Source organism: Centroberyx affinis, unplaced genomic scaffold (assembly GCF_046629955.1).
Source record: "Centroberyx affinis isolate AG114_WGS23_722 - 3 ecotype Tasmania unplaced genomic scaffold, CSIRO-AGI_Caff_v1 ptg000402l_1, whole genome shotgun sequence".
Taxonomy (NCBI): domain Eukaryota; kingdom Metazoa; phylum Chordata; class Actinopteri; order Beryciformes; family Berycidae; genus Centroberyx; species Centroberyx affinis.
This window is the reverse complement of record NW_027279070.1, coordinates 144,323-215,433: the sequence shown is the minus strand read 5'-3', so window position 1 is coordinate 215,433 and position 71,111 is coordinate 144,323. Positions and strand designations below refer to the sequence as shown.

Here is a 71,111-nt window from a genome sequence, read left to right as displayed (position 1 = left end):
AGATCAACAAAAACTGTTTGCTCCAAGATAAGCCAAGCTAATTAATGTTAGCTAGCTTAGCACACAGTTGTTAGATGTTAGTTGTTGTTAAACTTGTGCAGGATTTAGTTGGGCTTTCCTGTTGTGCCTTTATGAGATCCAATGTATGGAGCAAACCCACGATGTGGGAGCAATATCCTGGCGCGCTTTAAACAAATTGAAAAGCGGGATAATTTAGTTTTGCTAGCAGTGGGCTAAAACATAAACATCGAACAAAAAGTTCGGAAATTTGTGTTTGGTAGATTATTTCTCTGTTGTAACAATGGGCCTCATTCAGCAATATCTTCCTAAGTTTTTTCTTAAATTTGTTCTTGAGAAAGGTCCTAAGAAAAGTCTACGTCAGATTCATGACATGTTCTTAAACCGCAGAATTGTTCGCACCTGTGTTCTTATAATGATGAATCCCATTGTCCTCATAAATTGAAAGCGCGTGCCAGGTGATCCTAATTAGCATAGGTAAACGCCCCGCCAATCCCCATAAAGGGGCATGAGACCGCAGGGCCGTGTGCACACAGAAATCACACACAGAAATTGAAAAGAAAAGTTGAGAGAAGTCAGGAATGCCCAAACAAAAGTCTAAAGAGGGTGGAGCACCGGACTCCAAATGTAAAAAAAAAGTTCAATAGTTCTGAAGTGGAGGTGCTGCTGCAGGAAGTGAAGACCAGACGAGCTGTCATATTTAGCAGCGTCAGTAGTGGATATAAAATAACAGAAAAAAAAGATGCATGGGATCCCAATTAACATAATTGATATTAATTGAAGTGTTAGTGTAGTGTTTATTTATTTTAAAAGACCATAATACTTTGTAAAATAATGAAAATAATTATTAAAAAGTATTATAAATGATACAAATATTATTGTAATTTAAATCCTATAATATTATACAACTGTAAAATTGAAGGAAACGCAATAACCACTTATTTTGCACAAACATGTCAGCACTCAAATGTGCGTCAGTGTGCTCTTGAGTGTGTGTAGATTCTGTTCTTACCTAAGAACAAATCCCAAATAAGAAAACATTGGTGAATGTCAGAATCTTTGTGAAAACTGCGTAAGTGGGTTTTAAGAAGAAATTTCTTCTTAAGAACGGTTGGTGAATGAGGCCCATTGCTTCTTGGCAATACATTTTATACCGTTGGAAAGCCTGTTTATTTCCCTTTTAAATGGTGCCCCATTTGTAAGGAACATGCATTTGTGGGATGAGCAGCACAGCTGAGTATGTGGGTTGCGCTCATGTAAAATTTGCCAAATCTTCTCTGCCAATGCCAAACAGCTTATTCTGATGTTGCTATTGACTCTTGTTTTGAGCTTCCGGTACCCCCAGGTGCTGACAATCAGGTACCTGATTGGCACCTGATTGGCAGCACCTGTGAGCATGGGCCCTGCTACAGTGGTCAATTGGTGTCTGCTCCAAGAATCGGCATGCCACGTTTGTCTGATCTCGATAAGGCCTGTGCGATAGGGCGACTTCAAGCTGGTGTTCCACAAAAGCAAGTTGCGGCATTATTTGGAGTGAGCCATAGTACCATCTCCAAACTGAAGGCCAAGTTCCATGAAACGGGGGATATCAGAGACAGACCGCGAAGTGGGCGTCCCAAGAAGACGACACCCCAAGAGGACGACACCCCAAGAAGACCGGTTCCTCACCCTTTCAGCACTTAGGAACCGTAGGCTGTCTTCTACAGATTTGCAGTCAAGGTTTGCAGGACGATATGGCACACGGCTCTCGGCCCAGACGATCCGGAACAGACCGCACGCAGCCAATCTCTGGGCTCATGGGGCTGCCAGGAGGCCTGCCATGACCGCCCTTCACCGTCAGGCCCGTTTGCGCTGGTGTCGGCAACACCTGCACTGGAACCTGAACATGTGGAGGAACGTTATGTTCAGCGATGAGTCCAGATTCTGCCTACGGAAGTTGGATCGTAGGGTCAAAGTGCGGAGAAGACGGGGAGAACGCTATGCTGATCGCTGCACCGATAGAGTAACACCTTTTGGTGGAGGCGGTGTGATGGTGTGGGGCGGCATCTCCATCACTGGAAAAACGAGGCTTGTCATCATCGGAGGCGATCTCAATGCAGAGAGATATCGAGATGAGATTCTGCAACCGGTGGCGATCCCATATCTCCACAGTCTGGGACCGAACTCCATCCTCCAAGATGACAACGCTCGCCCCCACAGAGCGGGGTTTATCAGAAACTACCTCCAGAATTTGGGAGTAGAGAGAATGGAATGGCCTGCCAACAGTCCTGACCTCAACCCAACTGAACACTTATGGGATCAGCTTGGGCGTGCTGTTCGTGCTAGAGTGACCGACACAACCACGTTGGCTGACTTGTGACAAATCCTGGTTGAGGAGTGGAATGCCATCCCACAGCAGTGTGTGACCAGGCTGGTGACCAGCATGAGGAGGAGGTGCCAGGCTGTTGTGGCTGTGTATGGTTCTTCCACACGCTACCGAGGCTCCTGACTGTTTGTTAAATAAATAAATTGTAAAATTGCCAAGATGTCTTGTTTCTTCCTTGTTACTGATAGACTTCAATCATCCAATCCACCAAACAACACCAAACAAGAGTCAATAGCAACAGCAGAATAAGCTGTTTGGCATTGGCAGAGAAGATTTGGCAAATTTTTCATGAGCGCAACCCACATACTCAGCTGTGCTGCTCATCCCACAAATGCATGTTCCTTACAAATGAGGCACCATTTAAAAGGGAAATAAACAGGCTTTCCAACGGTATAAAATGTATTGCCAAGAAGCATTGTTACAACAGAGAAATAATCTACCAAACACAAATTTCCGAACTTTTTGTTAGATGTTTATATTAGATAAGGGAGTCATAACTAAACATTAGCTTAAAATAAAATAATTCATTGACTTACCCTGCTGTGCAACAACATTGTTGTTCCTGTATATGTTTGTCCTGCACATGAATTGTGAAGACATGGGGTGCCTGACGCTTGCATTGGGAGCTTTTCCCTCGATTTTAATGTCCTCTTCATTCACAATACTCCGCTGACAAATTATATTATGAATGTAGCTCTCAAAAGCATATTTACGGAAGAGGATTAGGGCCACATGTGAAAAATTTATTTGAGTTCTGACTTTAAACTCAGAATTCTGAGATTAAAGTCAGAATTCTTTTTGACCTGACTTTTTTTTTTTCTTTTTTTTTTCACCTTACAAAACTTTTTTTATTTTATTTTTTTTTCACCTGACAAAACTTTTTTTTTTTTTTTCACCTGACAAAACTTTTTTTTTTTTTTTTTTCACCCGACAACTTTTTTTTTTGGGTGGCCCTAATCCTCTTCCGTACATATTGTAGTCCTTTCTGTCTACTTCTCTCTGAGATTTCATAACTATTATTCCAGAAATTTGCTATTATTTCCTTTGGAATATCCCTCACTGATATCGTTGAAAACATCATATTTACATGCTGGGTGCGAAAGCTTGACAGGCGTAGCAACAGTAACCAAGTGGGGCGGGGCTTAGCCAAGGGTCAATTGACACCAGCAGCATGACTCAAATAAAATCCCTAACTGCACTGAGACTGTTTCAACACTGCTGTCCTCACAGGACCAACACAACTGATGTACTACAGGATGACTGAGGGGAATAAAGATGAATGGGTCATTCCTGGCTATTGGTGACTTTTCAGTGTGCTAACTTTTGGGAAAAAAAGAATACATTTTTTGTGTTTTTAACATTATATCAGGTAAATGACACGTTCAACCTTCAGGAACTTGAATTGGTAGAGCTCAAGCACTTAAATAATAATAATTATGGGTGGATTGTTCAGACATGGACTGTGAGAGAGTTCCACCCTGTTAGGGACATATAGGTATAGGTATTGCAAAGTGTTAATAATGTAAATATTCAACAATACTTAATTGTTCTTACACCTTATGTGTCCCTTATTCCATCATATAAGTTTTTTTCTTTGAATAATAATGAAACAAGAATTGAGTAGAACATGTGTTCATTATTTAGAACCGTCACATTTCTGCACCCAATTTACCCAAAATGGTAAATAATAAGAGAAATTTGCACAAAAAAACATATGTATGCTGTTAATCCTTTTCAACTCTGCAAATTAATATAAAAACATCCAAAGCATTTAACATACTTGTTACGTTTAATGCCTCTCCCTACAAACAAAAGTGCTCCTGCCCCAACCGTTCCAACTGAGAGACACACACACATTCTTTACGGGCCAGTATGTACTGCACCGTAAAGAATTTGATTTAATTTCATTTTATTTTTAACTTAATTTAAGTTAATTTCATTTCATTTCATTGTGTTTGTCCAGGAAGTGTTTTTGTGAGCCTTGGTGAATCTCAAGGGGAAAGATTGGTACTGAAGCAGTTGAAACATGGCATGCTGGGACCATGTTGAGACACTCAAAGTGGCTCAAAAGTGTGTGCGTGTGTGTGTATGTATGCGTGTATGCGTGTATGTGTGTGTGTGTGTGTGTGTGTGTGTGTGTGTGTGTGTGTATGTGTGTGTGTGTGTGTGTGTGTGTGTGTGTGTGTGTGTGTGTCAGTAGCGTGTGTGTGTGTGTGTGTGTGTGTCTCCAATGTTCTGTAGGCCTACTGTCTTAACATCACTCTAAGATTGTTGTGTCACCTTTGGGAAGACTCCTCTGTTCCGCAGCCAACTTTGAACGTGTTTACATAGCAGAACACGTTAGCAGAATTCTCAATTTATACTTACAAGTATATATTTTCTGTGACATATGAGGTAACCTGCCTACACCCAGATCTGTTCTTCAACGTATCTCCATGTTGCCATGTCCAATTGCACCGACCTTTTGTTTAGTGCTTGAGGCTCTTCGATCAGGCACAGTACCTGACTGGCATCATACCAGCTGACATCTTTGCGAGGGCCAGGCCAGAAGAATTTGTTGACACCATTTCGATGCATGCAGTTCACCTGGATGTTGTTTTCTTCAACGGCCATTATGATGCCAGGGTAGGGGTCATCATCGTACCTCACCACACACCACCTCCCAACATGGTCGCTGGTAATAACCTCTGGACGCCACAGGGGTTCAGTGGTAGGGACATCTGGAGCCACAACATCTTGCAGAGTTGCTTCTTTGAGCTCGAAGCATGGGCAATCCATAACCCCCTTCTCCTTTTGACAGAGCCGATCGCTTCGGGGTTCCAAGAGATATCAAACCCCCTTTTGAACGGCTTGGTGCATAGCAGGAAGAAATTCCCCTTTTGTCTGTACTGTGTCGCTGGCCCATCGCTGAAGAAGTGCAGCCGTTGCACTTGGGGGAACTTCTCCTTTACCATATCCGAGAAGGGGAGATGGAACAAAGCTCAGAGGGGACTGCGATGACGTTTACAGCACACCGGTGTGGAGTGGCTTGCTGATGGGATCCCCCAAAGTGGACAGACTGGACCTCATTTGTGTACTTGCACACATAATTCTCACTGAAGTCAATGTGAATGAGGCATTCGTTGTCCGTGAGTTTCTCCCTCAGCTCCCTGTATTGCCACCGGATGTTGAAAATATGTTGACGAAATTTTGCCATCCGATTTTGGAACTGTTCTACTGCTTCGTCCTCTGTCAGCATTATCTCTTTTTTGACTGTCACAGTGGACTTTTTTCATCTTTGTTGACTTCAGTAGACCACTGGGTGAGAGCAATGGAATTTGGTGTCGTGGGAACTAACCAATGCAACAGCAGTTATGTGGCACTCTCCACAAACACCATAGGCACAATCCTTCAAATTGGGATTGCAGACGATGGTATCTGCCATCTTCTCTACATCTTTAGTGGACAGAAGTCCACTACTGAAAAGGCTAGTAGACATGAACTGCAGGTTCTCATGCGTCTTGCACTGACAGGTTTCCCTGTCAGCTTCAGTTGGTGCTACAACCCAAAATGGCCTTTGACTGCAGAAAAAGGAGTACGACACCTGGTGTGTACTTTCAGAGAGAAATTTCATGCATATGTTTTGAATGGTGTCTGTCAGCAACCTCTTCTGCATTTTTTTTTTCTGAAGTGTGATGGTTTGCTTTTTGCCGGTTGTCATTCGGCTAACGTCTCGCAAGTAGTACGCTACTACTGCCTGTCTTTTGGTTTGTCTCTGCCGTTTTGTCCTCTGGTAGCTGCAGAGGTTTCCTTGCAGCCGTGCTCTTTTCTTTGAGAAGCCCAGGGTTTGCTGAGCTAACCTCTGAAGCCTGTATTTCTTAATTACATTCCCCATGGTGGCTCTAGCAAGCACCTGCTTGTCTTTTTGTTTTCTTGTATTGTGGTACTTCTTTCTTAGTTCTTCAACCACAGAGGCATGTAGCAGCAGTTTTCTGCGCGGGCTGGGAAGGACAGGATGCTTCTTGTATTTCTCTTTCTTACTTTTTTCTTTAACCAAGGCAGTTTTGAGTCGTTCGATTTCTCTTTCCAGCTTCTTCTTCTGTTTATTTTGAAGGCGTTGACCTTGTTGCCTTTGCCTAAAACACAATAAACGCACACATTTTATCTGTGTTTTACTATCATTGTAGCAACGTATCACTGACTTTCATTCAAAATCCAATCATCCCTAATCCTAACCCATAACCTTCATTCTAATCCTAATCTTAACCTTAACCCTAACACCTGACTGTAGATTTAACCAATTTCCTTGTGGGGAACAAAGAAATGTTGCAATACTTTTATAACAACATAATTAGCATTGTTACAAAGTAGTTACATAGTAGTTACATAATAATACCCATATGGAAAAATCAAGTGTGAAAATTCATATGTAGATCACATCCAAAGTGGGATTTCTGAACAATAAACAACCACTTATTGCCACAAGTGAATGCCATGTTTTTGTGGAGGTATTTCTTTTTATGTGATCAAGTGAATTTCACATGTTTAAACGTGATTCACATGTAATTCATGTGTGACTTTTTTGTAAGGTATGTTTTAGAACCTATTTGGCTATTACTTTCCATGTCAATATCACCTTTACTGTGCAGTTATAAGAGAATTCTGCTCAGCCAATGAGAGGTGAATATTCATCCAAGCAGAGTTATAATACCTGATAACAATGTAATAACTGCATTTTTACACTTCTAACCTTGAGGGCCCTGCCACTGTTTGCAATCCAAGAGGTGTTGTAGGTGAAGATGGTATAGCTGCCCTAGCCTTTTCCCTGAGTTTTGCTTCCTGCTTTCTCTGTCTCCATTTCTTCCTCTGGGCTCGCTGCTCACGCTCACTGAGGTCAACAGTTCTTTTCTTTCTCCCTGTCTCTCGGCCTCTTTGCCATTTCTCCCTCTCTTTCTGAAGATACTCTGCTCGTCTCTTTGGATCTGCGTCTCGCTTTGCTCTGTAGCGACGCTGCATTTCTGCTGCACTTAGTGGTGGAGCCATTTCCTAACAAATATGTACAATTTAGCTTTATATTATCATGCAAATTGTATAGACAACACTTTATAATAATGATCAATAACTGTGTAAATGCATATTAACTGATTATACACAAGAGGGTGGGATCAATTGATACTTGATCACGGCTGTATCACGGCTGGCAGGACAGGGGTAAAGCCAAATAAATGCCTTATAACTGATTATAATTATAAAGTGTTACCTTTTATACATACTGGTAAATTACATGAACAGTTTACATGACAATTGAATATGTATATATCAGCATTTATATGCATTTCCTTACATTTTGTAATAGATTTTCCACCCTGTTAGGTTTATATACCTAACAGGGTGGAACCTAACAGGGTAGAAATTTTTAAACCAAATTAGCCATTGCTCTGTGAGGCAGCAAACTTTAGTTAGCTAGCTCTCCACACATAAACAGTACTTTAGTATATATATCAAACATGTTTGTGATTTTTTTTAAAATGTGGTTTACTTTCTTCATAATTTAGCCTGACAGGGTGGAAATTTACGAGTAGGACATACAGGTTAACATCATAAAACTTGCAAAAAAAAAGGCAGACAGAAAGTTAGTGCTCACCTCACTGCTCCTTTTGAATTCCCTCCATAAGAGTGATGTCACATCCTGAATGTGGATTCATGGGAATTGTAGTTTTTTTGTTCAGAAGGCGAAAAACCACAAACTAACAGGTTGGAACGCGATTTCGGGGACACACAGTAAATTATAATAATAATAAATAATAACTACCGTTTCCATCGATATATATGTAGGCTATAATAAGAGAGATTTTAACTTGATATATACAATAATAAAGGCATATTGCTATTTATTTATAATTATATTGCAAATGTATCTCATTGAAACTTAAAATTTGCTTTGGGGACATCATAAAAAGGAGTGTATGTGCCGAAAAAAAGGTAATAAAAAAAAATATATATATATATATTTTACATGCATTATTTTGTGTTAATGTTATAAAGAAGACCTCAAACTATAATAAAAGCCTTTCGTGATAAACATTTCATTTATATTAAGTAAAATATTAAGAGTTAAGAGTTATTTTATGGGGAGGGAAAAGTCACCAATAGCCAGGAATGACACGAATATGGATTTACAGTTTCATCACCAACCTGCTGCCAACCAGCTGAGTCTCCATCATGGAGGAGCAGTTAGTTAATAAAGTAAGATTAGGATTTGTTTCCAAATGTAGGTTACTGTGACACAGTAAACTGTCTTGTCTTTAGCCCTAGTCTCTACTCCAAAACATGAAGAGTTGGAGCTTGAGAAGAGTCAGCTCAGTTAACCTGAACAAACTGTTAGCTAGCTAACTAGCCAGCAAACACACTGATGTTAAAGGATACGGCTGGTGTTTTAAATACATTTCTTATCATCAACAAATCCTATGAAAATAACAGAATCAACAATGCGTTTGCTCTCCTCTCGTTACTTTCTGACTTCCCACGTTCCGTTTTTAGCCGTCAACCCAGAAGTCATTGGCTCCAATTGTAAGATAAAAACCTTTAAATTCAGCTCACAAAGACATAGTTTCAATTTTAAAAATCGCTAACTGTTACCATGAAAAGTCAGGCTGTTGTAGTTATTACCAAATCAAATTCAAATGGGAACAAATTCTTCATTACGCCGGGGACTATTTTCTGTGCTAAGGAACTACTTTCCTGAGATGGAAAACGTGTTTCCAGCCGGCTTATTAAGTTGTTTGAGGAAAAAGTGGTCCGGCCCGGTGCATGGTGATGATGAAATATGCTGCAGAGCAGCAGCATGGCTCTGTGACGGGTTTTTAATCGTTTTTTAATACAATGGAGTTCTTTTTTTTTTAAAGATTTTTTTTTGGCATTTTATGCATTATTTGAGAGATATAGTGAGAGAGAGACAGGAAGGTATGGGAGAGAGAGCGAGCGACCTTAACCAAGCCACAACTTGGTTAAGGTCAGTGAAAGGCTTTGGTCAGTTAAATAAAAACTTTAGCTACGATTAAAAACTTTAGCTACGATTTAAAACTTGACCCACAGTAGAAATCCTTTTTGTAGAAGCTGGGACTTTAACTCAGTTGTTGGAGTTTAAGGTAAAAGCTTCCACCCATCCACCATCCTGACCACTACACCTTTACTGTCCACTGCACTATTTCAGTGTCAGACTGCTTCTGGTTTGTAGTTTGGAGCCTTCTTCACGAAGGCCTTTCATGGTGGGAACACACACTCCTCTCACTTCTCATGCACTGAGCAACATTTGGTGAATATTTCACAAACTTTCAGGAGACCAGCCGAAGCCCTGAGTCAGCAGAATCTAGACATGATGACAACGCTGCTGAAATCACAGTCAGGAAATCTGAACACATTTCCCTCTTAACTTCATTCTTTATTGGTTTTACATGCAAAGTTATCCAGCAGTAAATTAAAATAATCACAGCAGGTCAAATATTACAGTGCTAACAACATAATCAGTAATTTACATTTTGATTATTCAGCTGATTTTCTTATGCAGAGTGACTCACAATGAGTGCAACAGTAGAGAAAACTTCAATTCCTAAATCACCAACATTACATGAAGTCTGAATCCAAAATGAAATCCCCACCTTTTAAATAAAGTGACAAACTGATATATCATGCAGAATTAAAATGATGGTACTTTTTAAAGGACTCTAGATAACTGAAGTCCTCGGTTGACAAAATGAAAACTCTTTTACAGACAGGATGGTCTGGATGTTGGAGATGTTGAACGACAAACTATGAGGTTCTGATTTATTTTCCCAAATGGATATAAAGAGTTTTGTAAATGAAGAGTTCAGCTGAGCCTGGATCTGTTGCTGTAAATATTAGAGTCAGTCCAGGATCTGCTGCAGTTTAAATGATTTAACTACAAAGAGAAGACTAGTTACAGTGGAGAGAAACTCTAAGAACCTGGAATAAAGTTAGATCAAATAAATTTAACACTTCAGATGAAGAACCAAAGAAGACAGGATGAACTTTTACCTGCAGTCTAAATATAGAGAAAATTCACTTTAACAAAGTAGAGCTTGTCTACTTTGAGGTAATGCAAAACAATTTTTATTTATTTGAATGTTATTATAGATTATTTCAATATGTATTAATTTGTATTTTTTCCATTTAGCTTGCTCTTAATTATTATATATATATTATATCTTAATAATATTTCCGTTAATTATCTTTTGAGCACTTTGAATTTACCTTTTATATTTTTCATATTTATATTCTCATTCATATGCTGAACTATTTTTTATGTTATTTAAATGTAATGTAATAGTTTATTGTTTACTGTTTTTAATCAATTTATTGTTTTAATCAATCTATTTTATGTAAAGCACTTTGAGTTGAATTCTATGTATGGTGCTATGTAAATAAACTTATTATTATATTGTTGGTGTTTTTATATTTTTGTTGTTTCCTGTCATCCACATCACCATGACAGCAACATCATCATCAGGACAACATGGGCACATGTTGATGACATCACAGATTAGAGAGTTGATTATATTCACTGACTGTCCTAGAAATAAGAATAATGGATATAAAATGTTTATATAATGAATCCTTAAAATGACAAGTATTCCCCTTACAGACATGGATGGCTTGTGTTCATGACATCATCATCTTCATCATTATAAGCATCATCATCATCATCATCTTCATCATCATCTCTAACTGTGCTGTTCCACTGTTACAGAGACCTTCACTGGTAAAATCTTCAGAGAGAAATCTTTCACAGTGTTAATGAGTGGAAACAGCCTGTCAGTGAAAGTGTGTGTGAAGGTGTGTATGTGTGTGTTAGTATCAGGATCAGAGAATGACAGCTTTCCTCTGTTCCAGTCCAGATGCAGTCTGATCCTCTGGAGCTTCTTCTTCACTGGGAGAACAGTGTCTGGATCTGATGGGGAGGCTGCTCCGTATTTACCATCATAGAACCACATTTTCCATAATTCAGACCATATGCGTCCCTTCCTCTGGACAGACTCTGCTGCCACACCCAAAAACCAGAATGTACTGTCTCCAACCTCAACATCCCAGCTGTGAGTTCCTGAGTTAAAGCCCTCAGATCCCAGGACAGAGCAGAGCAAGTCAAACCTCTCTGGGTTTTCAGGAAGCTTCTGTCTCTCTCCACGTCTCACACTGGTCAGATCTTCAGACAGGATGAGTGCTGGATGGGCAGTGTTTGGATCCAGAATCACAGGAGTGTAGGAGACCATCTCCTTCATCTTGTCCCAGACTGTGAAGCTCAGGTTGCCCAGGTGTTTGGCCTCGTCTATCAGAGCTCCTGAGACCAGCTGTGGATCCTCCAGCAGGGGGCGCTGGACTCTTTCCACTGTAGCCTTGTAGTTCTGCAGGAACGAGACGTCTTCAGCTCTCAGCTCCTTCTCTATGGCTCTGACTGTGTCTGAAAGAGCTGCTATCTCTCTGCTCAGACCCTCAATCTTCTCCTTCATCGTCTGACTCTTCTGCTCCTCTTCCTCCCTCAGTGCAGTGATCCTGGCCTCCTCTTCCTCTAATAGAAACTGGTGAAGCTTGTCAAACTCCTCCTTAATCTGCCTCTCTGTGTATCGGACCTGGACCTTAATGTATTCTGCTGTTTGATCAAAGTTTCCTTTAACTTGATTAAAGAGCTTCAGTTTCTCCTTTAAGGGCTTCAGTGATTCCTGAAGTTCCTCCTTGTGATCCAGTGCAGCTTCATCGATGGGTCTGAATCTGTGGTTGGTGTGTGTTTTTGAATCTCGACAGACAAGACACACTGGCTGCTGATGGTCCAGACAGAAGAGCTTGAGTTTCTCAGAGTGCAGACTGCAGAGAAGCTCAGATCCTGCTGAAGCTCTCTGATCTCTCTCCAGTAAGAAAGCCTCACACAGGTTCTTTAACACCAAGTTACAAGGTGGTTCACTGTGTAAAGATATTTCCTTACAAAGTGGACACTCATGTATTTGTTTCTCTGTCCACCATCTCTGCAGACAGGCTTTACAGAAGCTGTGGCTACATGACAGGACGACAGGATCTTTAAAGATGTCACAGCAGACAGAACAGGAGAGATCCTCCTCTGATCTGGAAGACATTTTCTCTCTCAGTGAAGCTAAAAACTCACCAGACAGACCGCTCAAACAGGAAGTCAGTCAGTCTTTTGTTCCCTGAAAGTTACTTTCACTTTGAGTCGTGTTTCTTCTAAAACTCCCAAGTCAGCAGCAGGTTGAAGTGGCAGCATTCCCAGTCTTCCAGTATTCCCTCCTGTAGCTGTCCTCCCTCAGTGGAAGTCGTGGGTTTGGTCTTAAAGTGAATCTTATCATCTGTCTCTCGGTGTGTGTCTGTTCTCAGTGAGGAGTGGAACAATAATAACATCTGTTTCCTGGTTTGTCGGAGTTGAGTCAGAGAAAGGGGCGGAGCTTTGTCAGGCCATTTCTCCTAAATGCTCAGCTGTTTACTGTAATAGAGTTGAGATGTGAAGACGTGGGCGTGACTATTTCTTGGTTTCTGGAAGCAAAAAAACCCATTCATTTTTCACATACACATGGTCACGTGACACGCCATTCGGAGTGTTGCAACAGTCGAATGACCTGAACCGCGACACAATGAGGCAGCAGCTCAAATGAATAGCAGCTGAGGGTGTGCATCCTTTACAGTGACTGTATTCAAACTTCTGTAGTCTACACAGAAACGCCATGTGCCATCCTGACCATCACCACAGGTGCTGCCCAGGGGCCGTGACTAACTTCCACTATTCCTTTTTCCAACATCTCATCCACATGTGACTGAATCGGTGTCTGCATTTTTGGGGAAGTGCGATATGCACGCTTCCTAACTGGGGGTGCAGGGTTTGTGTAGATTTTGTGTTTGACAATGTCTGTATTACCAAAGTCTGTGCTGGTTTTACTGAACACATCATGGTAAGACGAGAGCAAGTTGTGTAGTTCAGACCTCTCTGCACTTGTCCGATCTCCACACTTGACATCGAAAAGGAGTTTGGTTGGCCGTGTGACATTAGCTGGCAGACTGGATGGCGGTACTAGGCCGGTGGACACCTTACATACAGGGGCTGAATCCTGGATTATCTCAGTATCAGATACTGGGGTGAACTGTCCTAACTGCATGCCTGAATGAAGCACCATAGGGCAATGTGTAAGGTTGATGATGCGTGCAACAGTACAGCCATTTTCAGCCATAGACAGTGTCGGCCAACTGCAATGCCATCCAGTTCTAGTTGCCGGGGTTCAAGACAGGCGCTGTAGCTGCCTGGTATGCCTGCATTGAGTACAGGGGGAATCAAGACAACTTTGCAAGTCATTTCACAGCGTGGAGGGACAGTGGTGTTCTCCATTATTTGTGCTGTACAACTAGCAGGTGCCAGTTCACTTTTTCTAAGTAGGGGCAGGACATCATCACCCAGATAGCACAGCCCTCTCCCCATGTCCAGAATAACACTGTGAGGAATGAGAAAGTCAAAACCTAATATAAAGCCTTGATTGACATTTCTGATGACGTGCACTTCATGTTGCAGAGTTTGAGACCCTAGCTTAAAGGTGATGTCTACCATACCCAATGTATCCAAACTTTGGCTAGTCACAGCTTGTGACATGATGAACTTCTTTTTAATGGGTCTTTTTGCTAGGGAAGGAATTTACATTTTGGGGTCAGTGGTGCACTGATGTTGTCTGTTATTGTCGCGGATGGAGGCGACGTGATTTATGACTATGGGTTGTCTCCTGGGTTTTGGGAACAGACTATTCAGCCAGAGCTAGAATGTGATGTATATTGTGTCCATTGGGCGCGCTGTTTCTTTTAAAAACTTGACTCTTAGGTGACCTCCCCCTCTGACCCGGAAGAGGGTTGGCGACAGGACTATAAAAGGGGATGCAACCAGATTATGGCAGCTCGGGGGGTGACCGGACAGCCGTGAGATCGAACGGGGCGACAACTCTCAACGCTCGCCATACTGCGTAACAGGGACGGTCGATTCCTACTCAGATGGTGTGAGTGTGGTGGCGTGTGTTATGTGGACTGCGTGTCCTTACTGCTGCTGCTCTGTGTCTTTCCAGCCTACCACCGCTCCTGCTACCAGCCCGCTCCTGTTGCCGCTCCTGCTGCCGCTCCTGCTACTATTCCTGCTACTGCCGCCGCTTCTGCCGTTGCTACGGCTACCGCTCCTGCTACCAGCCTGCTACTGCTGCCGCTCCGGCTACCGCTGCGACTACCGCTCCTGTTACTATTCCTGCTACTGCTGCTGCTCCTGCTGCCGCTCCTGTTACTGCCACGGCTACCGTTCCTGCTATCATCGTGAGTCTTCTGATCCGCCATACGCTGCTGACCACAGTTTGCTCCTGCTGCTGGAATCCATTGTCCTCTCCGCGCCTGCTCACTCGCCGAGCGAGGAAGGAAACCAGGAGAACGCGGATCGCGCCCGATAAGTACAATTTTATTTCCCAACTCACCAGGAAAGGACAGAGGGCGTTCCGGTTGTGAGTTGGGCCGGACATTTTAAAAGTCTTATTTTGTTTCTGTTTTTTTGTATTAGGTGTCATGTCTTGTTTGTATAAATGTGATAGGTTTACTATACTTATGTTACAATTGTTATAAGTTTCCGGGTTAGGCTAGCTAGTGGGGTTGCTCTTCTACAAAGCCTTAAGCTGCAACTCTTCGTTTGTATTTTTGCAGTGTCTGCCATATAACACAGTTTGTAGTGGAGTGGAATTATGAGTGCAGTGAAATGGTAAATTCCAGTGAGGATCTGAAACTTTAATTGGAGTGAGTCGGTGTGAAGTTCACTTTGCAGACGAAGGGTTGTCAGTGTGGGCGAACTAATTGTGGGATAATGGCTGAACTCATGCTGCTGTGTTAATCCTCTGTTACTTATAACTTTTGCTTATTTGGTTCATTTACTAGTTGATTTGTGTGTGTAGGAATATTTTAATAATAAATATTGTAATTTTGTACTTCTAACTGCTGGTGGTCATTGGGGGATCCAGAGAGCCATTTGTGGTGACATCTTTTCTGGCGTTGTCGGCAGGACCAGGACCCCCAATCGCCACAACAGTATGAGTATGGAAGAGCAATCCCAGGGCGGGCATAACCAACATAGTGGGGCAGATGTAGGTAGTAGTCAAGTAAATGGTAGTGGAGGTCAAACAATGAATGCTGTTATGATGCCTTGGTTTATGAGTGCGTCATGGGTGCCTACATTTACAGGAGAAGGGGTAGGAGTTGATTTCAGCTCATGGAGGGCCAAAGTAGATTCATATTTAAGGGCACAAGGCCTAAGCTCCCAACAGTCGGTGGATTTTGTTTTGGATGCATTAGAAGGTCGAGCCCATAGACAAATGATGTTGTTGTCCCCGACTAGAAGACAATCGGAAGTGACTATCCTGGAGGAACTGACGAGACTATATGGGGACCGTAGAACCCCAGCAGGCTTATGGTCAGAGTTTTTTGACTGCAAACAAGAGACTGGGGAGGGGGTGGAAGCTTTTGTTCTCCGTTTGTGTGAGTTCTTTTCCAGGTGGCAAAGGAGTGACCCAGGCAATGCAGGGCCCAAGGATGAGGTCTTGAAGGCACAGTTCACCAAGGGCCTACGTGATGGATTATTGAAGCTAGAGTTGGAACGCTACCTGCGCCGGTCTTCAGATGCCTCCTTTGACACGGTGTGTGTGGAGGCTAAGGCCCTGGAGAGTGAGGCAAACCGCAAGGAAGCATGGGCCTGTCGCTCATATACGGTGCCTCCGGCTATCCAGGCCTCCCAGGATGTGACGGCGCCCCCAGATTGGCATCAGTTCAAGAAGGCTCTAAGGGCCGAGCTAAAGCAAGAGGTGAAGGATCAGGTGACAATGTTGGGAAAAACCATTGTACAGGAGATCTGTGCCCAATTGCCGGCCATACAACCAACCCCAGTCTCTGCTCCTCAGGCCGGTCAGCTGCCCTATAGGCATAGGCAACCAGCCACTCGGGATGCACGGTCTTTCCAATGGGATGAGCAGGGCCGCCCTATTTGTCGGGACTGTGGTGAAGCGGGACATATCCAGCGCTACTGCCCCCGACGACGAACCAACGCTGCGGGTTTTCCAGTTCGCCGGCCACTGCAGGGCGAGTGACCGGTGATGAGGAGACCCCAGGTGTCCCCGATAAGCCCTCTTTTGTCGGCCAGTGTCCGGAAGTGGAAATGATGGTGAGTGGGGTCAAAATTCCCTTTGTTTTAGACACTGGCTCCCAAGTAACATTGTTAAGTTATTCCCTCTTCCAGCGCTGCTTCGGAGAGAACCGGATGAGGGACCCCACTGAGATCCCCTGGCTCACCCTCAAAGCGGCAAATGGACTCCGAATTCCCTACATAGGATATGCAGTCTTGGATTTTATGACCGGAGGCATTGAGGTAACTAGCAAGGGAGTATTGATTGTTGAGGACAATTGCATGAGCACCAGGCATGGCTTACTTGGAATGAACGTGGTCTCAGAAATTTGGAAGTCTGTTTCCCACAGTGGCCACCCAGGTGTAGCGGCGTTCACCTCAACATGGTCAAAAGTGGCCCGGAAAGCATGGCTAAAGGCATTCGCAGTCTGCAGGGGGGCTCAAGCGGAGGTTCCCCAGGACCGGGTCCACGGCAAGGCAAAGCTGCCCCGCCGAGTTTCCATCACGGTACCTGCTGCCACGGAGATGATTGTCTGGGCCAACGTCTCCCCCGCCTTGGGTTCTGCGGCCGGTCCTGTACTGGTGGAGAACCTCTTGGGTGATTCCTGTGGGGAGGGGCGTGACTGGCGGGTAGCTCGGGCGCTGAGCCTGGTACAAGGGGGTAAGGTTCCCCTGCGTATTTGCAACCCTAACGCCTTCCCTGTTCAACATCCCTCCAGGCAGGCACTTGCTACCATAACCCAAATTGATCCCGAAGACATCAGCGAAAAAACAGAGTCTCTGGACCACACTGCCCCTGGTGTGGTGGAGGTGGACGTGCGGCCAGTGCAGGTAGAGGTAGAGACCCCCGCCGACCTGCAACCTTGGGAGCTCCGTTTTGAAGAACTTACGGTAGAGCAGTCTGCTAGGTTCTCAGCTGTACTCTCTAAGTGGCGAGGTGCCTTTGCCGCTGACGAAGAAGATTTCGGCTGCACAGGGCTCGTCCAACACCGGATCCACACTGGAACTGCAGCGCCCACCCGAGAGAGGTACCGGCCGGTGCCCCCCACCTTATACCCAGAGCTTCGTAGCCTTCTACAAGGTATGTTGGATAGCGGGGTGGTACAGGAGAGTTCGAGCCCCTGGGCGGCTCCAGTGGTTCTGGTGAGAAAAAAAGATGGGTCGTGGAGATTTTGTGTGGATTACCGTAAACTGAATGCCGTAACTCATAAGGACTCTTTCCCTTTACCTAGGATAGAGGAGTCCTTGACAGGGCTGCAACAGGCAGAGTGGTACTCTACCTTGGACCTGGCCAGTGGCTACTGGCAGGTCGAAGTGGCCCCTGCTGATCGGGAGAAAACAGCATTTACTACACCTGTGGGCCTGTATGAGTTTACCAGGATGCCCTTTGGACTGTGCAATGCCCCAGCCACCTTCCAGAGGTTGATGCAGCGCTGCTTGGGTGATAAGGTACACGATCATTTACTCATCTACTTGGATGACCTGATTATTTACTCCCCAGACTTCGAGACGCACCTTCACCACTTGGAACAAGTGTTCCAGTGACTTCATAGTCATGGTCTCAAACTGCAGCCCAAGAAGTGCCAGTTCTTCCAGCAGCAGGTGAAATACCTTGGACACGTGGTGAGTAGGGAAGGCATCTCTACTGACCCCAGTAAGACCTCTGCCGTCTGCAATTGGCCCATCCCCCGCACAGTAAGGGAGGTAAAGTCCTTTCTGGGCTTTGTTGGGTACTATCGGAGGTTTATTCCAGCATTTTCAAAGATTGCCACTCCATTAAATCGCCTCCTACAGGGTACCACTGGTCGTTGTTCCACCCCAGTCACCTGGCTTCCCGAATGCGAAGCTGCTTTTGAGCAGTTGAAACAGGCACTCATCAACGCACCGATCCTGGCCTATGCCGACTTTACCCAGCCCTTCCGAGTGTATGTGGATGCCAGCCTGGAGGGTCTGGGTGCCGTGTTGTCCCAAGAACAGGATGGCCAGGAGCGTGTTATCGCTTACGCAAGCCGCAGTCTCATTCCGACAGAGCGGAATGATCAGAACTACAGCTCGTTTAAGCTAGAATTGCTGGGGCTCAAATGGGCGGTGACAGAGAAGTTTAAAGACTATCTCTGGGGGACTACCTTCACTGTGTACACTGACAATAATCCCCTAGTTCATTTGGACACTGCTAAATTGGGGGCTGTTGAGCAACGGTGGGCAGCACAGCTTGCCAACTACACTTTCGACATCAAATATCGCCCCGGTACCAGTAATCGCAATGCTGATTTGTTGTCCAGGAACCTGGAAGTAGTTTCTGCTGAGGTTCAACAGACCACTGCAGAGCTGAACAATGGCTCCAGTAATCCAGAGGGGGACTCATCTGGCCAACTGGACCTTGAGGGCAGAGCATGGCAACGCCAGGACCCAGATCTCAGTCTGCTAAGCTCTTGGGTCCAAACAGGTGAGCGGCCAAATCAGGACATCAAACATTCTCTCTCCCCTCAGTTGCGGCAGCTGCTACATGAGTGGGATCACCTGCGACTAGTGGACGGGGTCTTGTTCCGACAGCTGAGGGAGCCAGATACCGGAATAGTGGGCGAGCAACCCACAGTCTCACTCGCAGGTGGTATGGAGAGCTTATCACCAAGCCCTGGGTCATGTTGGAGCGGAGAAGGTTTTGTCGGTTCTCCGGCGAAGATTCTTCTGGCCAGGTATGATTAAAGATGTAAATATATGGACATCAGTGTGCCCCACCTGCTTGGTGAGTAAAGCTGGGCCCAAGTTCCGAGCCCCACTACATTCAATTAAGTGTAGTTACCCATTTGAAGTAGTGGGGTTGGATTATCTCTCCTTGGGACGGCCTGCAGATCCATTTCCTTACATCTTGGTAATAACTGATTTGTTTTCTCGCTACGCTTTGGCAGTGCCGACCCGAGACCAGACCGCCTTGACTACTGTGAAAGCACTGACGACAGCCCTGATCCAGCCATTTGGGTGTCCTGAAAGGATCCTGACAGATCAAGGGGCCGCCTTCGAGTCTTCACTCATGCGACAACTATGTGAGACGTATGGCTGCACGAAAAGCCGAACTACCCCCTACCATCCCCAAGGTAATGGGTCATGTGAACGCTTTAATCAGACCCTTCTGGGATTGCTGGGGTCTCTGGAGGTGGGCAGTCAGAATCAATGGCATGTCAAGCTCCCTGCCTTGGTGCAGGCTTATAATAACTCTGTCCATTCGAGTACAGGAATGACACCTCAGTTCGTGGTTTTTGGACGACATACTCGTTTACCAGTGGACCTGCTCCATGATGTCGGCCCACCGCAGCAAAGGGAGGCCTTGGAAGGATGGGCTCACCAGCATCACCGTACCCTGTTGGATGCCTACATTCGAGTACAGCGCAACGCAGCGCGTCGACAGGCTTGGGACCAGCAGAGGTACAACCGGTCAGCTAGGGACCTGCCCCTCCTGCCAGGAGAGAGAGTCTTGCTGAGGAACTTCCGGAGACGGGCCCAAGGGAAACTTGCCCCGAGATGGATGCCCTCTCCCTTTGTGGTAGTGTCTCAACCAAGGCCTGAACAACCAGTGTATGTTATCCACCCAGAGGGTAAGGAGGGGCCTACTCGCACACTACACCGAAATAATCTTCGGCCCTGCGGCTTGATTGAGCCTGTGGTTCCAGAGGAGCGTCCTGAGCGTCCTGAGCACCCTGAGCCGGTCGCTCCTGCCCTGCCTTTTCCTATACCGGGATTCCAAGTTGTTAAGTTTCCCCCACAGGGGGTTACGCCGGAAGCCGTTGGTCTCGACCTGCCACCCAATCCTCCTGTCACTGTTCCTACCCTCCCTACCTTTAACACCCCTGCCCCTTTTGACTTTACTGCCCGTGGACCAGCTGTTGTTGAGGCACCTATTGACACTATTCCCCCAGCCCTTGCACAAACTAGTTCCCCTTCTCCTACAGCCCTCTCTGGTAGTGCCCCCATTAGTACGACCCTTTTGGAGCCCCCCTCCGAAATGCACGCTGAGTTGGGTTGCCCAGGTAGATTGACCAATGCTGAGTTGCCAATTCCAGGGTGGGATCAGAGGGAAAGGTTGGATAGTATACCACAAGAGCCCCATTCTCGTCGATCCAAGCGCAGTAACTTTGGGGTACCTCCGAGGCGTTACCAATAGGCCGGTGGTCGGGACGACCACCCTAAAGCCAGCGGGGAAATGTCGCGGATGGAGGCGACGTGATTTATGACTATGGGTTGTCTCCTGGGTTTTGGGAACAGACTATTCAGCCAGAGCTAGAATGTGATGTATATTGTGTCCATTGGGCGCGCTGTTTCTTTTAAAAACTTGACTCTTAGGTGACCTCCCCCTCTGACCCGGAAGAGGGTTGGCGACAGGACTATAAAAGGGGATGCAACCAGATTATGGCAGCTCGGGGGGTGACCGGACAGCCGTGAGATCGAACGGGGCGACAACTCTCAACGCTCGCCATACTGCGTAACAGGGACGGTCGATTCCTACTCAGATGGTGTGAGTGTGGTGGCGTGTGTTATGTGGACTGCGTGTCCTTACTGCTGCTGCTCTGTGTCTTTCCAGCCTACCACCGCTCCTGCTACCAGCCCGCTCCTGTTGCCGCTCCTGCTGCCGCTCCTGCTACTATTCCTGCTACTGCTGCCGCTCCTGTTGCCGCTCCTGCTGCCGCTCCTGCTACTATTCCTGCTACTGCCGCCGCTTCTGCCGTTGCTACGGCTACCGCTCCTGCTACCAGCCTGCTACTGCTGCCGCTCCGGCTACCGCTGCGACTACCGCTCCTGTTACTATTCCTGCTACTGCTGCTGCTCCTGCTGCCGCTCCTGTTACTGCCACGGCTACCGTTCCTGCTATCATCGTGAGTCTTCTGATCCGCCATACGCTGCTGACCACAGTTTGCTCCTGCTGCTGGAATCCATTGTCCTCTCCGCGCCTGCTCACTCGCCGAGCGAGGAAGGAAACCAGGAGAACGCGGATCGCGCCCGATAAGTACAATTTTATTTCCCAACTCACCAGGAAAGGACAGAGGGCGTTCCGGTTGTGAGTTGGGCCGGACATTTTAAAAGTCTTATTTTGTTTCTGTTTTTTTGTATTAGGTGTCATGTCTTGTTTGTATAAATGTGATAGGTTTACTATACTTATGTTACAATTGTTATAAGTTTCCGGGTTAGGCTAGCTAGTGGGGTTGCTCTTCTACAAAGCCTTAAGCTGCAACTCTTCGTTTGTATTTTTGCAGTGTCTGCCATATAACACAGTTTGTAGTGGAGTGGAATTATGAGTGCAGTGAAATGGTAAATTCCAGTGAGGATCTGAAACTTTAATTGGAGTGAGTCGGTGTGAAGTTCACTTTGCAGACGAAGGGTTGTCAGTGTGGGCGAACTAATTGTGGGATAATGGCTGAACTCATGCTGCTGTGTTAATCCTCTGTTACTTATAACTTTTGCTTATTTGGTTCATTTACTAGTTGATTTGTGTGTGTAGGAATATTTTAATAATAAATATTGTAATTTTGTACTTCTAACTGCTGGTGGTCATTGGGGGATCCAGAGAGCCATTTGTGGTGACATTATTTCAGTGAGGCAGACATCTGGGGCTTCCAGAGAAGTAGCTGATGAACGCCCTGCATCATCAGCTAATGGTCGTTTCCCTGTGGAAATCTGCCATGATCTTTGTTGCCACTCTTAGTGGGGTATTGCTGGTCCCAATCCTTTGGTTGCCGTGTTTGGCCTTTGTCCCCGTACTCTGGGAACAAAACATGTTTGGCATAGGGACTCGGGCTTCGGCAGTGAGAGTCATAGTAGGGTCTGTTGGGAGAGGGTTGTCTCCCTCTCTTTTCCTCAAGGGCTAAAGTCATGGTCTGAGTAGGGGGTATCTCTGTAAGGCTGTCGGTACCTGTCAAGTTCCCTGCGGGTGTAATCCTGATGGCGGCGAGTCCTCTGAGGAGAATAGCGTTCTGGGGAATGCGAATATCTGGATGGGGAATGTCCATAACCTGAGCTCCATGCATTTGTGGGTCTATCTGGGCTTATCCCGTAAGGTGAGGGAGATCTTTGAGGACGCACAAGCATGTGCCGGTCATGGTGGTGCACGCTGTTTTGCTCATCCAGCTTCAGTCTCAGTGCATCCAGATCCTTACTTAAGTCTTTAACAGTAGCAGTGAGGTTCTGGACTGTTTTTCTGAGTTCAGTGTCATTTTCACAAACCAAATTAACTGACTGCATTGTGCCAATATCTCTGATAGCGACATTAGCTGAGGACACTGGCATTACTAATCTAGCTGCTTGGCGAGCCCGTTCAGCTTGGGAGGCGACTTCAAAAGCCTCAGTGAAAGTTTTCACCCCTCTTTCATGACACTTGACTTGAAGCTCCTGATCCAGACCAGCAATGAAGCGAGACATTTTAATAATTCTGAAGCATTGTGCTCAAAATCTGGGAAAGCTTCTTTGACAAGCCTGCATACATCCGCAGCATAAACTTCCATTGCTTCATTAGGCAGTCTATGCCGGGCATTAGGGAATGTTTGAAATGATGCAATTTCATCCTTTTGGCCAAAAGCTGTCTGCAAGTGCTTCTTTGCTTCAGTATAAGAGCCCTGAGTTTCCCGGGGCAGATTATCCCAAACGGGGATAGTAATGACTAGCTGACTCACTGTACTTCAAGCTAAAGCTAAGCTAGCGGTTAGCGTGGCTATCGTTAGCCTATAGCTTCAGAGACTCACAAAGTTGAGCAGAATCCCAACGGACGATATTCCACCGGAGGACGTCCCACCGCTGCCACCACTGTAAGAGACGTGGGTGTGTGTGAGGGAATAAATCAGTCCAACACGTTCTGGGTTTTTCTCCCATTACCCTTCTTTTTCCTTCACTCCCCCCTCAACTCTCTCCCTCTCTCTCTTCTACCCCAAACTCAACTCCCCGAAACCACCCGCTGTCTGAACAGCACCGCCAAGTGGCTGACTCTAGAATATCACCCAAACATATGCAGACAAGATAACAGGCAACATTCAATACGAACACAGTAAACCCATGTTTAACTTATGTTTACACAACTTTTGCCCATAAAACACAATTTCACTCTTACAGCTGTGTCGGAAAAACTAGCGTAAATGGAAAAAAAAGCTAAGGTACAAGGCTGTGTCCATCTTGGTGTTAGAGGGTAAAGAAACTACTCATCCCAGACAGAAGTGCGCCATCCAAGTCCTCCAATCACAGAGCTCGTTCCGTGGTCTTGTCATGTGGGAGAGACAAACTATATCTAGAGCTATAGTCATACAAGATAGATCTAACGCTACAACCAAGGCCTGTAAAGGGTTACAACGTTCAGACTAGAAGAACATGGTCCAGTGTTTTGTACCTGGCTGCAGCTATCGGTCAGGAGAGAACAACTGCTTCTTTCTACCGCTTTTCATCGTCTCAGTCTGAAGCGGCGGTGGATCCGACCCATCGGGTTTAATCATCGACTTCACAGCAGCTATCAGTAGGCCTGTCGCGATAATTACTTTATCGACTTATCGTACGATATATGGACATGACCTCCATCATTTTTCAGACCTCGATAATTGCCTGTTGTGTTTACATGCGTGTTTGTTTCCATAAGAATGTCACCAACATTTTAGCCAACATGATGCCAGAATAAACAGCGAGGTTTTCCCGACCGTTATAAGACGTTTTTCACAGCGCCTAAGCCGAATGAACAGAAAGAAACTATGCTGAGACACATTTGTCATTCCTGGTCGAGCCGCTTCTGTCCTCTCGTCTGCTCTCTGTGTCGGAGTTTCACCGTGGGCGGGGCTCAGGGCAGCTCCTCCACACACACACACACACACACACACACACACACACACACACACACACACACACACACACACACACCAGCGACAGTGAACCAGGTGAAGATAACGTGTTACTCGAGGCTTGGTTTCAAAGCCAAGCCCGGTGTGGGAATGTTTTGGGTTTAAGCCGAATGAGAGAGGAGAGCCCGTTAACGTGAACGAGCCGGTATGTCGACTTTGTTTAAAAACAGTGGCAACGAAAAGTGGCGATACAACTAACCTAAAAGCTCATCTAAAACATAACCGTCCCATCCCGTTCCCGACAGTCGGCTATTAAGGATGCCTTTGCCCGACGGTGCGAATATAAAGGTGACAGCAGGAAATGGCGCACGCTCACAGATAGAGATGCAGCCATTCAACACGGTGGAAAAACCAGCATTTAAAGAAATGCTGCAAACCTTTGACAGGCAGTACGAATCGCCAAAGAAAACTCACAAACTGCCATTCCAGCCTTGTACAACAAAGTGAAAGACGACATTCTGAAGGAGATATTTTAGGCTATTTATTGTTTTGGTTGTGTGGTTTTATTTTATTCATGTTTTATTTTTTTAGGATATGTTCATATTTTTCTCACATTACAATGTCTGAATAGTCTTAAGAATTGAAAGTTCATTGCTATTTGAAAGGGTGTACTTGCATTATTATGCTATTATATTATCATTATATCAGTGGCAAAAAATGGTCTTAAAATGACAATAATATCGTTTATGGCAATTATTTCTGGGACAATATATCGTCCAACAAAAGTAGTTATGGTGACAGGCCTAGCTATCAGAGAACTGCTGTTAGCTTGCTGGTGTGCTGCACTACACAGCTGTTCCATCTGCCCCTGCTACTTCCCCGGACTCGCCCTCCACTTCCCATTCTGTGTCTCCCTAGCCTCTTGCCACTCCCCCAGTGGCTGTCTCCCTCTCTCTCGCTCTCTGCGTTTCATTAGTCATTTAACCGGCCCTCCTTCACTTCCCCTCGGCACTTGGTAATACGTAGCACCATACGTAAGGCGAGAACTTAAGCAGGCCTAATAATTAATAACAAGAATAAGTCATAAAAATTACACACAATGAGTAATGAAATATTGCAGATGAGTTGATTTCATAAATATGTCCAAGTCCTCTAAATATTGTTTGTTTACTTGCATTTATATTTATCACCTGTTCGTGCACCGGAATTGACGGACGATCGCAATGCATCCTGGGAAATGGCTCCCTCGGCCCTCGAAGGGTCGATCTCAGAAAGTTCACTCGCGTTATCAGAGTAAAGGAAAGACGGAGTAATCCTTAAGATACAAAATCCAAAAAGCAAAAGGCAACAGGCTGGCAACAGGCAAAAGGCAAACAAAGGAAGACAAAAACCAACCTGGCCGGAAACAAGGCAAGAAGATGAAAACTGGTGACGAGGCAGGATAACACGAGGACAGGTAACACTGGGAAACAGAGCAGGTAACAAAACAGACGAACTGACAAAGAGTGGATGAGGAACCGGGGTTAATATACTGTGGTGATGGGTGATGAGGGATGAGGTTCAGGTGTGTAGGTGAAGCAGGAGCTGGAGGAGAGAGGGAGCCACGCCCACACTACACACTGACAGACTAACAGAGAGACAGACCAGAGGGGTATTGCACAAAACCAGGATAAGGGATTAAGCCTGGAAATATTGGTTATCCTGGATAAACTTAGCCTCAAGTCGGTTGCACGAAAGCAGGCCAAGTTTATCCCGGACAAGTAACCATGGTGATTTAGTCTCTGCAGCTAGCCTGCTCCAGACCAGGCTAACAACCAGGATCAGGTTAATCCTGTAGTGGCTCTGCTGTCAGTACTGTGAGAAATTAGTGTGTTTTACAGAATGTCCATGGTTTTTCTACACATGTTACATCATCCAAATATTATAACTGTAGTCATTTCATTTGCTGGTTGACTTTTAGTTTTATTTATTAGCACAGTTTATATATAAAGACCAAAAGCACATATAAAAAGACAATATTTGAGAAATGGAAGTAAGAAGCCAGACGGTTTATTTGGAATGCTTTCCTTATTAATACAACACCAACACTGAAAGGTTCAAAAAGATAATAGGTACAATACAATACAGATATTTAAAAGAAATCCTACATGATGATGAAAGAGGAGAAAAAAGGAAAAATAATTATATATCACCACTTAAACATTTGGACTACAAGGTAACTGTTGAAGTTAAAAAGTAAAGTCAGAATAATGTGGAACCCTTCAGATCCAACAGTAAAGTCTTCATTTTCTTTGTGTATTTTTAGGAGACAGTTAAAACAAAAGGATCTTCTGTCAATCTTTCTATTCATTCATTTGGTCTTATTGCTGTCAGGCATAGTGTTATGTTGCAATACAAATAAAGACTGCTTGTCAAATTGCTGTCAGAGGTTTGATTTAGACGTGTCTCATTGCAGTTAATTAGATTATTACTTCTAACAATTTCTGGAGTTGCAAAGATGGTTTCAATTAGTTCTGTGATGAGGGCAACATAGTATATATAGGTCCAACTTCCCTTCACCTGTTTCCTCTTCATGATGGCGTGCCCTTTTTTGGAAGAGATACAGGATGAGGAAGCGCTCATAATCAGACGAGCCTTTAGGCGTGAGAGAGTTTTTAGGGACAGGTCAGACCCACTGGCATTTGGAGAAGACTATCTCATCGAAAGATACAGATTTTCGGGTGATGGACTGAGGTATCTATGTAGGCTCCTTGGTCCTAAAATACAGCACCAGACTGCTCGAAGCCATGCACTTACTGTATCACAGATGGTCTGTGTGACATTGAGGTTCTTTGCAAGTGGAAGCTTTTTGTATTCTGTTGGGGATGCAGAGAACCTCAATAAAGGAACCATTTGCCGCACAGTACGGCGCGTTTGCCTGGCCCTGAAGTCACTCATTCATATCTTTGTCACCTTCCCTGGCCACAGAAGACTTCTTTACATCAAGGAGGACTTCTACAAGATTGCAGGTAACATCAGTTTCAGCTTGCTACCACTGGTTTCCAATTTGATCAGTTACAGCTGGATACTTTATGTTACAGCTTTCCCTAATGTGATTGGTGCAGTGGACTGCACCCAAATCAGAATTCAACGTCCCTCAGGGGAGCATGAGGGAGATTATATCAACAGAAAATATTTCCACAGCATCAATGTTCAGGTAAGAGTCATTTGTAGTGACTCAGACCTATATAAATGCATTCATTTTGTGCCTGAAAGGACCTTAATAGGTTACATCTCATCTTTTCAGATGATATGTGATGCTAACTGCCTTGTGACCAATGTAGAGGCAAAGTGGCCTGGATCAGTCCACGACTCCAGAGTCTTTAGGGCTAGTCCAATTCACAGGACACTCTCACAAGGTAAGCCACACATTATATTTGTAAGTACCTTGGATATTTTGAGTATTTTACTATATCATTTAAGAAATGATGCATTTTATCATTAGGTGAATTCTCTGGAGTGCTGCTCGGAGACAAAGGCTACGCCTGCGAGTCATTTCTCCTGACTCCACTTGCTGACCCCCAAACCCCACCACAGCAGGCCTACAATAATGCACACAACAGGACAAGGGCTCGCATTGAGATGACCTTCGGCCTTCTTAAATCACGGTTCCAGTGCCTGCACCACCTGAGGGTTTCCCCATCCAGGGCTTGTGACATCATTGCGGCATGCACAGTACTGCATAACATAGCAGGCTTGCGGAAGGAGAGGGCCCCGCGAGTGGCTATTGAAGATGTCTGGGAAAATGCTCCCATCTTCCCAGACAACGATGCTGGCCGATTAATCCGAGACCGATATATTGCCAATTTTTTTTCGACGGCTTAAGTGCTGAATTTTGATTTCACAATAAATGATCGGATCTTGTGTGGTACTTTTTGCTGTGTAAGTGCATTTTGTCTCGCATTGGTAGTGCACTGTATAGTCAGATTTCTACATTCCCCCTCTCCAAATCAATTGTATGCCCCACATTCATCGTAAAAGAAAAGCAGACACCATTATTTTCTGGTAAGTTTTCAAGTCCATTTTATTATCGTCGTCGTCAGCTTGGAGTCTGGAGTAGAGAGCGCAAAAGTTACAAGGATTAACACACTAAAATCACACACTAAAATCACAAATATGGTTACAGTGTGCACTGCAATACTCACCTCACGTTCCAGTTTCTGGATCTCGAGATCCAGTTTCCTGAGAGTCCTCCTTTTGATTTGAATATCTGTGATGGAGTTCCCTCACTTCCCTCACATCATGTTGTGTGTTGTGTTTGATTAATGTCTGTGCTTGTGTAACTCAGGAGGATTCACTGGTCTGCAGTTCTTGGCAGCCATGGAAGTCAGTCCGACACAAGGCAGGAGACATGGAGAAGCAGTTGGGGCAATACCACAAACAGGCATGCCGGCTGTCTATTGTTTGATGGTAGTCTGAATACTGCTAACATAACTGTTTCTCTGGATGTACTTACCAGTGTGTTGTAGGTCCTGTGTTCGGGCAAAAGAGTCCTACAGCAGCTGAAGCTTAATTTATAGTTCTGGGTGCTCCCATTAGTAATTGGGGGGGGGGGACATCCTAAAGGTTGGAAGCTATAGTACAGTTGTATTGTTAGTAGTAGTAGTACTTCCTGCATTATTGTTATATGTATATATATAGGAGACTACAAATTGTATCACTACTAAATATAACTCTATATGTGTTATGTGTAAGAATGTCTTTGTGGGAGCTCCCCTGTTGTTGGTTTGATCCACTAATTAAGCACCTGGGTAGGAGGGTATATAAGGAGTGACTGTGTGGGGATACAAGGCTGTTTGGGTAATGCTGCTTGGGCTGGTGGTAGCACCTGTGAAGAAGTTCTGTTTGAATAAATGTGCCTCGCTATGGGCTTAAAAAGAAGTTGATCTGCCTCCTGCCTCCTCACTGAATCTCCAGTATCGGCCAACTTCACAAGTGGTGTCAGAATGTGGGCCATGCTATAGTGAGGTGGCAAAATGCCAGGCAGAGGAAGAAAAGAAGACAAGTCGGAGGGGCCAGAGATTGGAGGGCCAGTGGCAAGCTCGTCGGAGGACCAGGGGAGGTTGCAGGAAGAACCCAAGTCTGCAGTTGAGGAGCTTGCAGAAGCAGTCAAAGCGCTGGTACAGACCCAGAAGGAAAGGGACAGCAGAGCAGAGAACGACAGAGCTCGCCAGGAGCGAAGATGGCAGTCGTTGCAGCATCAATTCAGCCAACTCCAGACCCAGGTCCAGCTGCATGGAGAAAGGGGGCAACACAGGAGCCAGCCAGATGACTATTCATCTCAACTGCACCAAGGCGGGGAGCTGTGGAGAGACCAGGGGGAAGAAGAGTCAGAGGAAGAGCCAGCAGGAGGCGGTGACAGCCGCCTTGAGTCAGCTGATAGAAGGTCGAGGGCGCCACCGAGCTTCAGAGAGCCCAAACTCCAGCCCCTTTCTGCTGATGATGACATCGAGCAATACCTCACCACTTTTGAGAGAGTGGCTACAGTTTGCCGGTGGCCTAAAGAAGATTGGGCCATTCGTTTGATCCCTCTGCTCACAGGCAAAGCAAGAAGTGCCTATGTGGCCATGGACTATGACCATACACAAGATTATGAGGAAGTGAAAGAAGCAATCTTGTCTAAATATGAGATCACGCCAGAGACATACAGGAGGCGGTTCCGAGCCCTGGACATTCAGGATGGAGAGACCCCAAAGGAGCTCTACGTGAGGCTTAAAGACAATTTCACAAAATGGGTCAAGGCTCAGCAATGTTCAGTAAAGGAGATCTCCGAGATCATCATCTTGGAACAATTCCTCAGAATGGTCAATCCGGAACTGGGGGTTTGGATCAGAGAGCGTGACCCCAAGAGCGCAGAGGAGGCGGCTCGCCTGGCTGAAGTGTTTACATCGGCCAGACAGGGAAGCAGAAGTACCGCCTTCAGAAGAGACAATAGACACCAGGTCAGCAGTAAGTTAGTGGGTGCAGAGGGGAGTCAGGGTAGTGCCCGTCGTAGCACTTCTGCCATCCATTTCAATTCCCCTATTGGCCACAGCTCAGCTATGATACCATCTATGGGCACTAACAAAAAAGATGTTAGATGTTTTTACTGTGGGGAGTTGGGGCACACAAAACCCGTTTGTCCTGCCCGAAAAAGCAAGCAGGTCCTCCTTTGCTCTGTACCTAGGCCAGTCCCATCAGAGAGTTTGGTGGGGGAAACTCGTCATTTTACACCAGTACTGGTTAATGGCAAGAAACAGACAGCCCTAATAGACACAGGGAGCTCACAGACGGTAGTGCTAGCAAGCCTGGTATCTAGGGAAGGGTGGAGCTGTCAGGAAGGGGTGGGAGTAACCTGTATCCATGGGGATGAGAAACCTTACCCCACTGCAGAAATCTACTTGACAGCAGGTGGCCAAACCTTTTTCCTCCCAGTAGCACTAGCGCCAAAGCTACCTTACCCGGTTGTGTTGGGCTGGGACATCCCAATACTGTTGGACCTTTTACACAAGCCTAAAGAGTGTAATATGGTCGTTACAAGGGCACAGAGTATAGTTGATGATTTCAAGGAGCTGCCTTTTGATAACATTGAACTGGAACCAACACCAGAGAAAAGGGTGAAATCAAAGAGCCAGAAGCGAAGTGACAAGTTTCTGGGTGGTCCTAAACCATCCAGTGGAAGCTTACCCAATCCCACCCTCCCTGTAGAGATGCACATCCCAGCAGACATTGCGCAGTTACAAGAGGAGGACCCTACATTGTCGGCATGGTTTGGGAAAGTGTCAGAAAAGGATGGGGTGAGGCAAGGACAGCCAGGCATAGGAGATGATGCACTGTACATCTTAAAGGGAGGCAGTTTATATCAGAGGAAGGGCCAAGTAGATGCTTTGGTAATGCCACAGTCTCTGAGGCACACTGTTATGACTTTGGGCCATTCAACTCCATGGGCTGGTCATCTGGGGTTCAACAAAACTCTGGCAAGGATCGGTAGACGTTTTGTTTGGCCGGGTATGTATACAGATGTAAAAACCTTCTGTAAGACATGTACTGAGTGTCAAGTTATTTCAGGCAAGGGAGTGGCCAGGGCAAGTTTGCAACCCCTTCCAATCATCAAAACTCCTTTTGACAGGATAGGGATGGATGTGATAGGACCACTGGAGAGGAGTGCATCAGGCAACCGCTTCATTCTAGTTGTAGTGGACTATGCAACACGGTACCCGGAAGCTTTTCCTCTGAAAAGTGTCAAGGCTAGAGATGTAGCTAATGCTCTACTCCAACTGTGCTCAAGAGTAGGAATACCCAGTGAAGTTCTCACAGATCAAGGCTCAAACTTCTTGTCAAGACTCCTCAAGCATGTGTATCAGCTGTTGGGCATTAAGGGCATCAAAACCACTCCATATCACCCACAGACTGACGGTTTGGTTGAACGATTTAATCAAACCTTGAAGAATATGCTTCGTAGGTTTGTGTCTCAAACAGGTTCAGACTGGGATCAGTGGCTGCCATACCTCCTGTTCGCATATCGGGAGGTACCCCAGGCATCAACAGGATTCTCCCCATTTGAGCTGCTTTATGGGCGGGATGTAAAGGGTCCTCTGGACCTTTTGAAGGAGCACTGGGAGAGCCCAAAGTCTTGTGGAGATAACGTGGTGTCTTATGTGGTGAAAATGAGGGAGCGATTGGAGAAGATGACGGCGCTGGCACAGGAAAATCTACAGGCGGCCCAAGACACACAAAAGACCTGGTATGACAAGAAGGCCAGATCCAGAGAATTGCAACCAGGTCAGCAGGTACTTCTTCTCCTTCCCACCAGTGAGAGCAAGTTGTTGGCAAAGTGGCATGGGCCATACAAGGTCACAAGAAAGGTTGGGAAACTGACATATGAACTCTACATGCCGGACAGGGGTAAGAAGTATCAAACCTTTCATGTTAATTTGCTGAAAGAGTTTCATGCTAGACCAGAACCAGTGAAGGAAAGTTTGCTTGTGAGAGCAGTAAGTGGGCATGAGGAGACCTCAGAAATGTTTTTCCCTGCACCATCAGAACAATATCTGGTGGAGTTGACTCATTTGTCTGATGCCCAGAAACAGGATCTGATTGAACTGCTGGACCCGGAGCTGTTCCAGGAAAAGCCGGGGTATACCAACGTGATTCATCACAGAATTTACCTGACAGACAACACCCCAGCTCGTCAGAAGTCCTACCGGATCCCAGAGAGGCTGCTGTCAGCTCTAAAGCAGGAACTGGAGGTAATGTTGGCCCTGGGTGTGGTTGAACCTTCTCGTAGCGAATGGTGCAGTCCTATTGTGCTGATCCCCAAAAAAGACGGCACTATTAGGTTTTGCATTGACCTGCGACTAGTGAATGCAGTTTCCAAGTTTGACCCATACCCCATGCCACGAGTTGATGAGTTGTTGGAGAGAGTGGGAGGAGCCAGGTACATCACCACACTGGATTTGAGCAAGGGGTACTGGCAGGTGCCCTTGGCTCCAGAATCCAGAGAGCTCACTGCCTTCAAGACACCATTCGGCATGTTCCAGTTCACAGTGATGCCGTTTGGCCTGCATGGTGCACCAGCCACATTTCAGAGGTTGATGGATCATGTGCTAAAGGAGGTCCCAGAGTTTGCGGCAGCCTATCTAGATGACGTGGTCATCTTTAGCAACTCCTGGGAAGACCATGTAGCACACGTCCGCCAGGTGCTCCAGCACATAAAAGAGGCAGGTCTCACCATCAATCCGGGTAAATGTGCTTTTGCCCACAGAGAGGTACAGTACCTGGGGTTCAGGATTGGGAATGGGATGATCAGACCGCAGGTGGGAAAGGTGGAGGCAATCCATGAGTTCCCAGTGCCTACAACCAAGAGGAAAGTGAAATCTTTCATGGGGTTAGTAGGGTGGTACAGGAGATTTATCCCTAACTTTGCTGATATCTCTGCAGTGCTATCCGACCTGGAGAAGGATTCAGCGCCGAACAGAGTGAGATGGTCTGAGGACTGCGACAAGGCGTTCAAGGAGCTGAAAGGAGCCATTTGTGAGTCCTCAGTCCTCCATACCCCGGACTTCTCTAAGCCCTTTACCTTGCAGACAGATGCGTCAGGAGTGGGCTTGGGAGCTGTGCTGCTGCAGGAAGTGGATGAGGAACAGAGGCCAGTGGTGTTCCTGAGTCGGAAGCTGCTGCCCAGAGAGACCAGGTATTCCACGATAGAGAAAGAATGCCTGGCAATGAAGTGGGCAGTGGAATCCTTGAGGTACTATCTGCTAGGAAGAGACTTTGTGCTTGAAACAGACCACAGGGCATTGCAGTGGCTGCAGAAGATGCGAGATGCCAACATGAGGATTGCTGGGTGGTATCTGTCATTGCAGCCATACACCTTCACTGTGAAGTATAGGGCAGGGAAGACCAACCTGGTGGCAGATTGTCTTTCCCGCATCCCAGAGGAGGGCGATTGAAGTGATTGGTGGCCTTAGGAACTCTGGGGAGAGGGGGGAGGAAATGTGATGGAGTTCCCTCACTTCCCTCACATCATGTTGTGTGTTGTGTTTGATTAATGTCTGTGCTTGTGTAACTCAGGAGGATTCACTGGTCTGCAGTTCTTGGCAGCCATGGAAGTCAGTCCGACACAAGGCAGGAGACATGGAGAAGCAGTTGGGGCAATACCACAAACAGGCATGCCGGCTGTCTATTGTTTGATGGTAGTCTGAATACTGCTAACATAACTGTTTCTCTGGATGTACTTACCAGTGTGTTGTAGGTCCTGTGTTCGGGCAAAAGAGTCCTACAGCAGCTGAAGCTTAATTTATAGTTCTGGGTGCTCCCATTAGTAATTGGGGGGGGGGGACATCCTAAAGGTTGGAAGCTATAGTACAGTTGTATTGTTAGTAGTAGTAGTACTTCCTGCATTATTGTTATATGTATATATATAGGAGACTACAAATTGTATCACTACTAAATATAACTCTATATGTGTTATGTGTAAGAATGTCTTTGTGGGAGCTCCCCTGTTGTTGGTTTGATCCACTAATTAAGCACCTGGGTAGGAGGGTATATAAGGAGTGACTGTGTGGGGATACAAGGCTGTTTGGGTAATGCTGCTTGGGCTGGTGGTAGCACCTGTGAAGAAGTTCTGTTTGAATAAATGTGCCTCGCTATGGGCTTAAAAAGAAGTTGATCTGCCTCCTGCCTCCTCACTGAATCTCCAGTATCGGCCAACTTCACAATATCCAGTTCAATTGCCTCCAGATTCCTCTTCTCTCTCTGGATTTGGAGTTCTGCCAGCTCTGTCTGTTTCTGCAGATGTTTTGCATACATGGTTCGAATTGTTTGTGAATTCTGTAGGAATGCCAATTAGCACAACAGGATTTGTTCATCACATGGACTTACTTCAGCATATACTCACAATGTTACCAGCTTCCTGTTGAGGCTGTGCAGTCTCTAGGTCCTGTAACACATTTTTATTAGCACCACATCACTGACTTTCTATTCATTTTGGACTAAATAAGCAGTATGTCTCCACAAATTTGACATGATACCTCAAGCCTTCTGGAGTCCACAGACAGCGTCTCCTCATCTGCGGAGGTACACTCCACAGCTGCAGATGTGCCTTCCCCCTGCATTCATGAATCAAGAGAACTCGTATTGACATTTGAAAGGACATGCCAAGCCTGTAATTGCATAAAAATGTACAATACTAACTGGATCGTCTTCTGGTGGCTCCAAAAGCAGAACTCTGTCCCCAGTAACTGCAAGCAAATTCAAAGTCAGACAGTATAATATTGTGAAATGTGTTTAATCTGTAGTGGAAGTGCAATGTAGGCAGGTATGTACCTTGCAAGAAGCTGCAACTGTCAGTGGAAAGGACCGAGTCTGTCACTGTATTTCCCGGGATCCCCTCCATCACTGGCCTCCCTTTATTTAAATCGATGGCCAGCTCCTCTGCTGGGGTCAGGTCCTGGGTGGGTGGGCCGCCCCCTGTGCCAGCGCAGTGTGCTTTTTTCTTGACCGCTAAAATCGTAAAGAAATTCATTGTCAGCAGACAACAAATCTATCACTTCATTTGATAATTGCTATTTGGGCTACAATAAAGTAACTCACCAGACTGCAGAATGTTTTTATATTTGGTTTTCACCTGTTGCCAGGTCCTTTTCTGGCCAGACAAGTTTGTTCTTTATGAAGGATGATGGATGAAACAGAACACAACATGGGATAAATAGATTCAATAGATGACAGAGAGTAGATCATTTCTTTGAACTTATTTATACTTTACATAACCTGAGTAACATGCACTTCTATGGGCCACATTAAAGCAAAACAAAACACAAAAACACCTATTGATTAGTGGACTTAAAGTCATCAGCTCCGCATCCTTTAACTGTAATTCTGACAGTTCCTGTGGAGTACACTTTATTAATTCTACATGTTTGGGCTACTTACGCATTAAGCCGGTCGGCTATTGTCTGCCAGGCTTTTTCCCTCTCCTTTTTTGCGGCACTGGTGTTTCCTTTTTTGCATATTGTGCCTTTCATTTCCTCAAATTGCTGAAGAAGCAGCTCTTGTTCAGCAAATGTAAATGAAGTTGCGCGTCCGTGATCCATTCTTCAATCTGTGATTCTGTGATCAATTTCGTGGTCTTCTTAAGAATGCCGTGAACACGCACTTATCCCAAACATCCACACCTGGCTTGACTAAGCCGCGTCTCTTCATCCTGGCTCGGCAAACGTGCAACCAATTAATCCAAGATAGCGCCGACAAGGCTTAGTCAAGCCGCGCCTGCTCATTTATCCTGGATGTCTTTATCCTAGTTTTGTGCAATACCCCTCAGGAGGCGGAGACACAAGGGGGGCAGGGAACACAGAGAAACACAAGGGCAGGCAGAAACCATGACAATAATAAATAATAATAAAACTTTATTTATATAGCACTTTTCTTAGCAAAGTTACAAAGTGCTTAACAAAAAGAATTAAAAAACAACAATTAAAAACAAAAGAAAAGCAAACAGAGATCATGAAACAGAGGGGAATAAAATGAAGTTACCCAAAAATATAGACTGTCAAAAGTGGGATAATAAAACACAGCAACATATCAAACATTCATAAAAGCTTTCCGATAAAAGAATGTTTTAGGAAGAGATTAAAAAGACACTAAAGATGTTTCCTGTCTGATCTCGATAGGCAGACTGTTCCACAATCTGGGGGCTCTAACAGCAAAGGCCCGGTCACCTTTGGTCACTAGCCGAGACCTAGGAATAACCAGCAGAGCCCTATCCACCGATCTAAGTGAACGCTCAGGCACATAGGGGGTTAATATGTTCTTGATGTAATTTGGAGCAATGCCATTTAATGCTTTAAAAGTGATAAGTAGAATTTTCATGATCAATCAATGCGGAATGTAACAGGCAGCCAGCAGCAGCGTTCTGTACAAGTTGGGAGTCGGTGAAGGAGCTCTGACTGATGCCGGCATAAAGTGCATCGCAGTAGTCGAGGCGGGAGAAAATAAATGCATGTATGACCTTATGTAAATCAGTAGGAGACAGGAATGATCTGATTTTGAAGATTTTTTTGAGTTGAAAAAAGCATGACTGGACAACATTTTTCACTCGAGCATCAAAACAGAGATGTGCATCAATAATAACTCCAAGATTTCTAGCAGATTGTTAATGTTTTTGGTCAGGGAACCAAGCTTACTGTGAAGCAGGCTGGTAGAATTAGTGGGACCAACGACTATGACCTCCGACTTATCGTCGCTGAATTTTAAAAAGTTTTGGGACAGCCAACATTTAACATCGCTGAGGCAGGCAAACAGATTATCAAATCTGCTGGGGTTGTTGGTTTGAAGAGGGACATATAACTGTGTGTCATCTGCATAACAGTGGTGGGAGATACTATGGTTCTGACTGATCTGACTGAGAGGAAGCATGTATATTGAAAGCAGCAGTGGGCCAAGGATAGAGCCTTGAGGAACACCACAATTAAAACGGGCAACAGAGGAACAGGCATTTGCTATGACAACAGAGAGAGTTCTATTGGAGAGGTTTTAACGTTTTTATCATAACTTTCCACTTCAACAGTATGATGAGTGTCTAGGCTTGGTGAATGTATTTGCTGATGCTGTGTTCAGGTGTCAGCGGACCTGCTTCAATCCTCTCTCTCTCTCTCTCTCTCTCTCTCTCTCTCGCTTGCTTGCTCTCCCATTTTCTGCTGGAGGCTCTTAATAGCGCTGCCTATAGCTAAGGGGTAGGAGGTAGGAGTTAGGGGTTAGGAGTTAAATCAAGGTTGGAGTTAGGAATTAATGTAAATCAGTAGAACATCGCACAAATATAGTGTGTGTGTGTGTGTGTGTGTGTGTGTTGACTCAGAAACAATTGACACCAGCAGCATGACTCAAATGAAATCCCTAACTGCACTGAGACTGTTTCAACACTGCTGTCCTCACAGGACCAACACAACTGATGTACTGACAGGATGACTGAGGGGAATAAAGATGAATGTGGATTTACAGTTTCATCACCAACCTGCTGCTAACAAGCTGAGTCTCCATCATGGAGGAGCAGTTAGTTAATAAAGTAAGATTAGGATTTGTTTCCAAATGTAGGTTACTGTGACACAGTAAACTGTCTTGTCTTTAGCCCTAGTCTCTACTCCAAAACATGAAGAGTTGTAGCTTGAGAAGAGTCAGCTCAGTTAACCTGAACAAACTGTTAGCTAGCTAACTAGCCAGCAAGTATGTTGCTGACTGATGTTAAAGGATACGGCTGGTGTTTTAAATACATTTCTTATCATCAACAAATCCTATGAAAATAACTAAATCAACAATGCGTTTGCTCTACTCCCGTTACTTTCTGACTTCCCACGTTCCATTTTTAGCCGTCAACCCAGAAGTCATTGGCTCCAATTGTACGAAAAAAAACCTTTAAATTCAGCTCACAAAGACATAATTTACATTTTAAAAATCTCTGACCGTTACCATTTAAAGTCAGACTGTTGTAGTTATTACCAAATCAAATTGAAATGGGAACAAATTCTTCATTACGCTGGGGACTATTTTCTGTGCTACGGAACTACTTTCCTGAGATGGAAAACGTGTTTACAGCCGGCTTATTAAGTTGTTGAGGAAAAAGTGGTCCGGCCCGGTGCATGGTGATGATGAAATATGCTGCAGAGCAGCAGCATGGCTCTGTGACGGGTTTTTAATCGTTTTTTAATACAATGGAGTTCTATGGCTGCTGGGACATGGCTGCATTGGGACCCGGCTACATGGACCAGACTTGTTAGCAAAACGAAATCATTGCTGATTTTGTTATTTTCATAGGATTTGTTGACGCTAAGAAATGCATAAAAAAAACACCAGCCTGATCCTTTAATGTGAACATGCTAACGCTAGCTGCTACTAGCTACGTTAGCTAGTGTGCTAATCAGATGTGTTAACAACAAGACAGTGATGGTTAGCTGACCAGATGCTATGGTTAGCTAGCTAACAAGCTGACATTATCTAAACACTAAATCAATCAGATGGATCAGTGATGAAATGATCAGTTCAGTCAGAAACAGACAGAAATTAACCTTCAATTCTGTTGAGACAGAAACAGTTATCACCTGAAAGAGAGAAAAAGATTTGATGTGAAATGTGTTTTGGTTTGGCTTGGAGAGCTGGAACAGTTAACCAGCAGCTATCACATGAGGCCGAGGCAGCTCAAAACCACACACACACACACACACAAATATCAGTGTTCAGCTGCTCTCTCCTGACTGAGACTGGCAACTTTAGGCTACACACAACTTTAATATACACATACACATTTGAATTGAAACTCCAACACAACATGATCTAAAAAAAAAAAGTCATGGAATGAGCAAAAACTCTGAAACTCTGCTGTGGACTCTGGAGTTATTAATCTATTTTATGTAAAGCACTTTGAGTTGAATTCTATCAGGACAACATGGGCACATGTTGATGACATTTATTATATTCACTGACTGTCCTAGAAATAAGAATAATGGATATATAATGTTTATATAATGAATCCTTAAAATGAAAAGTATTCCCCTTACAGACATGGATGGCTTGTGTTCATGACATCATCATCTTCATCATTATAAGCATCATCATCATCACCACCATGATAAGCCCATATCAAAATCAAAATCACCATCATCATCATCATCATCATCATCATCATCGTCATCATCATCTTCTTCTTCATCATCATCATCATCATCATCATCATCTCTAAGACATCATCTGTGTTGCTCCACTGTTACAGAGACCTTCACTGGTAAAATCTTCAGAGAGAGTTTATTCCCAGTGTTAATGAGTGGAAACAGCCTGTCAGTGAAAGTGTGTGTGAAGGTGTGTATGTGTGTGTTAGTATCAGGATCAGAGAATGACAGCTTTCCTCTGTTCCAGTCCAGATGCAGTCTGATCCTCTGGAGCTTCTTCTTCACTGGGAGAACAGTTTCTGGATGTAATGTGGAGACTGCTGCGTATTTACCATCATAGAACAATATTCCCCATAATCCAGACTGTATGTCTCCCTTCCTCTGGACAGACTCTGCTGCTACACCCAGTCCCCAGTCTGTATTGTCCCCAACCTCAACATCCCAGCTGTGAGTTCCTGAGTTAAAGCCCTCAGATCCCAGGACAGTGCAGGAGTCAAACCTCTCTGGGTTTTCAGGAAGCTTCTGTGTCTCTCCACATCTCACACTGGTCAGATCTTCAGACAGGATGAGTCCTGGATGGGCAGTGTTTGGGTCCAGAATCACAGGAGTGTAGGAGACCATCTCCTTCATTTTGTCCCAGACTGTGAAGCTCAGGTTGCCCAGGTGTTTGGCCTCGTCTATCAGAGCTCCTGAGACCAGCTGTGGATCCTCCAGCAGGGGGCGCTGGACTCTTTCCACTGTAGCCTTGTAGTTCTGCAGGAACGAGACGTCTTCAGCTCTCAGCTCCTTCTCTATGGCTCTGACTGTGTCTGAAAGAGCTGCTATCTCTCTGCTCAGACCCTCAATCTTCTCCTTCATCTTCTGACTCTTCTGCTCCTCTTCCTCCCTCAGTGCAGCGATCCTGGCCTCCTCTTCCTCTTGTAGAAACTGGTGAAGCCTCTTAAACTCCTCCTTAATCTGCCTCTCTGTGCGTCGGGCCTGGACCTTAATGTGTTCTGCTGTTTGATCACAGTTTCCTTTAACTTCATTAAAGAGTTTCAGTTTCTCCTTTAAGGGCTTCAGTGATTTCTGAAGTTCCTCCTTGTGATCCTGTGCAGCTTCATCGATGGGTCTGATTCTGTGGTTGGTGTGTGTTTTTGAGTGCAGACAGACAAGACACACTGGCTGCTGATGGTCCAGACAGAAGAGCTTGAGCTTCTCAGAGTGCAGACTGCAGAGAAGCTCAGGTCCTGCTGAAGCTCTCTGATCTCTCTCCAGTAAGAAGGCCTCACACAGGTTCTTTAACACCAAGTTACAAAGTGGATCACTGTGTAAAGATATTTCCTTACAAAGTGGACACTCATGTATTTGTTTCTCTGTCCACCAGCTCTGTAGACAGGCTTTACAGAAGCTGTGGCTACATGACAGGACGACAGGATCTTTAAAGATGTCATGGCAGACAGAACAGGAGAGATCCTCCTCTGATCTGGAAGACATTTTCTCTCTGAGTGAAGCTAAAAATAAACCAGACAGACCACTCAAACAGGAAATCAATCAGTCAGTTGTGGCACCACTCCCTCCTCTAGAATGTTCCCTGAAAGACTTTGAGTTGTATTTCTTCTAAAACTCCCGTTCAGTGTGAGGAGTCAGCAGGTTGAAGTGGCAGTTTTCCAGTATTCCCAGTATTCCAGTATTCCCTCCTGTAGCTGTCTTCCCTCAGTGGAAGTCGTGGGTTTGGTCTGAAGGTGAATCTTATCGTCTGTCTCTCGGCATGTGTGTCTCTTATCAGTGAGGAGTGGAACAATAATAACCTCTGTTTTCCTGGTTTGTCTCAGTCAGGTAAGGGGCGGAGCTTTGTCAGACCAGTTGTCCTACATGCTCAGCTGTTTACTGTAATAGAGCAGAGCTGAGTTTCATTCCACAGTGTTTCTCTCTCATTGCTCACTGGGTATTGTAGTCTGATTGAGGCTCCAGACAACTCGAGTTTGATTTGGATTTGAAGAGTTTGAATCCAAAATGAGATTTCCAAGAGATTTGTAGATGATGTGAGAGATGAGATATATTGAATGATGAACAAAAGGTAATGATTCCGCCGGCCATGCCTTTGTCCACTTTCAATACCCTCAATTTTAATTGGACACTACATTGTTGCGTATGGGGGAAATTAGACTGTAAGTGGGTATGTGTGTTTTTTTCCTCCCAAATCGCCATTTTTTCATGGAAACTCGCCAAATTTTGCTCAAAGGACCTAAACGAGACACTTTTGGCAGGGACAGGGTCCAAAGCGGTCTGGGTGGGTTACTTTATTTTTACTTGTCCTATCGAGCTGATATTCGGGGGGTGGCATGGTGGACCCAAGGACAATCACTGGTGTAAATTTCCGGGCAGTCGGGCCCCCCCGGAGGGCTACCCGATAATCGGTGGACCTCAATAAAAGCGTGCTTCATTTTTATTGGTCATAAAAGTTTCCCCTACTTTTTGCCCACTGAAAGGTATTGGAAGTGGACAGTTTGTCAACTTGCCAATACTTTTGCATTAAAGTGCATTAAAGTGTCCACTTGCAATGTAAATGTATTGCCATTGGACACCTCAGAGTATGGCAAATGGACAGGGTCATATCTCAGCAATGGGTCGGAGTTGGAGGGTGACATTTTAACATTAAGACCCTCTCATCCTGAGGAATCAATGCTGCAAAAACCAAACAATAAATAACAAGCTGAATTTTCAAATTGTTTCTCCAGTTTTTAAAGTGATCCACAATGAATTTCACCCCAAAACTGACTCAGTTGATCTATGCAAACACCTCTATGACTGAATGTTGCTTCCGTGTCATTTTGACACTCCTGGAGGAAAGTAGCCTTAGGAAGGAGTTAGAAGCCTGGGACTTAGCACACCAAGAGTACCCCATGGAGGGATGAACATACTGCAGTTTCAGCCTCCTACCCCAAGACATTTTGGAGATATGGCCCTGTCCATTTGCCATACCCTGGCCAATGTTAAAGTATTGCCATTGGGCACTAACATTTGCAATGTTAAAGTATTGCCATTGAACACTAGTAATGGACACCTCTGCGGATCGGGGCCCAAAGCACGTAAAGAGCTCATATTTACTGTACAGGCTCCTTGATCCATCTAGTTTACACTCCTAAAATATGGGGGTTCTAGGTGCTGTAGAATAAAAGCCCTCCATTTTTCTCCATCTAACCACAGTGTCAGTGTCTTAGAGCATGAGAGGATCTGTGTGGAGAAGTTGGTCATTGTGGGGCAACTTTTTGGCTGGACCACAACAGCGGGGCCAGCCCTACAAACGCGAATGTCTGTCACTCACTGACTGACTGAGTGACTGAGTGACTGAGTGACTGACTAAGTGACTGAGTGACTGAGTGATCAAGTTACACCATTGGTCGGCCGTGGCATGTGGCACATCATAGGATCACAGAGCCAGAAATTTCAGTTTCGCTCTCTCCGCCGTTTCTCCCACACAGTAAGCAGGCTGACCAATATCATGCATGTAAGCTGAAGCTAAAGTAGAATCTATACAATTATATCATATCACCGTTTATGTCGATGCATATGCGCGAGCTCAGTCCACCTGAAGCCCCTCTGTTCTGAGAGAGACACAAACAAGCATGGAGGTTTCATCACGCTGAGGGCTTATTGCCGACCTTCCCGAAGTTTCCCGGGGCCACGGTTCCAGCCGCTGCCGCTAGCTGGCCGCCGATTTGTTCCCGATGATCCAGCCAAGATCTCGGCCGGGGTCCCGATGACGATGCGCCCCCGGTGTCCGGCGAACAGCGTTTTCGGCACCGACGGGTAACAGAGCGCCTGGCGCTTGGATCGGCAGGATCAATGCGGGCCGTGGGCGCGGTGGAGACGACAGCGGTGGAGAGAGAGACGGGACACGCTGGAACAATCAGTATGGATGTATGGACTATTATTCTGTATTAGCAGTCTACAGCGGAGTTAGTTACACCATTGGTCGGCCGTGGCACACTCATACACGGTCCAGCCATATACTAGGTTTTGACCTAGTCTTGTTTTCTACTGCACCGTGGGGGCTGAGGTCAACATATGTTGATCCGCAGGCCCCCTAGAGCAATCTAAGCTTGAATTCATATCTCTGGGATGTTTGTAGGCTGTGCGGGAAAGTGTCCATTTGCCATTAAGAATGAATGTTTTTTTTTAGTAAGGGTAACTTACTAAAGTGTGTAGAGTGTGGAAGTTGTTTTCCACACTTTGATGTAGGATATTCAACCCCAGGCTCCCACCTCCTTCACAGGGCTACTTTCTTCGAGGAGTGTCAGAATGATGTGCAACCAATGTACACTTATATAGATGTCTGCATACATCAACTGATTCAATTTTGGGCATGAAATTCAATGGGGATCATTTTAAAATCCCTTGATTGATTGAAAGGTAAAAAAAAAAAAGTTAATCTGTCCACTTGCCATACATTTACATTGGAGCCAGGGTATGGCAAATGGTCAGGGCTGTATCTCCAAAGTGCCTGGAGGTAGGAGGCTGAAACTACAGTATGTTCATTCCTCCACAGGGTACTCTTAGTGTGCCAAGGTGTAGCCTTCTAGACCAAGGTACTTTGGAGATACGGCCCTGTCCATTTGCAATGTAAAAGTGTTGCCATTGGACACCCCAAATGTATGGCAAATGGACAGTCCATTTGTACCCCATGGAGGGATGAACATACTGCAGTTTCAGCCTCCTGCCCCCAGGTACTTTGGAGATATGGCCCTGTCCATTTGCCATACCCTGGGATGTCCAATGGCAATACTTTTACATTGCAAATTGACAGGGCCAATGTTAAAGTATTGCCATTGGGCACTAGTAATGGACACCTCTGCGGATCGGGCCCGAAGCATGTAGAGAGCTCAAATTTACTATACAGGCTCCTTGATGCATCTACTTTACGCTCCTAAAATTTGGGGGTTCTAGGTGCTGTAGAAAAAAAGCCCTCTATTTTTCTCCATCTAACCACATCGAACGGGGTCAGAGTGTTAGAGCATGAGAGGATCTGTGTGGAGAAGATGGTCATTGTGGGGCAACCTTTTTTCTACTGCATCGTGGGGCTGAGGTCAACATATGTTTATTCAGAGGGCCCCTAGAGCAATCTAAGCTTGCATTCATATCTCTGGGATGTTTGTAGGTGCGGGAAAGTGTCCATTTTCCATTAAGAATGAATGGGGTTTGTAGTAAGTGTAACTCCATTCAAAAGTATTGGAAGTGGAGAGCTCATATCTTGGACAATAAATCTCCAAATGCTCTGAAATTGACACTGGAAGTTGTTTTCCACACTCTGATGTAAGATATTCAACCCCAGGCTCCCATCTCCTTCCCAGGGCTACTTTGTTTCAGGAGTGTCAGAATGACGTACAACCAATGTACACTTATACAGGTGTCTGCATAAATCAAATGATTTAATTTTGGGCAAGAAATTCAGTGGGGATCACTTTAAAAATCCTTAATTGATTGACAGGTCAACAAAGGTTAATCTGTCCACTTGCCATACTTTTACATTGGAGCCCAGGGTATGGCAAATTGACAGAGCCATATCTCCAAAGTGCCTGGGGGTAGGAGGCTGAAACTACAGTATGTTCATCCTTCCATGGGGTACTCTTAGTGTGCCAAGTGTCTCCTACCCCCAGGCACTTTGGAGATATGGCCCTGTCCATTTGCCGTACCCTGGCTCCAATGTAAAAGTATTGCAAGTGGACACCTCAGGGTATGGCAAATGGATAGGACCATTTCTCCAAAATGCCGGGGGACAGGAGGCTGAAACTGAACTATATTCATCCCTGGAAGAGGTACTCCCAGTGTACCAAGTTGTAGCCTCCTAGCCCAAGTTATTTTGGAGATATGGCCCTGTCCATTTGCCATACAATGGGGTGTCCAATGGCAATACTTTTACATTGAAAATGAACAGGGCTGTAACTCCAAAGTGCCTGGGGGTAGGAGGCTGAAACGGCAGTATGTTCATCCCTCCTTGGGGTACTCTTAGCGTGCCAAGTCCCAGGCTTCTAACTCCTTCCGAAGGCTACTTCCTTCCAGGAGTCTCAAAATGACACACAACCAACGTACACTGATAGAGATCTTTGCATAGATCAACTGATGCAATTTTGAGGTTGAAATTCATTTTGCATCATATTAAACCCTTAATTGACTGAGAGGTCAATGAAAGTTCAAGCAGATCGTAGAGAGCTCTCTCCCTCCACACTCCCTGTAAGTTTGTTTAAACATTAAAGGAGAAACGACTTGAAAATTCAGCTTGTTATTTATTGTTTGGTTTTTGCAGCATTGATTCCTCAGGATGAGAGGGTCTTTTTTTTTTAAAGATTTCTTTTTGGCATTTTATGCTTTATTGGATAGATATAGTGAGAGAGAGACAGGAAGGTATGGGAGAGAGATCAAGGGGAGGACATGCAGCAAAGGACCGCGGGCCGGATTGGAACCCGGGTCGCTGCAGGAAGGACTGAGCCTTATGGTACATGCTCTACTCGGTGAGCCAAGGATGAGAGGGTCTTAATGTTAAAATGTCACCCTCAAACTCCGACCCATTGCTGAGATATGACCCTGTCCATTTGCCATACTCTGACGTGTCCAATGGCAATACATTTACATTGCCTTTGGCCTAATGTTAGGGTATTGCCATTTGACACTGTCCATTTGCCATACCCTGTGGTGTCCAATGGCAATACCTTTACATTGCAAGTGGACACTTTAATGCAAAGTATTAGCAAGTGGACAAACTGTCCACTTCCAATACCTTTCAGTGGGCAAAAAGTAAGGGAAACTTTTACAACCAATAAAAATTAAGCACGCTTTTATGGAGGTCCACCGATTATCGGGCAGCCCTCTGGGGGGGCCCGACTTCGAGCTTGGCGAATTTGGTGATGACTGGGCGACAGGAATATTTTGACCCCTCTGATTGGCTGGAAATTTACACCAGCGATTATCTTAAGGTCCACCATGCCGCTAAGGTTGGGCATCGAGAACCAGTCCCAAATTAGAACCGGTTCCAAAATTCCGATTCCAAAGGAATCATTAAGACATTTTAATTTCAATTCTGCTTATTGGTTCCTAGACAAGATTTCACTCGCGCTAGTTTCAGTTTCCGTGGGGCGGCATGCACCTTTGGTTTGTAGTCCACCAGTAAAACCAATGAAGAAGAAGAAGAAGTTTCCTGTTTCTTAGTTATGCAGTTTAGTCTAGTTATGCTAAAAGCGTTAGCGATCTAAAAGTCTGCTAGCCATGATGCTAATTTTCATTATGTTCAACTCCATTGAGTTATGCTTAAAGAGTTAGCGATCTAAAAGTCCGCTAGCTGCAATAGAGTTTTTACTAAAGGTATTAGCTCTCTGAACTAATCCAGCACTGGATGGCGAGCCCAGCCCACAAGATACAGAACCTGTTGCCTGCAGTAAGAAGACTGTGAACTAAGGAACACGTATTCCACACCTACTTCAAGTGCGGTAGGATTGAACTGTACACACACACATACAGCTCCAGAGACAGACAACATACATACCTTTCTTCATACCGGCCATACCGGAGTCGGAGTGAGAACTGTGACTCTTACAGACTTAAGACTTTGAAAAATACCCGGGTCTTTGTTTTTTTTTAATGTGCGCACAAGTTAGAAGTTTCTGAATATGACTTGTGTAAAGTCATATTTAAAAAAAAAAAAAAAAATTCTGTGAAATAAGCATGTGACCTGTTTTGACCCAGCCCCTCAAAGAATTGTAATCAAGAATCGTTAAGAACCGGAATCGATAAGCAGAATCGGAATCGGAATCAGAATCAGAATCAGAATCGTTAAAATCCAAACGATACCCAACCCTACATGCCGCCCCCCGAATATCAGCTCGATGGACGAGTCAAAAAAAAGTAAGCCACCCGGACCGCTTTGGACCCCGTCCCCGCCAAAAGTGTCTCGTTTAGGTCCTTTGGGCCAAATTTGGCGAGTTTCTGTGAAAAAATGGCTATTTGGTCAAATTAAAGTCCAATTAACATTGAGGGTTTTGCAAGGGGACACTTTCATGTAAAGTATTGGAAGTGGACGGCTGTCCAATGGCAATGCCCTGACATCAAGCGGAAAGCATTGGCAGTGGACACACAATGCAACGTATTGCAAATGGACAGGCGGTCCGATTGACAAATCCAACGCCACGCTTTAAACTCGCTTGCTCCACACTATGGACGAGCTGCGTACTCACTCACACTACTACGTGTGCAGCGGACGGAATAAGGGAATGAAAGGACGTCGGCTTCAAACGTCCGTATCGCGGAAAAATGCCGTACATGGCGGTGCCCTCGGGCAATTTTTAGGGCCCCCGGGGGGCCCGCAAGGGAAACCGTAGTCTGTCCTACATGAAAATGAATGGGACCCTATGGCAAGTGAACAAAACTTCCCTTTGGGGGGGGTGAAGTGCTCAAATGAAAAAAGGGGTATAAGGGCGGGACTCGACTCCAATAGAATCGATTCTTGATTCCATCACATCGACTCTGAGAATCATTCTATTAATAAACAGAATTGGAGTCGACTCCTGTTGCAATCTCGACTCCAAACTCTGGAATTGAAGAAACTGTTTAATTTAAACAATTATAATTATATTATATATAAGTAATTAATTCTGATTTAGGCCTACCTATACTAATCTGTGTTCGATTGCCTTGGTCTGATCCATTTCACAAGTGGGGAGTAGGGGAGGGAGAAATTGAAGGCTCATTGGTTGAATGCCAACCGGCGTAAAATTTTGGTGTTGATTTTAATTTGGAATCAGAATTGATTTAGAATCAATTCCATCAATTCTATTACAAGGAGTCGCAGTTGGAATCGACTCCAAAAAATGTGGGATCAACACAGAGGAAGCAACAAATAACAAGCTTTATTTTAATTACGGGAGAAATAGTGGAAGGGGATATAAAGTCTCTTTAAAGAGGAACTAAACCCCAAACCCAAATCTGTGGAAAGCCTGACATCTAATAGTAAAAAGCATGCTACCGAAATCTGTCATTGGCTGATCCTCGGTGCCAGGTGACGTCACCTTCTTTCCACTTTGTTTTCGAACATTACCAGGCCACAACATTGCTAGGAGTGTTTTAAGAGTTCAGAGTTGAGTAGATTCACTACTTTGTTACGAGCTATCAAACATGGATAAGAGTAGAGGTGCACTGATACAAGTACCGAGTAATTTGTTAAGTAGATCGGCCGATCCAAGTGCCACTCAATTCATTCATGCTGCCTATTAACCCAATATAAAACAATTACAGGAACAAGTGCTTAATTTTATCAAAATATTTACTGAAATTTGTGTAACAAACCTCAATCAATTAAAAGAAATTCTCTCTTCTCTTCTCCAGTCTTAACACTGCCACACAACTCAACTTGGCATAGCTGGCAGTTTGCTTCACTGAGATCAAACAATCGTCACCCTGCAGACATTTCTGACATTTTTACTCCCACTCGAACAGTATTTTATTACAAAGTGCAGTTTGTTTGTGGGAGTATTGGTGAAATCAGCTTCATTTGCCGCTCCAAGTCTGACTACTTGGGAACTGGATCAGCACCGAGTCCAGTTCCACTGCAAACAGGGAACCCTATTGTAATTGCTGGAATTCCTATTAATTATAATTGTTATCATTTTCCTGTATTTTGTCCAATAACTTGTCCATACATTGATAACTTTCTGTCCATTTTGGCATATAGATAGTTTGGGTCAACTGCCACAGGGAAATAAAAAATGTCACTGATTGGCCCATAGGGGGCGCTGTAATAAGATCCCAAAGCCTGAGGCTCAGCCCCACCGTCCCCTTAGGCGTAGAGATGTGAAATTGGTAAACTTATGTATTTATTATTATTATTTTTATTGTTATTAATGAGAAATAGGCCAAACTAGATGGCTTCGCTGAAAGCATGCTGTGTCTGTTTCATTCATAAAATTCATAAAACATCATAAAATTATACTGGTGATTGTAAAAAGCAGTTGTTTGATGTGCCATCTTGTTTTGTATGACAAGCTGTTCATCTATGGGAGTTCATTCTTTCTTTGTTTTTCCATTTCTCTGGTCAATTTTAGAAATGAGAAATGAGAAACATTTTCCTCCCACGGATGTAAGGAGAACTTGTTCATCCAGCAGAGCTCTCTGTGATCTCTGCCTCTTACCTTTCATCACCAGATTCTTACAAGTCTTCCCAAGTCAACAAACACGTGAGACGGTCTAAGGTCCGGTCTGAACTCTGGACCCAAACGTCAGCTGTTCCTGTTCAGCTGCTAGCTCTCGCTCTAAAACTGACAAAAACAACATTCTCAGTCCTGTGAGCGACAATCATCCAGCAGACACTGTGAGGAATACCATTCATCACAGAGATCTCACACACACACACACACACACACACACACACCAGTCTGTTATTCTTCATGTGGATGAGGTCATGGTGAACATTCATGTTTGTTGAACTCCAAAGATTATCAAGAAACTGCAGCAAAGTGGCTGAATGACATGAGAGACATCTAATTTCTTTTGGATGACTGTTCATATCTATTCTGGGATGTAACTCATATCCCATAATGAACTGACAGTGAACAGTCTCATCTCTTTTTGTTCCAACTTCTTTCGGTTCCAGTGCAGTCAGAGACACTTGCGTCAAAGGAGTTTAGACCATTTATTGCAAATGGTTATACAGTTGTGTTTGGCGGAAAGGCTCTGCTCTTGAGGATGCTCCACAATGAATTCAAGCAGCGTGCATGAGATTCTGTAGGGGACACATCTCACTTGACTTAATTTCACAAAAATCCATGAATTATTATATACATAAACAACAAATTTGTTACTGAACTACACTACCCAGCAGGCTTTTAGCTAGCTGGAATGTTCCATCTCCTGTAGAGGGAACAAGCTCTAGTAGCTAGCTAGCTAGCTGCAGCTTCACAGCTCCAGAGACAAAATGTGTTCAGATCCTCATGAGGCTGAACTCAGACTTTAGTCCCAAACTGCATCTGAACAGGTGAAAACCTGCTGAGACAGTCTGCTGCTGCTGGAGGATCAGCTGCTTCATTCAACATGATGTCACACAAATACGTGAAATGAACACAAACTCTGAAACGCAGATTCACGTGCTGTGGACACGTGTTATGGGAAAATAACGTTTCTCCACAAATTGAATTATGTTCCAAAGGTTGGCTAATGGTTAAGTTTAGGCAAGTAAAACAACTTGGCTAAGGTTCAGGTTAAGGTTACGTTTAGATGACTAAAACAACTTGGTTAAGGTTAGGGTTATGGTTAGACGACTAAAACAACTTGGTTAAGTTTAGGGAAAGGCTTTGGTCATGCATGGTTAAATAAGCCAACACCTGGAGTAAAGACTGAAAAGCTCTTGAGAGAATCAACTTCTCTCAGTGGCTCAGTGGGCTGTTTGGATGTTTGGTATCACTGGTACCATGAGGTTTTGGGTTCAAACCCCACTACTTAAGTCTCAAATACATTTTGAAAGCCACTATCCACAGTTAAGAGTGAAAAGCTCACAAAGAACCAGTGGCACTGGTTTAGTGGACTGTTTGGCAGACGTGAGGTTTTGAGGCGTGAGGTCAAACCCCATTTCTTAGGTCCCAACAATGTCTAGAAAGCCTCCATCCACAGCAAAGAGTAAAACACTCTCAGAGAATCAGTTCAAAGCCCGTCTCAGTGGCTCAGTGGGCTGTTTGGTGGCTGTGACACCATGAAGTTTTGGGTTTAAACCCCATTTCTACAATGCCAACTGTTTACAAAGCCACCATTTAAAGTAGAGAATACCTTCTCATAAACCTCCTGCAGTTAGCTCTTCATCTGCAACGAATTTTGAACATTGTAGCCGTCGCCCTGAAAACGCATATTTGGTAGGTAGCGCAAGATAAACATCGGAAATGTAAACACAGCCATATTTTGTTGTCTGTTACTGTCTGTTGTCTGTGTCCTTTGCGAGTGAAACCAAACGGGACAGCTTTACAAACGGGACAGGGTTCTTTGTGCCCACAGTTTCTGAACAGATTTTCAAAAGGACCCAGTCAGAAAATGCCCCGACATGATCTCACACAATTTTATAAAATGAGCACGAACTCTGAAACACAGATTTATGTGCTGCCACACCAATTATGTGAAGATTACATTCCTCCACCACAAACTGGATTCTGTGACAAAAACATGAATTGGACGCATTTGACATCAAATGACGGTTGAGTTCATATACTAAAACAACTTGGTGAAAGTCAGTGAAAGGCTTTGGTCGGTTAAATAAGAAAAACTTTAGCTACAATTTTAAACTTGACCCACAGTAGAAATCCTTTTTGTAGAAGCTGAGACTTTAAGGTAAAGTTTAAAGTAAAGTTTAAGGTAAAAGCTTCCACCCATCCACCATCCTGACCACTACACCTTTACTGTCCACTGCACTATTTCAGTGTCAGACTGCTTCTGGTTTGTAGTTTGGAGCCTTCTTCACGAAGGCCTTTCATGGTGGGAACACACACTCCTCTCACTTCTCATGCACTGAGCAACATTTGGTGAATATTTCACAAACTTTCAGGAGACCAGCTGAAGCCCTGAGTCAGCAGAATCTAGACATGATGACAACGCTGCTGAAATCACAGTCAGGAAATCTGAACACATTTCCCTCTTAACTTCATTCTTTATTGGTTTTACATGCAAAGTTATCCAGCAGTAAATTAAAATAATCACAGTAGGTAAAATATTATAGTGCTAACAACATAATCAGTAATTTACATTTTGAGAATTTAGCTGATTTTCTTCTGCAGAGTGACTCACAATGAGTGCAACAGTAGAGAAAGCTTCAATTCCTAAATCACCAACATTACATGAAGTCTGAATCCAAAATGAAATCCCCACCTTTTAAATAAAGTGACAAACTGATATATCATGCAGAATTAAAGTGATGGTACTTTTTAAAGGACTCTTGATAACTGAAGTCCTCGGTTGACAAAATGAAAACTCTTTTACAGACAGGATCGTCTGGATGTCAGACAGAGTGGTCAGCAACACTGGGGCCCCGCAGGGGACAGTCCCATCTCCCTTCCTCTTCACCCTCTACACCACGGACTTCAACTACAACACAGAGTCCTGCCATCTTCAGAAGTTCTCTGATGACTCTGCTATAGTTGGATGTATCAGCAAGGGTGAGGAAGCTGAGTATAGGGCTGTGGTGGGAAACTTTGTCACATGGTGTGAGCGGAACCATCTGCAGCTCAACGTGGCAAAGACTAAGGAGCTGGTTGTTGATCTGAGGAGGGCCAAGACACCGGTGACCCCTGTTTCCATCGAGGGGGTCAGTGTGGACATTGTGGAGGACTACAAGTACCTGGGAGTGTACATTGACAATAAACTGAACTGGGCTAAGAACACTGAAGCTCTCTACAGGAAGGGCCAGAGCCGTCTCTACTTTCTGAGGAGGCTGAGGTCCTTTAACATCTGCCGGACAATGCTGAGGATGTTTTATGAGTCTGTGGTGGCCGGTGCTCTCCTGTTTGCTGTGGTGTGCTGGGGCAGCAGGTTGAGGGCAGCAGACGCCAACAGACTCAACAAACTGATCCGCAAGGCCAGTGACGTTGTGGGGGTGGAGCTGGACTCTCTGGTGGCAGTGTCACAGAGGAGGATGCTGTCCAAGTTACATGGCATCTTGGACAATGTCTCCCACCCGCTCCATGACTTGCTGGTCAAGCACAGGAGCACATTCAGTGCAAGACTCATTCCACCGAGATGCACCACAGAGCGCCACAGGAACTCATTCCTGCCTGTGGCCATCAAACTTTTCAACTCCTCCCTCAGAGTGTCAGACACTCTGAGTCAGTAGACTGGCTCTTGAACTTATTTCATCCTGTCAGCAGTTATAACCCATAACTTATAACTTATATCTAACTGTGCAATACCAATTTTTGTGTGCAATAATTCAACTGCAATAATTCAACTGTGCAATACTTATTAATTATTTAATTATTTACACTGGTGTATGTATATATTGGGAGTATGAAGCACATTGTACAGAATTCTTATTTCTCTTATTTCTATATTATTGTTATTATTTTTATTTTTATTCTCATTGTTATATATTGTAGTATAATGCACATATTTTACATATTTCTTACTTTCGTATTTCTATTTTTCTTATAATTTCTTATAATTTCTTATATATTCACTTCTACAATGTGAGCAGCTGCAATGTAACCCAATTTCCCCTCGGGGATCAATAAAGTATTTCTGATTCTGATTCTGATTCTGATGTTGGAGATGTTGAACGACAAACTATGAGGTTGTGATTTATTTTCCCAAATGGATATAAAGAGTTTTGTAAATGAAGAGTTCAGCTGAGCCTGGATCTGTTGCTGTAAATATTAGAGTCAGTCCAGGATCTGCTGCAGTTTAAATGATTTAACTACAAAGAGAAGACTAGTTACAGTGGAGAGAAACTCTAAGAACCTGGAATAAAGTTAGATCAAATAAATTTAACACTTCAGATGAAGAACCAAAGAAGACAGGATGAACTTTTACCTGCAGTCTAAATATAGAGAAAATTCACTTTAACAAAGTAGAGCTGGTCTACTTTGAGGTAATGCAAAACATTTTTATTTATTTGAATGTTATTATAGATTATTTCAATATTTATTAATTTTTATTTTTTCCATTCAGCTTGCTCTTAATTATTCAATAATATTTCTGTTAATTATCTTTTGAGCACTTTGAATTTTCCTTTTATGTTTTTTATATTTATATTGTCATTCCTATGCTGGACTATTTTTAATGTAATTTTAATGTAATGTCATAGTTTATTGTTTATTGTATATTTTTGTTGTTTCCTGTTGTTGTTATAGATGTCATCCACATCACCATGACAGCAACATCATCATCAGGACCACATGGGCACATGTTGATGACATCACAAATTAGAGAGTTGATTATATTCACTGACTGTCCTAGAAATAAGAATAATGGATATAAAATGTTTATATAATGAATCCTTAAAATGAAAAGTATTCTCCTGACAGACATGGATGGCTTGTGTTCATGACATCATCATCTTCATCATTATAGCATCATCATCATCACCACCATGATAAACCCATATCAAAATCACCATCACCATCATCTTCATCTTCATCGTCATCATCTCTAACTGTGCTGTTCCACTGTTACAGAGACCTTCACTGGTAAAATCTTCAGAGAGAGTTCATCCACAGTGTTAATGAGTGGAAACAGCCTGTCAGTGAAAGTGTGTGTGAAGGTGTGTATGTGTGTGTTAGTATCAGGATCAGAGAATGACAGCTTTCCTCTGTTCCAGTCCAGATGCAGTCTGATCCTCTGGAGCTTCTTCTTCACTGGGAGAACAGTGCCTGGATCTGGTGGGGAGAATGTTTTGTATTTACCATCAAAGAACCATATTACCGAGACTCCAGACTGTATGCTTCCCTTCCTCTGGACAGACTCTGTTAACACACCCAGTATCCACCCTGTACTGTCTCCAACCTCAACATCCCAGATGTGAGTTCCTGAGTTAAAGCCCTCAGATCCCAGGACAGCGCAGTAGTATTCAAACCTCTCTGGGTTTCCAGGAAGCTTCTGTCTCTCTCCACGTCTCACACTGGTCAGATCACACAGGTTGAGTATTGGATGGGCAGTGTTTGGATCCAGAATCACAGGAGTGTAGGAGACCATCTCCTTCATCTTGTCCCAGACTGTGAAGCTCAGGTTGCCCAGGTGTTTGGCCTCGTCTATCGGAGCTCCTGAGACCAGCTGTGGATCCTCCAGCAGGGGGCGCTGGACTCTTTCCACTGTAGCCTTGTAGTTCTGCAGGAACGAGACGTCTTCAGCTCTCAGCTCCTTCTCTATGGCTCTGACTGTGTCTGAAAGAGCTGCTATCTCTCTGCTCAGACCCTCAATCTTCTCCTTCATCGCCTGACTCTTCTGCTCCTCTTCCTCCCTCAGTGCAGCGATCCTGGCCTCCTCTTCCTCTTGTAGAAACTGGTGAAGCTTCTTAAACACCTCCTTAATCTGCCTCTCTGTGTGTCGGGCCTGGACCTTAATGTGTTCTGCTGTTTCATCACAGCTTCCTTTGACTTGATTAAAGAGCTTCAGTTTCTCCTTTAAGGGCTTCAGTGATTTCTGAAGTTCCTCCTTGTGATCCAGTGCAGCTTCATCGATGGGTCTGAATCTGTGGTTGGTGTGTGTTTTTGAATCTCGACAGACAAGACACACTGGCTGCTGATGGTCCAGACAGAAGAGCTTGAGTTTCTCAGAGTGCAGACTGCAGAGAAGCTCAGATCCTGCTGAAGCTCTCTGATCTCTCTCCAGTAAGAAAGTCTCACACAGGTTCTTTAACACCAAGTTACAAGGTGGTTTTCTGTGTGAAGATCTTTTCTTACAAACTGGACACTCATGTATTAGTTTCTCTGTCCACCAGCTCTGCAGACAGGCTTTACAGAAGCTGTGGCTACATGACAGGACGACAGGATCTTTAAAGATGTCATGGCAGACAGAACAGGAGAGATCCTCCTCTGATCTGGAAGACATTTTCTCTCTGAGTGAAGCTAAAAACTCACCAGACAGACCGCTCAAACAGGAAGTCAGTCAGTCTTTTGTTCCCTGAAAGTTACTTTGACTTTGAGTCGTGTTTCTTCTAAAACTCCTGAGTCAGCAGCAGGTTAAAGTGACAGTATTCCAGTATTCCCAGTATTCCCTCCTGTAGCTGTCCTCCTTCAGTGGAAGTCATGGGTTTAGTCTGAAGGTGAATCTTATCGTCTGTCTCTCGGTGTGTGTGTCTCTTATCAGTGAGGAGTGGAACAATAATAACCTCTGTTTCCTGGTTTGTCTCAGGTGAGTCAGGTAAGGGGCGGAGCTTTGTCAGGCCAGTTCTCCTACATGCTCAGCTGTTTACTGTAACAGAGCAGAGCTGAGTTTCATTCCACAGTGTTTCTCTCTTGTTGCTCACTGGGTATTGTAGTCTGATAGAGGCTCCAGACAACTAGAGTTTGATTTGGATTTGAAGAGTTTGAATCCAAAATGAGATTTCCAAGAGATTTGTAGATGATCTGAGCAATTAGATATATTGAATGATGAACAAAAGGTAATTTTTTTTTTAGTGGTTTGTTTTTTTTCAAAATGAATATACAGCATCTTGGAAATGAGTTATGCATGTGTATTTCTAAATCCAGAACACAATAATGATAATCCTTACTTAGCTGTACTATCCCCGAGACGAGAGGATAACCAAAGTCTGGAGAAACATAAGCAGTTGACTAGCCAACTGCTAATATTAGCAACTTTAGGTCAAAAAACATGTCCAATTTTGTCCAATTTTTAATTTATGACACAATTTCAATATTTTTTCCAGTTATTATGCTTTATTGATTTACATAGCCTTTTACCTTGGGTTTTGCAGATTTTAGGGATATGAAACATTTGAAGATACTCAAAAGATGACATCACCGTAAGCGAAAATACCAGTGTATAGGCTCTGGCGGACCATTTCTATTGCAGAGTATAAAGGGTTAAATGTAGTCTCATGCCAGTTAATGACTCTGTATGCCACACTCAGATGGCTCTTTTAAATTTTAGATCCTTATCTAACAAATCTTTTATCCTGAATGACTTTTTCTCATTGTGTGAACTAGACCTCCTGTTTATGACTGAGACCTGGCTTAATGCTGGTGAGATTGTCTCTCTTGTTGAACTTTCCTCAATGAACTGCAACTTTTTCAGCTCACCCATGAAGTGTGGAAGGGTCGGGGGGTTAGCTGTTGTTTTTAAGTGTGATTTTAAATGTAGTCTTATGCCAGTTAATGACTGCTCCAGCCTTGAGGTTCTGTTAAAAATTGAGCTGGCCTCTCCTGTGCTCAGTGCCGTAATTTATAATTCGCCTAAGCAAAACATGGAATTCTGCTTTTTTCGCTATGGAATTTTATGTCTAAATCTGAACAGATTCTGATTCTTGGCAATTTTAATATTCATGTTTGTTGCCCGTCTAAACCACTTGTTAACAACTTTTTGAATCTAGTTGAATTATTTAATCTTGTTCAGTTTGTAAGTGGTCCTACACATGATTGTGGTCATACTCTGGACCTGGTTCTGTCTTCTGGTTTTCCTATAGGTAACGTTGAAACAGTCGATGTTTGCATATCTGCCCACAGGCCAATTGTGTTTGATGCTCCACTCCCTCATCGGAGTCTCATGCCTAACACTCTTAATCGTTGCTCTATCAACCCATCCACTCCCACACAATTCTCAGCCGCCTTTGCCGCTTCCCCTCTCATTGGTATATTAGAGGACCGCCCACCCAGCTAAGTACAGAGGAGCTGATCGTTCTATTCAACACGACCAACTATCCTTGACTCCATTACCCCCTAAAAAACGAATCCTAAAAACCAGCCTTGGCTAAATGACACCACCTGGGCTATTAAGACAGAATGTAGAAAGTAGAGAGGAAATGGAAAAACAATACACTGCAGTTTTTCTTATGACATTTTAAAAGAAAGGCTCATAGTTATCAGGAACTGCAACAACTCATAAGCCCGGGTTTCTATTCTCTTCTATAAACTCTGTCACCTGCCGCCCTAACAGCATTAGCTTTGAAGTCTCCCCAACTTGTGAAAAATGTCTACCTTTCTTTGTCAGTAAGGTTCAGAGCATCAGAGTGTGATAAAGACCTCTTTATCACGCCAGCCAAGACTGCTGTCCTAAGCCAATGTGAGCCCATTTCTCTTTCCTACTTAATAGAAATTGTTCCTCAGATGAGAGTTATTACCTGCTCCACTGATATTATAGGCTCTTCAAACAAGTTCTGGACACTGTAGGCCCCAGGAATCTCTCTATTATCAATAATCCTCTTTCCACTGGCACTGTTCCCTCCTGTCTTAATCATGCAATGGTGCATCCACTCCTTAAAAAGCCCAACCATGACCCCGCAATACCAAACTCCCATTCTTCTCTAAAGTCCTTGAAAAGATCGTACTCTCTCAATTGCTCACCCACTTGAATCTTAATAATATCCTTGATGAATTCCAATCTGGTTTCAGAGCACTGCATAGCGCAGAATTTGCCCTATTTAAAGTGCTAAATGACATACTGTTGTCGGTGAACTCAGGTCACTGTGCCATTTTATTGCCTTTCGACCTCACCGCAGCCTTTGACACAGTGGACCGTGTCATTTTGATTAACCGCCTTGGGCATATGGTCGGAATTAATAGCACAGCCCTAGATTGATTTCCTCTTATCTTACAAACATTTTCAGTAAAGATTGGCAAATGTACTTCCTTCTCAGCTAATATCTCCTGTGGGATTACGCAGGGGTCCGTTTTGGGCCCCATCCTTTTCTCTCTATATGCTTCCTCTTGGTCAAATCAAACGGAAATACCACATTTCATTCCACTGTTACGCTGATGACATCCAGCTATACCTCCCTCTAAAACCCAATGATCTGTTCAGTAAGATGTTATTGTACATGCTGTACACTTGTGTTGTAGGAGGTATAAATGACTGCAGACATCGTACTTACAGTAAGCCTACTAAGGTTGAAAATCACTACACAAGCGCAACGTTAATTCGTTCATATGCTTAAATTTACAATACAACAAATAACAAATATTCACACTGCAAGTAGAACCCAATATAACATCCACACCTTACAGGAGAAACTTTGCACCAAACCTACTTTCTGCAGTGAAGCCTCCTCCACCACTTGATCCTCCTCCTGTAACAAATAACAAAAAAACAAAAACAAAAAAAAAACAGCATAACCATGTTCACATCATCTGTATTCACTGAATGCTGTCCTAATCATAAAACCACAGGACTGCTCACCTGGGTTATAAAAGGTGTACAAAGGTTCAGTTTATGTATTATTTTATTACAAACACAGTGCTAGCATCAGTAAAGATGAATTACTCATTGCATTTGTACCTTGGTTTTAGATGCAAAGTTATCCAGCAGTAAATGAAAATAATCACAGTAAGTAACAAAGATTACAAATCTAACATACATAATCAGAAATTTGCATTTTACATTTTGAGAATTTAGCTGATTTTCTTATGCAGAGTTACAATGTAGAGAAAGTTTCAATTCCTAAATCACCAACATTACATGAAGTCTGAATCCAAAATGAAATGACAAACTGATTGACAGTGCAGAATTAAATTGATGGTACTTTTTAAAGGACTCTAGATAACTGAAGTCCTCGGTTAACAAAATAAAAACTCTTTTACAGACAGGATATCGTATACTTTAAGGTAATGCAAAACTATTTTAATTTATTTTAATGTTGTTATTGTAGATAATTTCAATATTTTTCAATAATATTTCCTTCAATAATCTTTTTAGTTCTTTGATTTCCTTTTATGTGTTGTTATATTTATATTGTCATTCTGGACTATTTTTGATTTTGAAATTTTAATGTAATTTAAATGTAATGAAATGGTTTTAATCGGTTTACTGTTTTTAATCATTTTTTATAATTAACCTATTTTATTTAAAGCACATTGAGTTGCATTCTGTGTATGAATGGTGTTACATAAATGAACTTCTTCTTCTTCTACTTATTATTATTATTATTATTATTATTATTATTATATTATTATTGATGATTTTTTATATTTTTGTTCTTTGCTGTTGTTAAAGATGTCATCCACATCACCATGACAGCAACATTATCATCAGGACAACATGGGCACATCTTGATGACATCACAGATTAGAGAATTGATTAGATTCACTGACTGTGCTAGAAATAAAAATAATGGATAAATAATGTTTATATAATGAATCCTTAAACTGAGCGGTATTTCCCTTAAAGAAATATATGGCTTGTATTAATGTCATCATCATCATCATCATCATCATCATCATCATCATCATCATCTCTAACTGTGCTGTTCCACTGTTACAGAGACCTTCACTGGTAAAATCTTCAGAGAGAGTTCATCCACAGTGTTAATGAGTGGAAACAGCCTGTCAGTGAAAGTGTGTGTGAAGGTGTGTATGTGTGTGTTAGTATCAGGATCAGAGAATGACAGCTTTCCTCTGTTCCAGTCCAGATGCAGTCTGATCCTCTGGAGCTTCTTCTTCACTGGGAGAACAGTGCCTGGATCTGGTGGGGAGAATGTTTTGTATTTACCATCATAGAACAATATTCTCCATAATCCAGACTGTATGCTTCCCTTCCTCTGGACAGACTCTGTTAACACACCCAGTATCCACCCTGTACTGTCTCCAACCTCAACATCCCAGATGTGAGTTCCTGAGTTAAAGCCCTCAGATCCCAGGACAGCGCAGTAGTATTCAAACCTCTCTGGGTTTCCAGGAAGCTTCTGTCTCTCTCCACGTCTCACACTGGTCAGATCACACAGGTTGAGTATTGGATGGGCAGTGTTTGGATCCAGAATCACAGGAGTGTAGGAGACCATCTCCTTCATCTTGTCCCAGACTGTGAAGCTCAGGTTGCCCAGGTGTTTGGCCTCGTCTATCAGAGCTCCTGAGACCAGCTGTGGATCCTCCAGCAGGGGGCGCTGGACTCTTTCCACTGTAGCCTTGTAGTTCTGCAGGAACGAGACGTCTTCAGCTCTCAGCTCCTTCTCTATGGCTCTGACTGTGTCTGAAAGAGCTGCTATCTCTCTGCTCAGACCCTCGATCTTCTCCTTCATCGTCTGACTCTTCTGCTCCTCTTCCTCCCTCAGTGCAGCGATCCTGGCCTCCTCTTCCTCTTGTAGAAACTGGTGAAGCTTCTTAAACACCTCCTTAATCTGCCTCTCTGTGTATCGGGCCTGGACCTTAATGTGTTCTGCTGTTTCATCACAGCTTCCTTTGACTTGATTAAAGAGCTTCAGTTTCTCCTTTAAGGGCTTCAGTGATTTCTGAAGTTCCTCCTTGTGATCCAGTGCAGCTTCATCGATGGGTCTGATTCTGTGGTTGGTGTGTGTTTTTGAATCTCGACAGACAAGACACACTGGCTGCTGATGGTCCAGACAGAAGAGCTTGAGTTTCTCAGAGTGCAGACTGCAGAGAAGCTCAGATCCTGCTGAAGCTCTCTGATCTCTCTCCAGTAAGAAAGTCTCACACAGGTTCTTTAACACCAAGTTACAAGGTGGTTTTCTCTGTGAAGATCTTTTCTTACAAACTGGACACTCACGTATTTGTTTCTCTTTCCACCATCTCTGCAGACAGGCTTTACAGAAGCTGTGGCTACATGACAGGACGACAGGATCTTTAAAGATGTCATGGCAGACAGAACAGGAGAGATCCTCCTCTGATCTGGAAGACATTTTCTCTCTGAGTGAAGCTAAAAACTCACCAGACAGACCGCTCAAACAGGAAGTCAGTCAGTCTTTTGTTCCCTGAAAGTTACTTTGACTTTGAGTCGTGTTTCTTCTAAAACTCCTGAGTCAGCAGCAGGTTGAAGTGACAGTATTCCAGTATTCCCAGTATTCCCTCCTGTAGCTGTCCTCCTTCAGTGGAAGTCATGGGTTTGGTCTGAAGGTGAATCTTATCGTCTGTCTCTCGGTGTGTGTGTGTCTCTTATCAGTGAGGAGCGGAACAATAATAACCTCTGTTTCCTGGTTTGTCTCAGCTGAGTCAGGTAAGGGGCGGAGCTTTGTCAGGCCAGTTCTCCTACATGCTCAGCTGTTTACTGTAACAGAGCAGAGCTGAGTTTCATTCCACAGTGTTTCTCTCTTGTTGCTCACTGGGTATTGTAGTCTGATAGAGGCTCCAGACAACTAGAGTTTGATTTGGATTTGAAGAGTTTGAATCCAAAATGAGATTTCCAAGAGATTTGTAGATGATCTGAGCAATTCGATATATTGAATGATGAACAAAAGGTAATTTTTTTTTTAGTGGTTTGTTTTTTTTCAAAATGAATATACAGCATCTTGGAAATGAGTTATGCATGTGTATTTCTAAATCCAGAACACAATAATGATAATCCTTACTTAGCTGTACTATCTCCGAGACGAGAGGATAACCAATGTCTGGAGAAACATTAGCAGTTGATTAGCCAACTGCTAATATTGTTTCTCTCTCAGGCAGAGAGAAACATTAGCAACTTTAGGTCAAAAAACATGTCCAATTTTGTCCAATTTTTAATTTATGACACAATTTCAATATTTTTTCCAGTTATTATGCTTTATTGATTTACGTAGCCTTTTACCTTGGGTTTTGCAGATTTTAGGGATATGAAACATTTGAAGATACTCAAAAGATGACATCACCGTAAGCGAAAATACCAGTGTATAGGCTCTGGCGGACCATTTCTATTGCAGAGTATAAAGGGTTAAATGTAGTCTCATGCCAGTTAATGACTCTGTATGCCACACTCAGATGGCTCTTTTAAATTTTAGATCCTTATCTAACAAATCTTTTATCCTGAATGACTTTTTCTCATTGTGTGAACTAGACCTCATGTTTATGACTGAGACCTGGCTTAATGCTGGTGAGATTGTCTCTCTTGTTGAACTTTCTCCAATGAACTGCAACTTTTTCAGCTCACCCATGAAGTGTGGAAGGGGCGGGGGGTTAGCTGTTGTTTTTAAGTGTGATTTTAAATGTAGTCTTATGCCAGTTAATGACTGCTCCAGCCTTGAGGTTCTGTTAAAAATTGAGCTGGCCTCTCCTCTGTGCCGTCATTTATAAACCATATGGAATGTTATGTCTAAATCTGAACAGATTTTGATTCTTGGCGATTTTAATATTCATGTTTGTTGCCCGTCTAAACCACTTGTTAATGACTTTTTGAATCTAGTTGAATTATTTAATCTTGTTCAGTCTGTAAGTGGTCCTACACATGATCGTGGTCATACTCTGGACCTGGTTCTGTCTTCTGGTTTTCCTATAGGTAACATTGAAACAGTCGATGTTTGCATATCTGCCCACAGGCCAATTGTGTTTGATGCTCCACTCCCTCATCGGAGTCTCATGCCTAACACTCTTAATCGTTGCTCTATCAACCCATCCACTCCCACGCAATTCTCAGCCGCCTTTGCCGCTTCCCCTCTCATTGGTATATTAGAGGACCCCCCACCCAGCTAAGTACAGAGGAGCTGATCGTTCTATTCAACACGGCCAACTATCCTTGACTCCATTACCCCCCTAAAAAACGAATCCTAAAAACCAGCCTTGGCTAAATGACACCACCCGGGCTCTTGAGAAAGAACATAGAAAGTAGAGAGGAAATGGAAAAGCAATACATTGCAATTTTTCTTATGACATTTTAAAAGAAAGGCTCATAGTTATCAAGAACTGCAACAGCTCATAAGCCCGGGGTTCTATTCTCTACTATAAACTCTGTCACCTGCCGCCCTAACAGCATTAGTTTTGAAGTCTCCCCAACTACTTGTGAAAAATGTCTAGCTTTCTTTGTCAGTAAGGTTCAGAGCATCAGAGTGTGATAAAGACTTCTTTATCACGCCAGCCAAGACTGCTGTGCTAAGCCAATGTGAGCCCATTTCTCTTTCCTACTTAATAGAAATTGTTTCTCAGATGAGACTTACAACCTGCTCCACTGATATTATAGGCTCTTCAAACAAGTTCTGGACACTGTAGGCCCCAGGAATCTCTCTATTATCAATAATCCTCTTTCCACTGGCACTGTTCCCTCCTGTCTTAATCATGCAATGATGCATCTGTAGCCGGTCCAAACCAGCCACACTGCGTTGTGTTCTGGTGCACGAGTGATCACAGCATACCACGACTTCAGGCGATAATTTTTTATTTCTGTAAATTAGTTTGACAGAAAAGCAAAAGGTCCTCGTCACGCCTGGCACACACAGTACTCAACCTACGACAGGCAAAAATGACGAAGCACGTTTCACTAGCAAGAAAATACACACCTCTCACCCAGTCAAACTCTGCGAAAAATCTATAAAAACCAGTGAAACATACACTAAAAAACTGTAGTATCAACCCAATACATCTTTACAATAAAATAAGCAACCATTATACACTTAAACAAATTTTATTTTATGAACCATATCATCTCGTGCATGTCTCACCTCTCGTCAGATCAGATGTAAACTGACGAGAGTGCGGAAATACACTGCAACGTCACCAGATGGCGCCGGAAATCAAAATAATAACACTCATTTATAATAAAAGCAAAGTGAGGGATTTTGGTAAAATAAAATACATAAATCAAGAAAAACGTAGTTTGGAAATAAAATATGTAAATGAAAATAAATCCTCTCTGTTCCAATCTGGTTTCAGAGCACTGCATAGCGCAGAATTTGCCCTATTTAAAGTGCTAAATGACATACTGTTGTCTGTGAACTCAGGTCACTGTGCCATTTTATTGCCTTTAGACCTCACCGCAGCCTTTGACACAGTGGACCGTGTCATTTTGATTAACCGCCTTCAGCATATGGTCGGCATTAATAGCACAGCCCTAGTTGGTTTCCTCTTATCTTACAAACATTTTCAGTAAAGATTGGCAAATGTACTTCCTTCTCAGCTAATATCTCCTGTGGGATTACGCAGGGGTCCGGTTTGGGGCCCCATCCTTTTCTCTCTATATGCTTCCTCTTGGTCAAATCATACGCAAATTTCATTTCATTCCACTGTTACGCTGATGACATCCAGCTATACCTCCCTCTAAAACCCAATGACCTGTTCAGTAAGATGTTATTGTACATGTAGTACATCGGTGTTGTAGGAGGTATAAACGACTGCAGACATCGTACTTACAGTAAGCCTACTAAGGTTGAAAATCACTACACAAGTGCAAAGTTAATTCATTCATATGCTTAAATTTACAATACAAAAAATAACAAATATTCACACTGCAAGTAGAACCCAATATAACATCCACACCTTACAGCAGAAACTTTGCACCAAAAAAAAAACAGCATAACCATGTTCACATCAACTGTATTCACTGAATGCTGTCCTAATCATAAAACCACAGGACTGCTCACCTGGGTTATAAAAGGTGTACAAAGGTTCAATTTATTATTATTTTATTACAAACACAGTCCTAGCATCAGTAAAGATGAATTACTCATTGCATTTGTACCTTGGTTTTAGATGCAAAGTTATCCAGCAGTAAATGAAAATAATCACAGTAAGTAACAAAGATTACAAAGCTAACATACATAATCAGAAATTTGCATTTTACTTTTTGACAATTTAGCTGATTTTCTTATGCAGAGTTACAATGTAGAGAAAGTTTCAATTCCTAAATCACCAACATTACATAAAGTCTGAATCCAAAATGAAATCTCCACCTTTTAAATGAAGTGACAAACTGATATATCATGCAGAATTAAAATGATGGTACTTTTTAAAGGACTCTAGATAACTGAAGTCCTCGGTTGACAAAATGAAAACTCTTTTACAGACAGGATGGTCTGGATGTTGGAGATGTTGAACGACAAACTATGAGGTTCTGATTTATTTTCCCAAATGGATATAAAGAGTTTTGTAAATGAAGAGTTCAGCTGAGCCTGGATCTGTTGCTGTAAATATTAGAGTCAGTCCAGGATCTGCTGCAGTTTAAATGATTTAACTACAAAGAGAAGACTAGTTACAGTGGAGAGAAACTCTAAGAACCTGGAATAAAGTTAGATCAAATAAATTTAACACTTCAGATGAAGAACCAAAGAAGACAGGATGAACTTTTACCTGCAGTCTAAATACAGAGAAAATTCACTTTAACAAAGTAGAGCTCGTCTACTTTGAGGTAATGCAAAACTATTTTTATTTATTTGAATGTTATTATAGATTATTTCAATATTTATTAAGTTTTATTTTTTCCATTTAGCTTGCTCTTAATTATTCAATAACATTTCCATTATTTATCTTTTGAGCACTTTGAATTTTCCTTTTATGTTTTTTATATTTATATTGTCATTCCTATGCTGGACTATTTTTTTATGTAATTTAAATGTAATGTAATAGTTTATTGTTTACTGTTTTTAATCCATTTATTGTTTTAATCAATCTATTTTATGTAAAGCACTTTGAGTTGAATTCTATGTATGGTGCTATGTAAATAAACTTATTATTATATTGTTGATGTTTTTATATTTTTGTTGTTTCCTGTTGTTGTTATAGATGTCATCCACATCACCATGACAGCAACATCATCATCAGGACAACATGGGCACATGTTGATGACATCACAGATTAGAGAGTTGATTATATTCACTGACTGTCCTAGAAATAAGAACAATGGATATAAAATGTTTATATAATGAATCCTTAAAATGAGAAGTATTCCCCTTACAGACATGGACGGCTTGTGTTCATGACATCATCATCTTCATCATTATAAGCATCATCATCATCACCACCATGATAAACCCATATCAAAATCACCAACACCATCACCACCATCATCATCATCATCATCATCTCTAACTGTGGTGTTACACTCTTACAGAGACCTTCACTGGTAAAATCTTCACAGAGAAATCTTTCATAGTGCCAATGTATGGAAACAGCCTGTCAGTGAAAGTGTGTGTGAAGGTGTGTATGTGTGTGTTAGTATCAGGATCAGAGAATGACAGCTTTCCTCTGTTCCAGTCCAGATGCAGTCTGATCCTCTGGAGCTTCTTCCTCACTGGGAGAACAGTGTCTGGATCTGGTGGGGAGAGTGCTCTGTATTTACCATCTTTGAACCATATTACCCAGACTCCAGACCGTATGATTCCCTTCCTCTGGACAGACTCTGCTGCCACACCCACTGCCCATCTTGTACTGTCTCCAACCTCAACATCCCAGCTGTGAGTTCCTGAGTTAAAGCCCTCAGATCCCAGGACAGCATAGTAGTAGTCAAACCTCTCTGGGTTTTCAGGAAGCTTCTGTCTCTCTCCACGTCTCACACTGGTCAGATCTTCAGACAGGATGAGTTCTGGATGGGCAGTGTTTGGGTCCAGAATCACAGGAGTGTAGGAGACCATCTCCTTCATATTGTACCAGACTGTGAAGCTCAGGTTGCCCAGGTGTTTGGCCTCATCTATCAGAGCTCCTGAGACCAGCTGTGGATCCTCCAGCAGGGGGCGCTGGACTCTTTCCACTGTAGCCTTGTAGTTCTGCAGGAACGAGACGTCTTCAGCTCTCAGCTCCTTCTCTATGGCTCTGACTGTGTCTGAAAGAGCTGCTATCTCTCTGCTCAGACCCTCAATCTTCTCCTTCATCGTCTGACTCTTCTGCTCCTCTTCCTCCCTCAGTGCAGCGATCCTGGCCTCCTCTTCCTCTTGTAGAACCTGGTGAAGCTTCTTAAACTCCTCCTTAATCTGCCTCTCTGTGTGTCGGGCCTGGACCTTAATGTGTTCTGCTGTTTGATCACAGTTTCCTTTAACTTTATTAAAGAGCTTCAGTTTCTCCTTTAAGGGCTTCAGTGATTCCTGAAGTTCCTCCTTGTGATCCAGTGCAGCTTCATCGATGGGTCTGATTCTGTGGTTGGTGTGTGTTTTTGAATCTCGACAGACAAGACACACTGGCTGCTGATGGTCCAGACAGAAGAGCTTGAGTTTCTCAGAGTGCAGACTGCAGAGAAGCTCAGATCCTGCTGAAGCTCTCTGATCTCTCTCCAGTAAGAAAGCCTCACACAGGTTCTTTAACACCAAGTTACAAGGTGGTTTTCTCTGTGAAGATCTTTTCTTACAAACTGGACACTCACGTATTTGTTTCTCTTTCCACCAGCTCTGCAGACAGGCTTTACAGAAGCTGTGGCTACATGACAGGAGGACAGGATCTTTAAAGATGTCATGGCAGACAGAACAGGAGAGATCCTCCTCTGATCTGGAAGACATTTTCTCTCTGAGTGAAGCTAAAAACTCACCAGACAGACCGCTCAAACAGGAAGTCAGTCAGTCTTTTGTTCCCTGAAAGTTACTTTGACTTTGAGTCGTGTTTCTTCTAAAACTCCTGAGTCAGCAGCAGGTTGAAGTAGCAGTATTCCAGTATTCCAGTATCCCAGTATTCCCTCCTGTAGCTGTCCTCCTTCAGTGGAAGTCATGGGTTTGGTTTGAAGGTGAATCTTATCGCCTGTCTCTCGGTGTGTGTGTCTCTTCAGTGAGGAGTGGAACAATAATAACCTCTGTTTCCTAGTTTGTCTCAGGTGAGTCAGGTAAGGGGCGGAGCTTTGTCAGGCCAGTTCTCCTAAATGCTGAGTTTCATTCCACAGTGTTTCTCTCTTGTTGCTCACTGGGTATTGTAGTCTGATAGAGGCTCCAGACAGCTAGAGTTTGATTTGGATTTGAAGAGTTTGAATCCAAAATGAGATTTCCAAGAGATTTGTAGATGATCTGAGCAATTAGATATATTGAATGATGAACAAAAGGTAATGATAGTTCTTTTTTTTTCAAAATGAATATACAGGATCTTGGAAATGAGTTATGCATGTGTATTTCTAAATCCAGAACACAATAATGATAATCCTTACTCAGCTGGACTATCTCCGAGACGAGAGGATAACCAATGTCTGGAGAAATATTAGCAGTTGATTAGCCAACTGCTAATATTAGCAACTTTAGGTCAAAAAACATGTCCAATTTTGTCCAATTTTTAATTTATGACACAATTTCAATATTTTTTCCAGTTATTATGCTTTATTGATTTACATAGCCTTTTACCTTGGGTTTTGCAGATTTTAGGGATATGAAACATTTGAAGATACTCAAAAGATGACATCACCGTAAGCGAAAATAGCAGTGTATAGGCTCTGGCGGACCATTTCTATTGCAGAGTATAAAGGGTTAAATGTAGTCTCATGCCAGTTAATGACTCTGTATGCCACACTCAGATGGCTCTTTTAAATTTTAGATCCTTATCTAACAAATCTTTTATCCTGAATGACTTTTTCTCATTGTGTGAACTAGACCTCCTGTTTATGACTGAGACCTGGCTTAATGGTGGTGAGATTGTCTCTCTTGTTGAACTTTCTCCAATGAACTGCAACTTTTTCAGCTCACCCATGAAGTGTGGAAGGGTCGGGGGGTTAGCTGTTGTTTTTAAGTGTGATTTTAAATGTAGTCTTATGCCAGTTAATGACTGCTCCAGCCTTGAGGTTCTGTTAAAAATTGAGCTGGCCTCTCCTGTGCTCAGTGCCGTAATTTATAATTCGCCTAAGCAAAACATGGAATTCTGCTTTTTTCGCTATGGAATTTTATGTCTAAATCTGAACAGATTCTGATTCTTGGCAATTTTAATATTCATGTTTGTTGCCCGTCTAAACCACTTGTTAACAACTTTTTGAATCTAGTTGAATTATTTAATCTTGTTCAGTCTGTAAGTGGTCCTACACATGATCGTGGTCATACTCTGGACCTGGTTCTGTCTTCTGGTTTTCCTATAGGTAACGTTGAAACAGTCAATGTTTGCATATCTGCCCACAGGCCAATTGTGTTTGATGCTCCACTCCCTCATCGGACTCTCATGCCTAACTCTCTTAATCGTTGCTCTATCAACCCATCCACTCCCACGCAATTCTCAGCCGCCTTTGCCGCTTCCCCTCTCATTGGTATATTAGAGGACCCCCCACCCAGCTAAGTACAGAGGAGCTGATCGTTCTATTCAACACGACCAACTATCCTTGACTCCATTACCCCCCTAAAAAACGAATCCTAAAAACCAGCCTTGGCTAAATGACACCACCCGGGCTCTTGAGAAAGAACGTAGAAAGTAGAGAGGAAATGGAAAAGCAATACATTGCAATTTTTCTTATGACATTTTAAAAGAAAGGCTCATAGTTATCAAGAACTGCAACAGCTCATAAGCCCGGGGTTCTATTCTCTACTATAAACTCTGTCACCTGCCGCCCTAACAGCATTAGTTTTGAAGTCTCCCCAACTACTTGTGAAAAATGTCTAGCTTTCTTTGTCAGTAAGGTTCAGAGCATCAGAGTGTGATAAAGACCTCTTTATCACGCCAGCCAAGACTGCTGTCCTAAGCCAATGTGAGCCCATTTCTCTTTCCTACTTAATAGAAATTGTTCCTCAGATGAGACTTACTACCTGCTCCACTGATATTATAGGCTCTTCAAACAAGTTCTGGACACTGTAGGCCCCAGGAATCTCTCTATTATCAATAATCCTCTTTCCACTGGCACTGTTCCCTCCTGTCTTAATCATGCAATGGTGCATCCACTCCTTAAAAAGCCCAACCATGACCCCGCAATACCAAACTCCCATTCTTCTCTAAAGTCCTTGAAAAGATCGTACTCTCTCAATTGCTCACCCACTTGAATCTTAATAATATCCTTGATGAATTCCAATCTGGTTTCAGAGCACTGCATAGCGCAGAATCTGCCCTACTTAAAGTGCTAAATGACATACTGTTGTCGGTGAACTCAGGTCACTGTGCCATTTTATTGCCTTTAGACCTCTCCGCAGCCTTTGACACAGTGGACCGTGTCATTTTGATTAACCGCCTTGGGCATATGGTCGGCATTTATAGCACAGCCCTAGATTAGTTTCCTCTTATCTTACAAACATTTTCAGTAAAGATTGGCAAATGTACTTCCTTCTCAGCTAATATCTCCTGTGGGATTACGCAGGGGTCCGTTTTGGGCCCCATTATTTTCTCTCTATATGCTTCCTCTTGGTCAAATCAAACGGAAATACCACA

At 43.6% G+C, this 71,111-nt stretch overlaps 5 protein-coding genes and 1 long non-coding RNA gene across 7 annotated transcripts; all 6 read right to left on the bottom strand.

The window, feature by feature from the left end:
• Positions 1–9,793: 9,793 nt before the first annotated feature.
• LOC139641825 (E3 ubiquitin-protein ligase TRIM39-like) lies at positions 9,794–12,504 on the bottom strand. The gene has a single exon (XM_071516438.1). It carries the CDS (start codon positions 12,502–12,504, stop codon positions 11,104–11,106), a length of 1,401 nt encoding a protein of 466 aa, XP_071372539.1. The 3' UTR covers positions 9,794–11,103.
• Positions 12,505–35,307: 22,803 nt separating this feature from the next.
• LOC139641837 (uncharacterized) lies at positions 35,308–36,186 on the bottom strand. The gene is made up of 3 exons (XR_011694990.1): positions 35,813–36,186; positions 35,474–35,544; positions 35,308–35,383 (listed from the first exon to the last, which is right to left on the bottom strand). It is a non-coding gene; the product is annotated as an uncharacterized lncRNA (long non-coding RNA).
• A 3,104-nt stretch (positions 36,187–39,290) lies between these two features.
• Positions 39,291–42,338, bottom strand: LOC139641829 (E3 ubiquitin-protein ligase TRIM39-like). The gene is made up of 2 exons (XM_071516447.1): positions 42,315–42,338; positions 39,291–41,013 (listed from the first exon to the last, which is right to left on the bottom strand). The coding sequence occupies exon 2, from the start codon at positions 41,008–41,010 to the stop codon at positions 39,613–39,615; it is 1,398 nt and encodes a 465-aa protein (XP_071372548.1). The 5' UTR covers positions 41,011–41,013; positions 42,315–42,338; the 3' UTR covers positions 39,291–39,612.
• An 11,854-nt stretch (positions 42,339–54,192) lies between these two features.
• LOC139641830 (nuclear factor 7, ovary-like) lies at positions 54,193–56,296 on the bottom strand. The gene is made up of 2 exons (XM_071516448.1): positions 56,160–56,296; positions 54,193–56,093 (listed from the first exon to the last, which is right to left on the bottom strand). Exon 2 carries the CDS (start codon positions 56,074–56,076, stop codon positions 54,679–54,681), a length of 1,398 nt encoding a protein of 465 aa, XP_071372549.1. The 5' UTR covers positions 56,077–56,093; positions 56,160–56,296; the 3' UTR covers positions 54,193–54,678.
• A 3,723-nt stretch (positions 56,297–60,019) lies between these two features.
• LOC139641828 (E3 ubiquitin-protein ligase TRIM39-like) lies at positions 60,020–62,055 on the bottom strand. Its single transcript, XM_071516446.1, has 2 exons — positions 61,897–62,055; positions 60,020–61,830 (listed from the first exon to the last, which is right to left on the bottom strand). The coding sequence occupies exon 2, from the start codon at positions 61,811–61,813 to the stop codon at positions 60,416–60,418; it is 1,398 nt and encodes a 465-aa protein (XP_071372547.1). The 5' UTR covers positions 61,814–61,830; positions 61,897–62,055; the 3' UTR covers positions 60,020–60,415.
• A 4,397-nt stretch (positions 62,056–66,452) lies between these two features.
• LOC139641834 (E3 ubiquitin-protein ligase TRIM39-like) lies at positions 66,453–68,439 on the bottom strand. 2 transcript variants are annotated; one of them, XM_071516452.1, is made up of 2 exons: positions 68,106–68,439; positions 66,453–68,060 (listed from the first exon to the last, which is right to left on the bottom strand). In XM_071516452.1, the coding sequence occupies exons 1-2, from the start codon at positions 68,294–68,296 to the stop codon at positions 66,908–66,910; spliced, it is 1,344 nt and encodes a 447-aa protein (XP_071372553.1). In that variant the 5' UTR covers positions 68,297–68,439; the 3' UTR covers positions 66,453–66,907. The 2 variants fall into 2 exon arrangements, with proteins under 2 accessions (XP_071372553.1, XP_071372552.1); XM_071516451.1 differs by having other exon boundaries at positions 66,453–68,439.
• Positions 68,440–71,111: the final 2,672 nt, after the last annotated feature.

What these genes read in the sequence shown, in the direction of transcription:
- LOC139641825 (XM_071516438.1), bottom strand. Translation starts at nt 12,504, where the DNA reads ATGTCTTCCAGATCAGAGGAGGATCTCTCCTGTTCTGTCTGCTGTGAC.
- LOC139641829 (XM_071516447.1), bottom strand. Translation starts at nt 41,010, where the DNA reads ATGTCTTCCAGATCAGAGGAGGATCTCTCCTGTTCTGTCTGCCATGAC.
- LOC139641830 (XM_071516448.1), bottom strand. Translation starts at nt 56,076, where the DNA reads ATGTCTTCCAGATCAGAGGAGGATCTCTCCTGTTCTGTCTGCCATGAC.
- LOC139641828 (XM_071516446.1), bottom strand. Translation starts at nt 61,813, where the DNA reads ATGTCTTCCAGATCAGAGGAGGATCTCTCCTGTTCTGTCTGCCATGAC.
- LOC139641834 (XM_071516451.1), bottom strand. Translation starts at nt 68,296, where the DNA reads ATGTCTTCCAGATCAGAGGAGGATCTCTCCTGTTCTGTCTGCCATGAC.